This window comes from Hirundo rustica, chromosome W (genome assembly GCF_015227805.2).
Source record: "Hirundo rustica isolate bHirRus1 chromosome W, bHirRus1.pri.v3, whole genome shotgun sequence".
Taxonomy (NCBI): Eukaryota; Metazoa; Chordata; class Aves; order Passeriformes; family Hirundinidae; genus Hirundo; species Hirundo rustica.
The window spans coordinates 12175959-12247472 of NC_053487.1; the positions used below are offsets into that span (position 1 = coordinate 12175959).

Sequence of the window (71514 nt, forward strand, 5' to 3'; positions counted from 1 at the left end):
ATCCGTGGGATTGTTTTTGCTCAAGGACCTGGTTCCACTTGGTGGGTAATACAGAAAGATAGGGAAACCTGTTGTGTACCACAGGGAGACCTAATTTTAAGTGAGAACTGGGTGTAAGGATTCATTCTGCATATGTGCATGTATAAGCATGTGTATATTTATCTATCTAGCTGTAAGAATGTATTAATTTGGGTATGATGTAGATGGTGATAGAATAAGGGGTGGATTATGTCCTAGGTTGCAATGTAAAATGTGCCCAAAGTATGTATTCTATCACCATCTACATGAAATGTTGAAACTAGGTTGGGCAGTGTTTCCCTTGCCCCCTCCCTCAGGACTATCTTCTGTTAATGGTCCATCAATGCCCTGCTGCATGACTCATAGATAACTCCCTCCAGGAGCTATCTCTGTTTAATGGGCAATCAAGGACCCATTACAAGACTCATAAAATGATATCAGCCCATTGTGAGATGCTCTGCCCAGGGGGAGGAGCCAGGCATTCCCACCTGGATATAATTTGGGATTTGGGACAGCACAGGCAGCCTTACCCATTGGATTCCCAGAGGACAAGAGCTACCAGACCTTTCTGCGGGATCACTGCTTCAACAAGACCACTTCATCTGGACTGCTACCACCACCTCATGGTATCAGGTTGTATTCTGACTCTGTCAGTGATCTTTTTTACTTTTGCATTTGGTTTTTTTTATTTTATTTTACCTTTTTTTTTTCTCTCCTATTAAATTGGTTTTTTTCTGACTTGGAGTGTCTTGCTGGTTTTGCCTTCAAGCCAGCACATTAACCCAGGAGATTTATTCTTAATGAAGAAACAGAAATGGGTTAAGTGAGAGAAAAAAAATGTAAGACAAAGCAAAAAAGCCATGGCTGTGTTTTAAAGGTTGAAGTCTGTGTTCCTTATGAAGACAGAAGAATTCTCCTGAAACAGAACAGGCATAATTGGGACTGAGTGCCTACTTCTTTGTGTCTGTTGGTGAAGACAGGAAGTTCTGTGGCACAGAACAGCCAAGAACACAGTATGTATCTATATATGTGCCTACCTGTCAATCTGTGATCTATCTATCTATCCACCTTTAATTCCTCTTACCCACTCACTCTGCTTGTACAAATGTCCTAAATGCCTTAATTCTCTGCATTTTTTTTTCATCAGAGATACCATCTGTTTAGCAAAAACCTAAGAAAAATAAATTATGTCGTCTCTCATGCCTTCGTCTCTCTGAGCTGCGTGGTATGTTCTGTGTAGTGCATTGTGTTTCACCATAGGGAAAAAAAATGCTGGGTGAAGCATGTGTGTGTAGTTAGGCTTGCCCAGGCATGCACATCTCTCTCAGTCATGTAACCCTGGCTGCATATCACACCCTGTGATGTTAACAGGGTGGGAGGGTCACTTCCCACTTCATTTGTGAGTGTGTCAGCTGAGTGGGAGAGGTAGCATCAGCAGTCCCAGATTAGATTCTTGCTCTAGGCAGCTTCTGCACAATGAAGTTCTGGGTTTGAGTCCACTTCATGTTCTAGCACAGAAACAGGAGCAATACTTACCTAGACAACACTGCCATGGGTCAGGACTGGGTGTTCACCTTGAAACAATCTTGATATTTGAGCAAGACCCAGGAGTAATGCCTTCAGTATAAAATGTTCCTGCATTGGAATAAAATGGCTGGCAACTCCCTGTATATTTTTAAGGTTTCCAAAAATAGATCTAAGTCACAGGCAAAAATGAATGGATTTGAGGCTTAAATTGAAAGAACTGGTAAAGGGTCATTTGTCTGAAATGGTTAGTGCTGAGATCGTCTTCCACATTACATGCCACTACCTGGAAACATGGGCCAGTTTTCTTTTCCTTTTTTATGACTTTCTGAGCCCTATTTTCCAATGCACTGATTCACTTGACCAAGTTTCAGTACAGTGGGGAGAACTGACTTTAATATTAGTGTTGAGACTGAGAACCCCACCCCTGCTGTGATTCTGCTCTGTAGGAGCTGGAATTCCTGGAGCACAGAGTCAGTCTTGCAGCCCTGGAGAAGCAGAAGAAAGTTTGATTATAAGCAGTTGCTCTGTGTGTGAGGGAGAGAAGGTTTGAAAATCACAATGTCAGGTGAGAGAAGATCAGGGATAGTTGAGTGGGAGTAGGGGCAGACTGGAGGGTTAAAGCTCTGGGAAGGTGCACTCCTCTGTTCCAGGAGGAATTTGATGTTAATCAGTGAAGCCTTAATGCATGGGTGAACCTGGGGCATTTTGTAGAGGGGAGAAGGAGAATTTTGAAGCTAGCTCCAAAACTGCAGTTTGGTGCTAAACCCACCCATGTCTCCCAGGCATGGCCTGGGGCTGAAGGTGCTATTCTGACTGAATTTGAGACTGTCTTCCTTGGAGGTTACTGTCCCCACAGAGTTGCCAGTAAATTTGTCTCCTTGCTTCCTGACTTACTTCTCTCACCCTGATTAAAATCTATCTTGCTAAAAATGTTTGAACAGGTTCTATAGACACAGAAGCAAGTCTGGATCATTTTGACAGGTAAACATTCCTACATTAACAAGTAGTGTGGTGTAATAAGAGCAGATATAGAAAACAAAAGAGCTGCTGCTGACTATTTGACATTACCACTAAATGTGCTTCACAGTGAGATTATTTTGGAGTTGCTCTGTTCTGGTCCAATTAACTGAATGCTTGCCAACAGCTGGAGCATGATAGGTACACTCCTGGAGCATATCCAAAAGGAATTTAGTTCACCAGGTATGACACTATACCATGATGGGAAACAAAATGCACTGAATTAGGAAATTAACTTCAAAATCAAACTCCTGGTCTGAATTAAAAAGCTAGTGTAAATGTGACTTGCTCATGCAGTTGGTGGCTGAGAAGCTGATAATCCCCAGGAGACCTAGAGGGTAGTGATGATGGGGATGTGTGGAGGTTCTTTAGAGAGACCCAGACGACCGCCAATGGCAAAAGGAAAGAGCCTGCTCTTTGTCGGGGGGGGGGGGGGATTATAGCTTTATTTGGTCTAGAGCTATTTTAGCTCCTTTCCCATCCCCACCGGTGCCAGAGAGAGCCTGGCCTCACCCGTCCTGGGGCTTTTTCCCAGCAGGGATGGGCCCAGAGGCAGGGACAAGCCACTACCCAATCAGGGACAAGGTGGGAGTGGAACAGAGTTGGGTTACATTCCAGTGTGGGGGATGGGCACAGCCGAGCAGGGACAAAGCACGTGATACAGTTTCCAAGGGGAACAGGGAAGAAAACATTACAATTCCAATGAAACAAAATATAAACCCAATTAATGCATTACAACATTGCACAGTGAAAACTTTTTAACAACTATTTGTACACTGGTACAGGGTGTATTTCTATGTGTGCAGAGTGAAAATGTCAAATACATGACCCTGACTTTCCAGATGTTCTCGACACCTATGCTACATGAGCACATGGACAATTTCCAAGTTGAGGGGCATATTTTAGACCATTACTATGCCAGAGGACACAAAGTATTAAGATATGGAGAATGAGACTCCATATTAATCTACATCCTTTCTACAGCTTTGCAGTTTGGTGGGATTTGGATCAGACTGTTGTGCAGTTTTTCCCTTTTTATGTATCATAGAGCCTGGACAAGGAAAACAGCTGTTGTTCTTGTCCTGCTATCTACCTCTCTGGGTCTTGATGCTAGCAGTGCTCTGAAGTGCTCTGAAGTACTTGAACTGTAACACCACAGAAGACTTTAAAAATAAACTCTTTGGACTGATAACTCCAAAAAATATATCTCGGAAACTAGTCTCTTAATTTAAGAATTGAGATAATATGTAGAGGTGTAATACATGATATAAAAATTCGTGCTGAAACCAAAGTAATCTCATCTAATAAAAAACCCGGCATGAATAGTCTGGGAGATGCATATCCCAGAGGATCTCCATCCAATAAGATTAGGTTGAAACCAGCATGAATATTCTTCTGGGAGATGTGTATTTTGAGGGGGTTGAAACCAGCATGAATATTCGTCTGGAAGGATTGCATTCCAAAGGGGCTTTTCGATTAAAGAGAGAGACACGTCCCAACATGTAAGAGAAGACAAGACCACCGAAAAAGAAGGGACCCCTGGAAAAGGCTTGAGATCGTATAAAAGAGAACCTGTGATAATAGTATTTCGTGAAACATGGTGAAACGGTGCCTTAGAGCCCCTCCCTGTCTCACCCAGCACTGTTAGCCTGGTGCAGTGTGATACTGATTTTTGCTTTTAGCTTCTTACAATTGTATTTTAATTATGGAATAAATTCTTTTTATTAATCAAATTTGCTATCAATTTATAACAGAGGTATTTATTTATAAACTAGTAACATAAAATATAGAATTTTCACTGTTGTCTGAAGCCTTAAGATGACAACTTTGTCAGTTCCCTCGGAGATAGCCAATCTCATTATATTACTTTGATAGCTAGTCAAAAGGAATATATAACCATCCAGTCACCCACTGACACAGTTTGTAGGACCAAGGAGAGCTATCTGCTAGTCTCTGTTTCTAATCTAGAGGACACTACTGCCTCCACTACCTCCTGTCATAACTGGATTTTGTTTGCAGCTGGAGGTTCTTGCTATTACAGCTCATTGTAAGTGTTGGTGACCCACGTGCCTTTGGGAGGGGTTTAATTTTAAATAGTGAAACTGCATGACCTGAAAATCCCTCTCAGAAGTGGCTTCTCCCTGGTTCTTGCTCAGTAACACTCAGTTTGGTCCTTCTTTGGCCCTTTTCACCATCCAGGAATGATTCTATATACAATTACTCCTGATTATTAAATGCTGATACCTTCAGAAAACCCCAGTGTAAATTGATGCCTTCCATATAGAGTCCTATGCAGTGGACACCTATATCAGAACCATCTGGAGCCTGGTACTCAGCCCCAGAGGTTGGACTGGCCACTCCTATTCTCTGGCAGGTATGGAAGAAAACACCTGGTGGCCTTTGTTACAGCCTCCAAGTTCACAATCTCTGAGTCAGAAAGGCAGTGGCCCTACGTGGTCATCACACCAGTACCAGCATCTTTGCTCCACACCAGCCATCTGAGGAGGCAGAGCAGGAGAGCAGGGGAAGAGAGGAGAAAACTCCCACAGAGCTTGTTTCTTTGGGGTACTGAAATTGTGAAGATCTTGGCTAAAGACTACAAATCACTCCCTTTCTGCAGCAAAGCCTATTAGTACTGCATTGTAAACTCTTGGTGGTCTGAGCCCTGTTGAATAAAAAAATTGCTAGATTTTATGTCTACAAACTTTGAATGGTCCTGTTAAGAAAGTAAGATGGATGACGAGCAGAGCATCAGATTTCGTTATATTTTAGAGACTTAACTGGGTTTTTTTTCCATCATGGTTTGTTACAGCGAGGCTTTGCTGGTCAAGACAGGTCTGGGGGATGTCCCACAAGTTTTGTGGACTGCCTGTTGAGGAATACATTTAGTGCAGATAGCTCAGTGTGCAGACTCCAGTGCAGGCTGAGGATTGAGCTCTGGGACAGAAGGTCATGGACAGTCACTGGGCCTTTGCACAATGGCATGAGGACTTGTGGTGCCAGCCGGGAGACCGGACACTCAGAGACACAGCAGGAGCTGATGACTCAGAAGATCCCAGGCTATCACCAGCACACTGTGAGGATGTAAAAGCACAGGGAGTCCTTTGTGCATGGTCCCTCCCTGGAGGCACCAGGACAAACTGTGATTCTGTTGCTGCACCGCGATAAAATTACTTAAAAGAACCAGAGGCCTGAGACTCTGCTATGGGACACCTGGGGTCAAGCTGGTAGGGAAAACTCATCTGACTGTCTGAGAGTGGCATGTGTAGGGAGTCAAGTGGGGCTCCTACTGTTGAGAAGGGGCTTTGGTCCCAGCAATAAAGTCTCTGATGGTGGAAGTGTAACTGCCAAAGTGGCTGCTGAATGGTCAGATAGGGAAGTTTCCTTAACATGCCTCAGGGGGGTAAAATGCAAATAAATCGGGCTGGAACAGATAAGATACCAATCTCCTCCAAATCGTTTGATCGTTAGCACGCCCATCTCTGGGGAAAGTACGACCACTCTCCCCATTTTCCATTCTTTTAGTTTGTTTTGGTTGTCCCGAAGCTGTTCCAGGCAGAAATTCTTTCCTTCCCCAACCCACATGTCCCTTTCATGCAGTTTTAGTCTCAGTTAACCCTAAACACACTTTAGGTTTACAGATCTTAAATCAGACCGAATGCAGATCAATTTTATATTGCATATCACTACATTTCACCGTGAATTAATTACATATCACATTTCCTAACACGAATTAACTTTAGGTCATATATCACAGCATTGTTCCACTCTGAGACTCTATTCAACTGACCCAGGACCTGAATATGGATACCTAATGAAGCTACAATGAAGCAAGAGTTCTACAGTCGCTGTCCACTCTCAGCGAAAGACTGTATAAAAACTGGAGGTGCTGGGCACAATTTGTGAACAGAGGGGGTTACAGAGCTACAGAGTCCGTTATCACGTTCACCCAGTGCCGAAACCCCAGGGTTCGACACTGTTCCTTTTAATTGTGGCTGTTGGAGACTGAATTTAAGTCTCAAAATAAAATTCTAAATTTTGATTTACTGAATTTGGCTTGTCAATTTATTACACCTCTCTCTTTCCCCATTGGCTGAGGTACTTGAGAGGTACAGACTTCCCAAAATGCCTAAGACCTAAGATTCCCCTTTTAATGCATAACCCCCCACTAATTTTTAATTTTTATGGGATTTATGGGTTTTCCCCATTGTTGCTTTCATCTTTCAATATTCAATTTAATTTACAAACAAACTTATGGTTTATTTGTAAAGGCAAGTATCTTCTTTTCCGTTCATCAATCAGTAGAATCCTTCCCATTGTTTCTCTTATCTCTCAGTGCTAGTTTTATCTACTAGCAGACTCAGGGCTTGTTTGTGTAATATATGTTCTAAAGTTAATTTGTGTTAATAGTATATAAAATGTAATACAAGCCATATAAATATAAGTTTTGTATAAACTAGCATGTTATAAGTTAAGTTTTGTTCAAACCAGCATATTGTAAATTAACTCAGGGGAAGGTGGCTCAACAAAATAAAGGAATTTCTCTAGCCCGAAAAGGCATGGGAGGGACACGAGGAAAACATGATTGGAATTACCAGAAAGAAGAACGAGAAACTGCCGCTGCCGGGAATCCTTGAAAGGGAACAAAAGGCGACCGAAAACGGAGATGATAGCCCGGAGAACCAGATGATTACCTTAGATCGATATCTAGATCATCTCCACCAAAAATTAACATCTCCACACCACACCTGGACCCAACCATTAACAGTATTGTCCTCCTCCGATCTAATCAGACTCTCGGAACTGAGACCTGCATGATTAATGAAGATGCCTCAGAAGAAGGACCATCGAAATCCCGAGTCTCTCTCCGCGATCCAGTGTATAAAAAGAGACTGCTGCAAACCGAAAATGTGAACTTAGGGATAACAGACAAGCAGAGTGTGTTATCATTGTTCACCCGGCGCCGATCCCGGGCTCGACGCTGTCCTTTTAATTGTGACTGTCCGAGACTGTCATTTTGTCTCTCAATAAAATTCCAAATTTTGATTTATCGAATTTAGTCCATCTCATTTATAACATTTGTAAAGACAAATCTCATTCCTCTCACCTCCATCAGTGGTTGCAAAACAGAGATGGCAGGAGAAGCTTTGGTGGATGGCTTGCCACTGATCCTCTGCTATTTTCATCCTTTAATTTGATTGCTCATTTATATTGTGTGATTATGGGTGTGGCCAAAGCCTTGAAGAGCAGACATGACTTGCCAAGCTTCAGGAAGCTACACTCCCTTGGGCTTTTGAAGCACCTGGAACTTGAGAAGGAAGATGTGTGCTAATGTCTCGACAAACAATTCGATGGGTGAAGGTATGGGTTTTAAAGACTTTGAAATGGGTCTTAACGTCTCTACTAACTCGGGGCAGTAGGTTTGTTGCAGATCCCAGAGAGCTTGGATCCTGAAACAGTCAAGTGAGTCTGTACAAGCTTGAGTTTCTGAACTTTAGGGTAAAATGTCAGGTTCAAGGGGAGAATACATGGTATGCAGATCGGGAAGGCTGTACCTTCCTAGTACCTCAGCCAACGGGGAAAGGAAGAGGGAAACGTGCGGCTGGGAGTTTAGGATAAAAGGAGGCTGCGCCCTCCAAAACCTCAAGAGAAAAGACTTTGAGGATGTGTGTGTGCGCACGCATGCATGCATGCGTGCGCCAGTGGACTCTCTCCCTTTATTTGAATAAAGTTGCAGGACTCCTCTGCCTCTTTTATGGACACTGGTTTTTCTTAGCGTGATTTTCCGCACAAGCTGGAAGTGTGCTTTTTAGTCAAATAGGTGGCTGTGAAAACCTTGTACAGAACAGCACACTGACCGGCCACACCATGGGCCGAGGAGCCTGGGCTGAGCTGCATCTGTGTGCACACGGCTCTGGCTGCACGAGGGACAGGACTGGTCACAGGTAAGTGCTGCGGTCTTACTTTGAACAGTGCAATCGCCGACAAAATAGCATCATTTTTTTAAATAATGCTTTTATCAAGGACCAGAAGTCTCAATGGCACTGACCCGTACATAAACTTCTGCGACCGGTGCTGTCTAGGCACTAGTTTATGGGCGCTGGAAGCCCTCGGCTCTTACACCGGTGGGAGTGTGCCGCAGCCCCCGAGGCCGCGCCCCTCCCGGGCTGCTCCACAGGGACCGCCCGGCTCGGCCTTCCCGGGGCGGGGGCGTCGCGACTCCAGGAGGCAGCCGGGCGGGGCCTGGCCGGGCGGAGAGGCGCTGCGCGGAGTCCCGTTAGAAGTAGCGCAGAGCCCGTGCGGATCCCCACCGGTGCAGGAGGAGCAACGGCCGTGCTCAGCCCGCCGGGAAGATGCCGAAAACGGTGGGTGCCGCCGGCGCGGGGCAGAACGGAGGCCCCGCCGCAGGGTCCGGGCGGGCGCGGCCTGGGGGCTCCTCCCGCCAGGGCTCGGCTGCGCCCCGGCCGGCGACGGCCGCCCCAGAGGGAGCGGCGAGGGGTACGAACGAGTCCTGGGGAAGCGGAGCCTCCTGCGCGCCCCTCCATCTTGTGCTTCCACTGCCCGGCCGCCACGGCTCCCCCGCCCTAGGGGCCCGGCCGGGACCGCGGGGTCTCGGCGCGGCGGGGCCCCCTCTCCGCCCTAATATATCTGGCGAAGCGCGGCGGCGGCGCCGCGCGCCCGCGCGCCCAGACCGGGGAGCGGGGGGGGAATGGGGCGAAGCTTCCGAGAGACTGGTGGGAGCGGGTGACGGCTATGGCCGCCTCGTGCGCTCCCTGAAGAGGAGAAGTTGGGGTTTTCACAACTTGTATTTAGTCAGTTCGGGTTGCCAGGGAGCCTTGTCCCAACTTGACTCGAGGCATTTCTTGGCTAAAGAGGTTTTAGTACTTTAGAATGTCTAGTCAAGTCCGTACTTGACTCTCCTCGCAGCAGGAGTTTGGTGACTAATGAGGAGCATGGGGTTTTTCCATTTAATGTCCCCTGGTATGAGTAAAAGAATTGGTCTCAGCCCTTCATTGATAAAACAGGAAAGAGCAGGCTGGAAGTCTCTGGATGTTTCCGTACTGATCTGAAATGGCCTAAGAAAATCTAATGTTTAAGTTAAGAGTGTGGTTTACATAAAGGAGAGAAAAAAAAAAAAAATCCAAACGCTCATCCCTATGCAAGTAGAGGTTGAAATAAAATCCACCGTGATTTTCTTTTCTTTTAATATTTTTTTAACTTTAGATAATGAATGCCTATTCGATTGACAGCTACTTTTCCTGATGTCTTAAATGCCATCTCTGATAGCATGGATAGCTAGATGATGGTTATTATTTAAACATCAAACTTCAAGGTTAAGACAGTATTTTCTTAAGCTTTAGAAAGTCCTTCCATCAAATATTAGTGAAGATTTACTTACTAAAAAAGCTAAAATACAGGCAACAAGTTCAGTAAGATTAACAGAAATAGCACAAGTTAGGGGACTTCTGTGTAAAATGCAGTTGAGACCTTTTAGCCAGAGAGTTTATGGTCGTGATTAGTGACTTTTTTTAGTGTGGATCGGCCAAGGAACCCTGAACAAGAGAGGCTTGCTGGGCGGGGTTCCCAGCACCAGGCTGAATCAATGCTGGCTTCCAGGTGCTCATTGCAGCCTCTGCAGACACACCCTAGGCTGGATTCACCTTCTCAAATCTGTTGCTTTCTGGTTTTTACAGAGCAATTCTGCTTTTGGAGCTTTTAAAAACTGGAGTAGATAGAGAAATGCAAGTGTTTTGGTGTAATGCTTTGTACTGCACACTGAAGATTCTACAGAAAGCAGTTCCAGTGTCTGTGCCTGTTGCAGTACAGAGCTGCAGGCCTGCTGCTGTATCAGCCTTTGGTTTCCTGCCCCATCTGCTCTAGTTACAGACCCAACTGAAATAATATTTGAAACATTATTTCTTGATCTTTGGTTTGCAGGAACAGGATATGCTGGCATAACTGTGTAATCAGTTCTTCATGTGAAATAAACATGACTACTAGTGTGCTAGCTTAAGATTTGTTAATAGCTGCTTAATTAACAAAACAGTAAAATGCAAGAGACTTTCATCTATCAAGGAAAAAAATCAAGGTCAAATGTGGGTGAAACCTGGGCAGTTAGATGTAGGTTTATGTGGGCTTCATCACAAAAATAAATCCATTGTGAAGAAGACAGATGGAGGAAATGTTCTAGGGAACAGTTCTGGCTGGGCAGCAAGAGCATTTGTGTCAAAACTACTTGGTTAGTAGCTCTTATCTCACCAGGCTTACAGAAACATGCTGCTGCGTAGCTTAAGCAGCAAAACCTGTTGAGTTCTGGGTCTCTACACCTCCTCAAGCTAGGCTAAATGTTAGCACATGTAGCTGGAGGTTTCCATTTTGTTATGTGAGGTTTGCTATGAGTGACACTAGGCTGTGTAGCACTATTAATAAGAATCCAAGATTAACTCTGGTAACCTTTGAACTAGTGCACATGATTTGCTGTTGTGACATGTAATGGAGGGGTTTGGTTGCTGGAGGCTTTGTAGGCTGTCTAGAAAGTTCATCATGCATCAGCCTGCTGATCCTGCCATATTCTCAACAGGAAACCTTCACTGTTTTATCTAGTGATACATCTCTGGCTTAAATATTTTGTGTTCTGGAAAGTTTGTGAAGTGTGAACAGTTAAAGCAGACACCAAAAAGAGCATATAATTCCCCCATACTTTGTATTGCAGAAGGTGGAAGTAGTTGAGTGCTAAAAATGAGCTGTTGTCAAGCTCTGAAAAGTCTCCAGTTGTCAGCAGTCTGTTTATTTGCCATGAGTAGGCTCTGCTCTCTCCCTGACTGATGGGTGCAAGGCTTCTGTACCAGGATTCATTGACTATTTTGCCTATGCATGTGCTTACTCTGTGGCTTTATGAATGGATAGGCCACTGAATATGAAACAGGAGCATTCATCACATGTGAGGTGTGCACTCAACAGTCCTGTCACTAGGACTTGGGCAGTTCTGTTTTAGGTAACATAGTCTTCACTCATTGTAGAGAAAGGGTTTTAATCAAAGCTAATCTTGTGAGTACAGAAAGTTTTAGGAAATAATAAGGGAAAAGGTACCAGTCCAAACTTTATTATACCTTAGTTTGAAGCTAAGTGTAGCAATAGTTACTAGGATCCTTAGGGGCCCTGTCTGTAGTTTGAATTGATGGTCCTAATTCCCAGTAGGACTCAAAAGCTTTTTTTCCATTGTTCTTTGGAACTTGAAGGTTCTGGTTAGAAGAAAAGTAACTGAGAGATTGAGGTGTGTATCAGGAGGACTCTGGTTAATTAGTTTCTTGTGTGTAGCTACTTGCTACCAAATGCTGCAACAAGATGGCAACTATGAGCAGAATGCTACACTTGTTTGCATGAGCGTTTTTCTTCTTTTTTCTTTTTTTTTTTTCCTCTTGTGGAATTTGGTTGATGTCTTGAAGGGGGAAGGGATAGTCATGAAAACTGTGACCTTAATAGATGGGCACTTCTCTCTTGACCCTCTTGTGCTGTGAAGGATCTCTAGAACGATCCTAGATGCCTTCTGTCTTATTTCATGACTGACCCATTGGCGCTATCTCCTCCTTTCCTCACTCAGTACAACTTGGGAAGCTTGGTGACATTGATCCAAGTTTGACATGTGTGCTAACTTGTTAGGCAAACTCAATCCATTATGTTTCTTCTGCCATCAGACATGACTTGCTGTAAAGAGGTGTGTTTGAATGCTCCCAAAGACCTTTCTTTATACAGAAGTGTTTCCCATGTTGATGATTTTCAGATGACTTTGTACTTCAGAAGCAACAATAGCTAAAACATGCTGCGTTTACAGTGGAACCAGGTAAACTACTGAAACTGGTAAGCAGTGAATTATCTGTTGCTTTAAACCTACCATGGGATTTTGCAAAACAGGAAAGGCCTTTATACCCTAGCTTGTATTGTATTCAACAGCTTGGTTCCTAGGTTCTGCAAGAATAGCAAGGTTTTACTTCATGTCAGATGAAGCAATTAAGCCTAAGTGAGCGAAAGCTTCAGTTTGGTACTTTTAGGCCTTCTATATTAAAGTTAAGCAGGGATTTTAAAGTACACCATTGATGATAAACAAACATTCACTTTGTTTTTACATACTGGTAAAATCTTCCTTTCTCTTCTTATGGCAAGCCCTGAGCTTGACTGGGCAAACCCCATCAGTTATAGTGGTTTTACACTGTTGTGAGCAAGAGCTGTTCCAAGTGCCTGATCTGAATTGGTAGCCATGATCCAGTTTACAAAACTTCAAGGTGACAGTGTTACGTGTAATAGTGTTTATCATACAAAAGGTTTTAGCAGATTAAATGTCTTAGTTGAGTCCTTTATTTCATTTTTGCCCTCTTGATCTGTTGCCTGAAGCAGCTGAGCAAGAAGCAGGTTGGTGAGGTGCACCCAGTAAAAGGGTCCCAATGAGAGCTTTAGGTCTGCTGCTTCTGCTGTAAGACAGGGGTGCCTCCTATCAGGGGTTCATCACCACTCGCTTCTTGCAAAGGTCCTGTCACCATAACGTTTACAAGCAGCATCTTTTTTAAACATTCAGGGCATTGCAGCCTTTTCCTTGGAGTGATTCTACCTTGTCTGATCAGTCACCCCTGAAGTTTAATTACAATTCTTGCTTTTCTCATGAGGATGGTTCATAAGATGTCTTAATATGGACTCCTTTATTTTGAAAGGAAATGACATCTCTGCCTCTAGAGGAAACTTGTTTCAGTTGTTTTATGTATAATGCCTAGTCTGAAGTGAAATTCTCCTAAAACAGATCACTAAGTCCCTAGTAGCTGCTTGAAAGACAGCTGATGAACTAAGATGGAAGGATTCAAATACCTTCTGCTTGTGACACTGGGTGTGCCAGGGGACAGGCACCCTCCTGGGGCTGCTGACCTGGCCACGTCCCTGCTGATCAATGGCTACTCCACAGAGAAGCTCCTCTTCCTCCACAGAGGTGGCTCTGGCTCTGCTCCAGGGTATGAAGGAAACTGACTAAAAGCTTCCTCTGGCTGCGTCATCTCCTGGACTCTTTCCTGGCTCGGTGCAGCTCAAGCAGCCTTATTTGGCTGACTTCATTTTTTTTTTTTTTTTTTCTCCCCTTCTGTGCAGCAAGAGGGCCTCCCTGAATTTGCACAATAAAGCTGTTATCTGTGTTTAATCACTGTTCTGAGAACTACAATGGGGTTTGTTTGAAAAGAACTCCAATATTTCAACTTGCATCTCTATCATTCCTGTCTCATTTCCCTTTTGTCTATTTGGTAAGTGATTTACCAGAAACCAACCCCAGTGAGGAGTCTCTGCTGCTGTAGTCACACTGTGGGAAATCCAGGCGCACTACTGGAAAAGAGGAAATCTTTCTCTACCCAGGAATAATCCAGGGCAATTAACTGATGTGAATTAAGAGCAATAGTGAGCAGCCAGTTAATTGCTTGCTTTTTCCTGGGGATATTTGGGAACAGCAGGGTATTTGCATAGTGCAGCCAATAATACTGAATTAAGAGTTTGGTTTTTTTCCCATCTGAAACTTCCAAACCAGGCTGAAGTCTCTAGGTTGATGGAAGGCTACTCTTTCAAGCACATCTTTGTAACATTCCTATGGCTGTTTCTAGGTGGAGCATTCAAGTGTTTTGGAAGTTGTGGGCATAAAACCCACCCTTCTGAGTCCAGTAGCTAATGCTGACTCTTAAGGTAATGTTTAAAGCAAATACTTGGTGGGGAGGTAGGAAGAGACAGTCACTGGCAGGCTTGGTGGTTATAAGACCGCAGGATCATTTACAACTGTTCGGGGGTTTAGAACCTGAAATTGCAGAGGTTTGGGCCTTATATTGACAAGAAACAATTATGGTTGAGCAACTGTGACTATCAATAGGTAGGTGACCTAGTGCTGCTTCCTTCCTGTGCAGCTGTGAAAGGATATATTCACTTCTATGAATGTGTGATCTTCTAGTGCAGTAGTGGGGCAGTCAGAAACTCCTCACCTTTGTATAGCAGCTTGTTGAACTTAAATGGGGAAAAAACACCCTTTGAAGATGTTCTTAAAGGCATGACTCCTGCAGAATGCTTTTTCCTAGTTGCTCTAACATCTTTGAGGCCGCAGTAGTTGTTCTGAGGAACCTATTGAAAAATACAAACTGTGAATGAAAGAACATTGACCAGTTCTCATCCTATTGCCAGGCTAGGGAATAGGAGTACTTGACCATGCTAGGCCTCTTTCCCTTTGGCTGTTGCTGGTTGATGAATAGCTATGGACAAGGGCACAGGAGTGCCCCTAAAGGAGGAATGAATGAAAAAGCTCTGAATCTGATCAGCTCTGTAGAGAAACATGTAATTAGGCAAGAATGAGTTGATGGACTAGAAGGAGGAAGAGGAGACACTCCTTTCTCTGCCAGCTGAGATTCTGTGTAGAGTAAAATGAAATCTCAGAAGAGTTCAGAAAGAATACCTGAAACGGTGAATCAAGTACCATGGTATTCATGGTCCAGACTGAGCTGTATTCTTGCAAATTTCTAGTTCTCTTTGCCAGCTTGTTTGTTTCCTAGAGGAAGGCTTTTCAGGAGACAGAATTTTACTGTCTTCAAGTGTGAATACTGTAAAAACTTGCTCGTATTTTTTGTTGTCTTTTTTTTTTTTTTTTTGGTGGAGGCAACGGGGTTGTTAAGTTGATATTGGAGAATTTTGCATGCAACATATTAGAGAACAGTTATTCTGCCATTGTATGCCTTCCTATGATCTTGAGATGGAATCATAGAATCAGTTTGGTTGAAAAAGACCTTTGAGTCCAGCTGTAAACTGATGACTTTCTGCAGCCATGAACCATTCTTGTCTGTATGTATATCACTGGTTTGTACTATTTTCCTTTGTAGGCCCTTAGCAGAGCATTTTTTCCTCTCTTGTTGGGAATCTAGTTATGGTGGTGAAGTGACTTAGTACAGGAAAAACCTGCCATTGCAATTTGATCAATCACTTAGTCACAGCATTTAATAAATGTATTTGGTTTTATATAACATTGGGTAATAAAACATAGAATTCTAGGCTAACTAATGGAATTCTGGGTTAAATTTTTCCTTGCCATAGCTTTTCAACTGTACAGTACAGTTGAAAAGCTATGGCAAGGAAAAATTTAGCCCAGAATTCCATTGTGCTTGGTTACAGTGTAAAAACTGAGCTGCCAGAGAAATTGCTAGGATGAAGTGTCAAGATGCTTAATATCTTCCATCCCCCAGAGGTGTGGCTATTCATTCATAATGTCTCTATAAATATGGCATAGATTTTATTTTTTTAATTCACTTTTCCAGAACAGCATACTCAGCAAAAAAAAAATTAGTTCATCAATATGCTAAATGTCTTCTCAGGCAGTTTTCTGGATGGACAAGAGGGTTTTGGTTGTGTGTATATTTTTTTTTCTCTGTTAAAATCCAGAACTTGATATCTTCCTGACAATTGTAGTCTACAGGACTTGCAGAATGTCAGCAAATGGTTCTGAAGCCACGCTGTAAGAAATAAGATAGTTCCACTGCTGACAAATTCAAGCAATATCAGGTTGCCCAGTAAGAAAGTCGTAATGCAAAACCCACCCAATACTTGGTGGTTCAATACATCTTCTTATATGAAAAGAATCCTACTAGTCCTATTAGAAATGAGAGAAGGAGGGATTTGTACATACATATTAAAAGTAAGGATTTGCTTACAGATCATTAAGTAGACACTTTAATGAAGATAATATCTTTGGACTGACTGTGTTTGATGCCCCCCAGGGTGTGTTTTGCCCTCTTTTCTACAGGGGCACAGTGCTGGTTCCTCTTGGGCCTGCTGCTGACCAGTGCTTTCAGATCCCTTTCTGCAGGGCTGCTTTCCTGCTACTCCTCTCCCAATTTGGACTTGTGCCTGGTATTACTCTGCTCCATGTGCAGAATCTGGCATTTGTTCTTTTTAAATTTTATGCCACTGATCAATCATGCTCTGATTTATCTAGACACCTTTGAAAGACCTTGTGTCCTTTGAGAGAGTCAACAGCACACCCAGTGCTGGTATTGTCAGTTCCTTTGCTAATGGTGTATTCAGCTCCTGCAATCCAAATCATTGATAAAAATACTGAGCTGCACTGGCCCTATCATGGAGACCTGGGGAACTTCACTGGTGACTGGTTGCCAGCCAGACACAGCCCGGTTCCCTGCAACCCTCTGAGCCCTGCTGCCACTGGTTCTTCATCCAGCACACTGAACTTCTTTATCTTGCCACTGAACAACTTGTCCAGAAGGATGCTGTGAGAGACAGTATCAAAAGCTTTACTAAAATACTGAAAAACTACATCCACGACCTTTCCTTCATCCATTGAGTGGGTGACCTTATTGTAGAAGGATACCAAATTAGTTATGGCTTTCCCTTCATGAGCCCATGTGGGCTGTGCCTGGTGACTGCATTGTCTTTTAAATATTTTAATGTCCTTTACATGCCTTTCAGTAGCACCCAGTAACTTGGTTAATCTAATTACTCTCTGACTAATAAAATAGATCTTCAAGAAAGCAAAATTGCCTGGAAAGATAGAAAGAAACTTGCTTATATTGTAGCTTATAGTGCAGCTGAGACAATAGAATACTCGGTGTCTAAACAATAAAAACATGCAATATTGTGTCTGGTTTGGTGTATGGTTTGTGTGTGTTTTGTTTTTAAAATCAACAAAGTTATTCTTTTGGATGTCACTAGATTATATTACTCATTGTTTTCATATGTTCCTCTAAATTTTGACAGCAGTCATTAATGGAGACACACTGCACAGCAGGCATAAGAAGGCTGTTGTTTGTTGTTTGTTACTACTGTGTTGTTTGTTACTACTGTATGTTACATCCAAATGTTAAGAAATGTCTATGGTGTGTGAGATGAGATTGAAATCTTAAGCATCAATAACTTGTTTTGCCAATATCTTGTTTATTTCATTTGTTTCTACCTGTATCTCAATATTAAGGAACCATAAAATGGCTTTTGAAAGTGTCTGATTAACTTCATTTGTTTTTTTGGATAGACAATGAAAGTTTCAGCTGAGATGTATTGAATCCAGGGTCTGTCTAAATTCAGTGTTTTGTGGCTACAGTTATCCTCCTACAGTGAAAAATCAGGATCTGAGCTTGCCTAAAGTTGAGAAACCTGGTTTCTTCTGTTACTGAAAATGTGCTGTTTGAGCAACTGGATTTTTATTGCGGTATCTGTAATTTTCACTAAGGCACACTCAACATGTGAATTTGTTTGCATCGGTGAAATACTGGAAGCAGAGAGCAGTAAAATGATTATGTTCTATCACTTCACTATTCACAATCCCCTAGACAACCAGAAGCTGCTGTATGAACTGTTAGACATGACTGTTCATTTTGTGAGCCGTCTCAAAAACTCATAAGGTTACTGGTAATTTGAACAATGGGGTCAGAAAAGACCAGTATTACTAAAAATGTCAGGAAGCTCCAAGTCCGTGGTTGGGACTGTGGAAGGCTTGAAGAGTGTTATAATTCAACACCATGAAATGCTTTATCACTAAGCCAAGAAAACATTTTGAGAAGTGATGTCTTAGTCCTCCAGCCTGCAGCTCCATTGTGCTGATTTTGTTACAGAAGCTGGACTGTAACTTATTCTTTGCTATAATACTGAGGTGACATTCTTTGTTGCTATGCTAGTCCTTCATTTCAAAAACTATTGAGGAACCCCTCTTACCCGAAGTTGGTATTGAAAAAACCCAAGTATTGACTTAATATTTTTTGGTTTGCTTGAAACACTAAACTGCACCTGAAACTGATAGTATTCTGACCCAGCCACAACAAACTAGGAAGCAGCAAGTTCCTGAAAATTCATTTTCTTACTCTACTTGTAATGGCTTGCTGCTGCATGTGTCTTGGACTTTGTGAAATCTATAGACACCAATGTCTTCTGCACTGTATACCTGGGGTTCTGTGTTGACAGCCATACACGCAGAAGTGCAAATCTCAAAAACCTCCAACTTAGGATTTTTATTTTTCCTTTATCTTGCTCTGTGGTTTGTTAGTAGCATCTCAAATTGAAGGGTGACTGCAAGAGGCAATGCAATATATTATGCTCAGTTTGAATACCCTTTTGCACATCCAGCAGTTTAGTGTAGAGATCTTTTTTTGAAAGACGGTCCATGTCAGCATTTTCAACTGTAAGAATATATCAGTATAGTAGTGTTGTCTTGAATCTACCAAAAGACAGAGAAAATAGGACTAAGTAACTTCCAAATCACTAAAAGATCAGACCAATCTGAACAGTACTTGTGTCCTGGTTTAGGGACAAATTTGGGAGAAAACCCCTGAATGGGATCCCTCTGGGGAGCAAACCCAAATGGCCCCTCCCTCCAACCAGTCTGGTAAAAAACTTCTTCTTTTACCTCGGAGAAAAGTGGAAAAAACTATTTTACTTAACAAAGTGCATACAAATACAAAGAATGAATAATATGAAACAATAAAACCTCTCGTTCTGGAGTGAGATGGCAAATTGAGAAAGTTCTTGCCGTGGGTGTAGCTCGGCTCTCTCTCTCTCAGTCTCTCATCAGTCCCAGTCTCTCCGGCGCTGCTGGAAAATGCTGAGGTCCAGGCCCCGGTGGGCCGCAGGTGCAAGCCCCCAGTGCTCCCCTGGGTTTTTTCAGTCCAGAGCAGGTTTAAGTAGTTCCAAGAAAAAAGAAAAAAAAACCAAACAAAACCAAAAACAACCCAACAGTCCGGGGAACTTTTCTGCCCTAGCTAGCTGAAACTAAAAGCAAAAAGATCTCTGTCCTGCAGTCTCTCCAAGCCTCTGCTGAACACCCAGTCTGGAGAAGAATGTGTAGGAGTCAGGCAGTTTTCTCAAAACAAACTCCGCGCTTCTCCTTGCTCTTAGAACCAGTCTTAAAGGCATAGAATTCAATATATAGCACAAACAGAACAGACGATTGGGGATACAAGCATCTTAAAGTCACCCTAGGGCAACTTGCCTCAGCATCATGCACAGGGAATACAATGCTATCTTAGTGTTTGTTCTGACAAGTGCTAAATAGTCAAGTAAAAATCTGACAGAAGGCTGTCCTGCTCCTTTGCTGCTTCAAGTTCTGACAGATTTAATACATAGGCTTTGTTGCTTGCTCTATACTTGATTCACCTCTTTGCAGTCTCTTTTGCCCCTAAGTACCAAATGTATCTTAATCAGAGGTGACCAGCCACTTCTCCCATGGCTAAATTTTGAATGTCTTTAATATTGCAAAATAATGCTTGGTGTGTCTTTTTTTTTCCTCTATAGAATATCTTGGACCATGTGCTGCATTGCTCTGTCCTTTCAAGTTTTTCCTTGTCTTTTTACAAATAGCTTTGTGCAAATGCTCTGGACTCAGAAAAGTTTGGCATAGAGGATTTTCCCATTTAATGCTTTTACTGTATTCTAATGATAGCTTTGGTTTGGCAGTGTTTGGAAGGATTTGAAAATAATTGTGATCTGAGAGGATTCAGACAGTCTTATAAACCAAGTGATTTTGCTGGTCTGCCATTCCCTTAGAGAAAGATGGGTGCTTAGATGCATTAATGTGGATCTATCCATATCCACAACACTCCATAACATCTCTGTAGAGGAGAATCAAGGATGTATATATTGAAAATGCAATTCATGTAAGGAAATTACTCTTGCCCACTTGATACAAGAAGCCTGTTTATGTTAATAAGTTTTACTTGACCACTGACATTCCTGGGCATTCAGCAATGTCTTCATCAATGCATCTAGGTCTTAGGTGTTAGCTGAAGTTTATCAGGCTTTCTTTGTAAAATAGCCCCATTTCAAACAGTGTATTTCAAAAAGTGTATGAATATGAACCCAAGAGTGTGGATTTAATTGCAGCCTTGAATGAACTAAATCAACTTGGTTGCTTGCTTGAGAGCTTTGATGGTTTGCTGCCACTGTAAAGTTTTGCATCAGTTCTGTTCTGAAATTCAACAGAAAATGGGGTTAATGGCACGTATATATGTGGCTTGATGGTAAAACTCACCAAGGGGTTGTGTATCAGAGCTGCTGCAAAGGATAAAGCAGGTATGCCTGGGAGTGAGGAATAAGAGTGATTCAATAGCTTGGTCCATTTTGTCCAGTTGTACCCAAAAAGCCATCTTGCCCTTTCTCTTCTGTGGCCTGTAGCAGTGCCCCTATGTAAATGTAGTGAACAGGACCAGTGAAATTATTCTGCTGGAGAAAATAATGGAAGAGTTATTCTCACCCTGATTCATCTTTTTGAATTCCTACTTGTGGTGTAGTTGTGGAGTACAATAATGAACCCAGAGAAGTGATTGGGAGGGTGCAGGTTGTTTAGGATGGCTTCCTGTGTGGTGGATACAGACACTGCATGTGCTGTGTCACTGCTCTCCTCAGCTCCTGTGCCCCTTCAGGAACCTTTTGGAACATGAGGTTCTGTGTCATGGTGGTGTAGCTACTCTCCTTTGTATTAGGAAAGCTCAAATGCTTGAACTAGACAGAGCTTAAAATAACAAAGAATACTTCAGCAATTCAGAAGCTGTTTTTTTATAAATTCTGGACAGTCCCAACAGGACTATTTAAAATCTAAAATAGGTCAGTGGTACGGGAAGCAAATATGGATGGGGAAACTGAATATTAAAATGAAGTGTAGAACTGAGCCATTTAGGGGAAATCCTGTGTATTAGGGAACTATGACCTAAATAGATATGAAAATGCAGCCAGCCTAAATGAGACCCTGTACTGAAAGGAAGTTGCAGGATTTGTCTAACGTGCTGGAAATGATAAAGCGGAAAATCACAGGATGATGAAACAGCTTTAGCTCATACTTGACTGTGCGTGTAGTTAAATTTGGAGGCATGGCTCATAGTCTGGGCAGTCAGATCCCACAGTAAGACTGTGTTCTAGCTCCTAGAAGTCTGGCCATTGTTCAGAGGTTCAGTGAGGGCTGTGAGCTGGCCAAGAACTTGATGTGCCACACCCAGGCCATGCTCTGGATATCTAGAACAGGCAGCCCTGTGTTCAATTCCTCTCTCTGTAACAGAGTTAAACTGCTAGGAAACTCTTAGTTGAAGGACAGAGGGAAGCACATGAAACAGATAAGCTTGCTCTGACTTTTTATCTAAATGTGAGTCCTTTAGAAGGAAGAGCTTGGCCACAGCAGTTACCTTTATGATTTCTTCCCTGTGGAAAGTGTCTTTTGCCCTTGATTCCAAGTCACCTCTGAAACAATTCTTAACTGCAGGTGAATTTAGAGACCTTTACATAGGGACTGAGTATTTAGTCTAGCTCATAAACCTCAAGTATTTACTGTACATGTGATGCCTCAATACAGGCCACACTTGTCTTGTTAGCATCCTGTCTTGATCTTGTTTTGAGCTCCTTCCAGCAAAGTAGGTGCTTGTGATTTTGGCAGACATTCACTGGCTGCTATGTTTGGAAAGCTCATTGGCTTTTTGGGAACATATCTTGGCTGATCAGCCCCTAGAACTGGGTCTTTGCAACTGTTAAATGGTTCTGGGAAATTCCCTGCCATTGGCTTGAGCATGGAAGGGGAAGAACTGGACTAAGGGGAGGTTGGGGTGGGGGGGAAAGTTTCCTTCTAAGAGCATTCTCAGAAAACCTGAAGTGCCTCTGATGGTGGTAGGGAGTGCAAAGACTGTTTTGCTGATCGAGTGATTGCAGTCACAGCCAGGATCATAACACCTTTGTGCGGTGTACAACACAAGGAGGGTGGCACAAAACACTTGTTTGTAACCTGTGAGTAGGATTGCCTGGGAGGAGCACACAGTGTGAGGAATGTTACCCATACCACTGCTGACATTCAAACATGCCCACTGCCTGCTAACCGCCCTTAGGTTGAAGATCTTTAGCAGGGAATATGGTTAAGCTCTGACATGTGAAGTACAACTACCAACTCTACTATTAGTGTGCAGAGCCCATAATAGGTGTGTATATTTCTCCAGAGAAAAGCTCTTCTAACAGGCACAAAAAAAAAAAGGTGTTTACAAAACCAGCAACCTCACCAAAACAAAACCCAAAGCTTCACAGATTGTAAAAGTTGAATGATGGCAACTGCATGTTGCTAGATTTTGCTTCAAGTTTTACCTCCTGATCCAGATGTTGTGGAAAAGGGTTCAAGGATTTTCCCCACAGTATTTTAATTTCCTTCTGGGTTTGACTAGTAAAGGATGTTCTCTCTAAGCAGCTCAAACAACAGGTACAAAAATAGTTATTCCAAGGGCTTCTTCAAACTGACTAAAGAAACAGAAAATGGCAATGTTAATTACTTGGAACAGCTACAGGAAAGCAAAGGGAGGTGCATGAAGAATCTATTTATGGAAGAGGAAATGACAAAAATAAAGGAATTGACCCATTGCACAAGGTTGTGAGTAAGTAGTGTAATAAGTGGCATAAAAGTATCCAGTCTTGACTGTAAATGTGGGGATCCATCCATGGCTGCTTCTACTGGCTTAGTACTCTCATCTTGCCACTCCTTTCCTCTGAGTCAAACTTGTTTACTCTCTGGAGAGGATGACAAGCTGCTAGTAGACACGGTGTTGAAACACCATTGGTGGGATATGACTGGTTGAAAAGTAAGGAATTACATTTAAGTAGCTCTAACCTGGTGTCATGGATTAACACAACTTGGTTTTAGTTAAAGAGGAACACTGCCCTGTAAGGACCTGTTAATTTCCTGTGGAAAGGACAGGCACCTATCAGAGGCCAATTTTTAGATATTGACATATTGTCGGACCACTGAGGAAGCTGGATGCATCTTTGTGAATACACATATATATATAGTGAGTGGAGCTGGGAACTTTCTCTCTTCCTTCTGGCTTGCCAGCAGGTAACACCGGCTGGGCTTGCAGGGCGAGGCCTCACTGCCCCACCGGGCTTGCAGGGCCAGGCCCTGGCTGGGCCCCAGTAGCAGCTGCCAGCAGGGGACGGACAGTTATGGCTACTAACATCTAGCCAACTTTAAAGATTGTCCCAGCAGCTGCCTGTGCCACTAGCCAGGGGAGATGTTTCACACACACACACACACACCCCCCACCTGGCCCTCAGGAGCAGCCCCGAGCTGCCTGGGCTGGGCCACCCCAGATGAGACCAGGGGGGTGGGCAGGAGGCACCTACGATCCTGGTGGCTGAGATTCCTGACTGCCTGGGCCACTCCGATCTCCCAGCTATCTCCTCCCCTCCCCCACCAGCACAGCTTTTGAAATCTGACACTGTGAGCCGAAGCCCCAGGGAGAGAGGAACCTGGGCGAGATATTAACTCTTTCCTTGCACAGATGAAACTTCCAAAGCCCTAACCCTTCTCTGAGTGAGAGGAAAGGGACAGAATGAATGTAGAGAAGACACAGCATGAGATGGAAGTCAGTGAAGAGAGAGTGAAAGACTAATTGGGAGAAGGGATTTGAGGAGTTGCCATTTTAGACTGGACTTCTCTTATGAGCCATGGTAATGAACTGCAATATATTAGAATAATCCGTTAAACCGTGGGAAAAAAATGCATTTTGGGGAGATGATTATTCAGATTTGTGGATTTGAGCAAAGGTATCTGTGATGGACTGAGTGAATATTGAACTAGTAGCTGTGATCCTGTGATCCCATGAGATGTTTGAACAGAGAGAGATGAGATAAGAAGCCCTCTGTGCCAGTGAAGAAGTGAAAAGAGATCTCTGTTCTGGAGATGAAGAAAATCCTTTGCCTTTGGAGTTGCTTATCTTTAAAATGACATCCCCAAAGCATCCGTGACCCATATGCAACTGGTGGGAAACTGCTAATGGGAGGGGAATTCACAGTTTACAGAGTTTTTCCTGGGCAGCTGCAGGTTCATGACATGGGAGCCACCAGAGGACTGTTTCTTGTGGTGATGTTGCCATGGAAGTTCTAAGAGAGACTCCTCTCCCAAAGAACTGATGAAAGATTATTTTTAAATGGTTGTCTTGGTTTGGGACAAATTTGGGAGAAAACTCCTGTAGAGGATCTCTCTAAGGAAGCAAGCTCAAGTGGCCCCTCCCTCCAACTGGTCCGGAAAAAAAAAACCTCTTTGGAGAAAAGTGGAAAAAACTATTTTACTAAACAAATGAAGTGCATACAAGTATAAAGAATGAATAATATGAAACAATAAAACTTCTCTTTTTGAAGTGAGATGGCAAATTGAGAAAGTCCTTGCCGTGGGTGTAGCTCGGCTCTCTCTCAGACTCTCCTCAGTCTTAGTCTTTCTGGCGCTGCTGGAAAATGCCGAGGTCCAGGCCCCGGTGGGCTGCAGGTACAGCCCCCAGTGCTCCCCTGGGTTTTTAGTTTAGAGCGGGTTTAAACAGTCCCAAGAAAAAGGAAATAAACAGTCTAGGGAACTTCTCTGCTCTAGCTAGCTGAAACTAACTAAAAGCAAAAAAAAAAAAAAAATCTCTGTCCTGCAGTCTCTCTAAGCTTCCACTGAACACGCTGTCTGCAGAAGAATGTGGAGGAGTCAGGCAGTTTTCTCAAAACAAACTCTGCGCTTCTCCTTGCTCTTAGAACCAGTCTTAAAGGCACAGGACTCAATATACAGCACAAACAGAACAGACGATTGGGGATACAAGCATCATAAAGTTACCCTAGGACAATGGTGAAACTGACTGAAAATCACAGGTTTTATCTCCTTATGTTGTTAGTGTGAAAGTGAACAATTTGTAGGGAGGGGGAGGTGTCTTTAAAAGTTTCATTATGATTCTCATTTTCTTCTTTTAGTGTGTGTTAATAAATATATTTTTATACCTTTTAAGATTTGGGCCTGATTTGCTTTTCTCCTAATCCTATCTCACAGCAGAGTTCTGGTGAACACTCAAAACCACTGCACAAAATTTGGTAAACAAAGGCAAACGTGAAACCATTACATGATTGGTGATTCTGCCCGGTTTCGAACTAAACCATCACACCTGGAAACATCATTAATGATTTTGGAAGCCATGCTATGTAGGCAGTAGGGGAATTTTAATAATAGTTTTGAATTAATAACTTTGTAGTAGTCTTTGTAAAGTAGAACCTTTGTTCCTGAAAAGTTTGCCTGCCCAAATCAGATCACTAATTGAATTGGGTAAATGATACCTCCAGAGTTCTAAAATGTGGAGTTCTTCAGCCCTATGGAACCGGCATTGGCATAGCCCTGACTTTGAGTGCTTGTGCAGTGCACTTATGAGTGCTAAAAAGAAGCAAGGTGCTTCCAGAGCAGTGAAACATTGATTATGAGAAAACTGCAAAGCTGGGGCAGGGTGAGTGAGTGAAAGCATGTAAAGTAAGGCAACTGCAAACAACAGACCCCTTGCATGAGGAGTAGGCTTTTTTGAACTTCTCTTGTGAAGTCTGTGAATGTGGTTTGAAGGAGACCTAATTTTTTAGAGAAACTGTCCTTGAGGGTAATAAATCTGATTCTCTACCATTTGAGAGTGTCTAGGTTTGAAAGAGGTATCTGCTAGGGAGGGGCGGGGCTTCTCTTGGAATGGGGAATTCCAATCCCCTCCCTCCAAATTATTATAATTTAGAAAATTAAAAGGGCTTTTCAGACAGAGGTATGGGGAAAGGAATAACTGTTCTTTACTAGTATGTATAACAAGGCAAACAAACAACAACTACAGCATTAATAGTAAACAGAACCAAGAACCTCGAGGGGCTTTGTTTCACGAAGCCCAGGGCAGTCTGATCTCTTGGGAGTCCAAGAGCACCAAGCTGGAATGGTGGAAACACCCGGGCTGGTGGCTGGAATGGCAGGATGTCCCTGGCAGGCGGGGGGATGTCCCGGTAGGCAGGGGGGTGTGGGGCTACAGTGTAGCAAAAAGAGCAGTGCTAGAGAAGCTGCAATGGCTGGACAGGGCTGACCCAGCTCCAGCAGGGCAGGTGGAGGAGCTCAGAATTCCTGGGCACACGAGCAGATGATGATAGATTTCCCAGGACTGGACTTTCTGTTGACAGTGGACTCCTCCCACAGCAAGCAGCAGCCTGACCATCCTCTCTGATGCCCAGAGCAAGAAGAGCCCCCAGCCCTGTCCTTTTCCTGACCAAAACTCACGTGATCTTCCCCCTCCTGACTTTCAGCCACCTCCTTTGTGTTGGTCAAGCACCATCTAAGCACCAGTACTTAGTCTCTTAGCAACTTATGGGGAAAAATTCTATAAGAAAAAAAGGAACAAACCTAACCCCAAACAGAGAAAAAAAAGGAATCAGTAGTTTATATAAGGGTATCTGAAGTAGACTCCCTGACTTGATATGAATAACTGATCTCTGGACTGATAACCATGTCCTGCAAGGATGATCCCCTCCATCTCCACTTAGTGATCCTCTGCTCAGGCCTCTCTGAATACCAGGTATCAATCATGTGCAAAGGAGGACTTCATCAGGAAGGTAGCTGTGGCTTCTCACACTTGGTCTTTAGAACTAGATAAGCAACAAAATATTGTTGCCTTGCTGTGCTCTGTAGGCATTACCTTTTCAATGGCAGCAGCTGCCTTCAAGGAAACTGACTTTATTTTTTAAATGGGAGCATTCCTGATTACCACTTGCTGTATGGAAGAATTTTATTTTCCTTCTCATCACTGTGAGATAAGCAGTACAAATTAACACAGGAATATTTTGAGATTAACAGTCAAACAAATATACCAGGGCTCTGACACTATAGTATGACAGGGTTTATATTAGAATAAATCACTTGGTTTCCTTCTTTGAAACTGACTACTTTAGCATTATATATTGTAGCAGATTTTTAGTTACAGACACACACAGAGAATATTCTGAGTTTGAAGGGACCCACAAAGATCATCAAGTCCAACTCTCAAGTGTATGATGTGTATGGGGATTGAAACTGCAACCTTGGATGTGATTAGCCCCGTGCTTTAACCAACTGAGCTAATCTCATCACCTCAGTCAGTTTCTTGTCTTTACCCTTTTCAAGAATAGGGTTAGGCTTTCAACCACTGGATGCAATGACTGTTATAAACCTTGTCAGAGAACTCTTATGGAAATGCAGTTGGAATGGGCACAGAATTGGCTTTTTTTGAACCCCTTTATTAGGTAAAGCAGAAATCCTCTGCTCTTCCAAGCTCCACATAGGAAAGCTTATTTTTTTTATGGCTGATGTGATGTAACTATGTTTCCCCCTACCCAATGTTTGTAAATTGGTGCTATGAAGGTGAGTTTTGCTGGAAGCTACGGGCAAGCACTGGCAGCATCCCTTGGTGTCTCTGCTGCAGTGAGGTATTAAATGCCACAGATGACACAGAGCATATCTGCCCAGACACTGCTGCTTCTACCCTTTCTTAGGTGCTGGTGCCTCTAGCCTTTTTCCATCCAGTTTTTGCAAGCAGGCTTCTCAAAGCTGTGAAATTTCTTGGTCTTGCAGGCTGGTGTTCTGGCCTGCTTCCTCTTCCTGTCCTCAGCAGCGTGGCTTCTGAAGCTGTGTGGGTGCTGTGGTTTGTTGCCCACATGAGCCATCTTTGCTGGGGATGAAGAGAGTTGCTGGTGGTGGGGATACAGCTCTGGTGTGACTGTGCTCAGGTGTGGCTCCACAGCAGCTTCTGAATCCAAGCTGGCTTGCTGCCCTGCTCCTTCACAAGGAAGAAATAAGACCACGTGAGCACAAATTTAGTTAGATTTAGCCTGAATTCTTCCTCAACCAGGTTTTCTGTCCTCACAAGAGAGGTTTGTGAAGCTGGGTACTAGCAGCTGCCCCTTCACTGCTCTGTCTTCAGGCTCTATGCTAAAGTCATTAGGGATGCTTTAAAAGGTACATTCCTGCTACAGGCTGTACTTGGGTACCAAAAGAAAGCCACATACTCTATAAGATGTAAGTACTACTTCTGGCTCACTAGTACCAGAAGTACCATGGGAAGCTTTCTCCTTGGGTGGTAGCTTTATTCAAATAGTGGGGTGGGATGCCTTCTGTGGACTTACTGTCTGCCCTGTGCTTCAGTCAAATGAGAAGTTCCATGTCCCCAGCAGAGGAGGATGGGGCTGGTGGAGAGAGCTGGGAAGCTCCCAGGAGCTGCTGGGAGGGTTAACCTCTCTCTGGTGTCTGCAGTGTGGTGCCTAGGGTGTCCCTGCTGCTGTTCTGTTCCCTGATGAGCTTAGAGGTATGAAAAGGCCCTTTAAGACTGCTGGAAGGGGGCTTGGTTAATTAAGTGTAATCCTTTGAGAAATTGCAAGCACTTTCACATGACCCGATCCCAGCCTCACCCTGACACAGAGGACCCAGGGCTGTTTCAGCAGGGTGCTGGCACTCAGGAAGGAGCCAGATGTCTGTGAGTATGGCTGGTGCTGGAGGTGTGGGGCATCACCTCTGATCCCTCTCCAAGGCAATGCAAAGCTCTGCTGTCCTCGCAGTGAGCCCGTGTTGGCTGACCAGTGTGGTGGGAAGTGCAGCACTGCAGAGTACTCATACTTCAGAATCCACTTGCACGTTCTGAGGAACAGGGGGACACTTCTTGTTAAACTTACTATATTGCTGCTAATCTTGCTAAAAGCCAAAACTGGGCAGGTTTTTAGATTAAGGTGCTTTATGAGATCTTAGTTCATGCAACTTCAGCTGGATTTGATGTGCTTCCCAGGTCAGACCTGTTGGAACTGGTACATGGTATTGGTCTAGTGTTTTTACGGGGAGTAACTGCTGGGTAAACTGGTGCCTTTCAGTGCAGAGGCTATAAAGGTTGGTCTGTAATTTCTTTTTAATTGAGCTTGCTTCTGTTCTGTACCAGTCAAATTTGCAATAAAGTACAAGTTTTCCCTATGTTACATTCTCCAGAAATAGTCTACTTGGTGGCTTGAACCTGGGAAGCAGGGAATATCTGAAGCTTGAAGCCTCCAGCCCAGCAGGGTATAACAGCTTTCTTGCATACAGGAAATGCAGGGAGGAAAGAAGCTTTAGCTCAAGGTCAGGGTTTTGTAGAGGTTGATACTCTGTTGTGCTGACTCCACTTATTATTCTGACATGAATTTCCTAGTGCTCTAGTACTGTCTCAACTTATGACAAACAGAATTGTCTTTTCTATCTGTCATAGGTTGGCACAATTTTGTTTTCTAGATATAGAGAAATGTAAAATGTTTTTCCCTGCCCTGACCATAGAGTGGGTTGGGGGGGGGGGGGAAGGACAAGGACCTATCAAAAAGCTGGCTGAGATATTGGCAGCTAAGCTGACCAATGAGAAGTGTCAATGCGACTTTGGAGGGGACATTTAAAAACTAACTGCAGGAAATCAGTCTCTCTCGCTTTAGAAATCAGCAATGAGGTAACATTGGGAGTGGCAGGCGGCCTCGGGTCGGGCCTTGCTGCCGTTTTGGGCGGCCGGGCCGGGCTTGGCCGGGTGTCTAAGGGCCGCTGCCCGCACGGGGAGAGCCTGGGCCGGCTGAGCCTCTTTCCCTTGCTTACTGGCAGGGGAGAGGGGCGGCTGCAGCTTGGCAGTGCGGGGCCATGTGCTCAGACCGCAGCAGAAAGGGCCAAGCCAGGGCCCAGCTTAATCACCGCTGGCAGCGGAGAAAGAAAGCCTGCAGCTCCATAACAACTCTAAGCTAAGCCACCCTGGATGAGACTGAGGGGTGGAAAAAAGGACATTTACCAGCTTCCTCCATCAGCCTGGCGCATGCACGTGGCCTTTGCAAGCCCGGGTGGATTTAACCCTTTACTAGCAACATGAAACTTTTAAAGCACAATTCTGCCTTGAGAGAAAGAAGAAAGAATACATAAGGGTACATAGAACAGACACTGAATGAAGTCAGTTAGATGAGAAGTGAAAGAACTAATAATATTGGAATAGGATTGAAGAAGTGGACATTTTTAACCGGACTTTTCTAAGGTAAATTATGAAGAAATGAACTGTTCTTTACAGCATCTTAGTATTATTTGGGTAGAATGCTATTCTAATCAAAATTAAAGACTGATGTAATGGAGATTTATTTGGGAACTTTGAAACCCCCGCTCCTGGGTCAAAGGGAGGTCTCAACCTTTAAGACAAAGATGATTTTAGATCAGAATAAGTATTAGTAAATAATACCCCAGATACACTGAGAAGCTTTGCTGATAAAACATCACAGTCTGCGAAAACTCCGGGCGGCAGCAGATGTGTGACATTGGGAGCACTAGACTATTTTGTCTTGTAGCAAACGTCTTCATAAAAGATCTTAGAAGGACTCTTCTTCTAAAATAATGAGTGGTTATGTCTAAATAGTGAAACTGACTGAAAATCCTAAGTTGTGTCTTTCTATGTTGTTCAATAAGAAAGTTAATAGTTTGTAAGAGGAAAGAAGTGTGTTTTAAAGTATCATTCTGTTTTAGTTTAAGTTTTCTTTTTCTCATTTTTTTACTTCCCTCCTCATTCTTTTAATATATGTTAATAAAACTAATTTTTTTCATTTTTAAGCTTAAGCCTGCTTTGTTTATTTTTCTCCTAATCTCTCCCTCCCACAAAAAAATAATACTAAAACCCCTACATTAATTAGTGTTTCTGCCCGGTTTTATTAAATTAAAACCATTACACTATCTCTTGTGCTGCTCAATGCACTGGGGCATTAGCACAAGCAATACATCCGTTACTGAGTGTGACGGTATGTCTTTCCTGTTTGTCCTGACATCTGCAGCTACACATTTTCATCTCAGGAAGTTGTTATAGCACACTATTAGGAGGACTTATTCAGAGACCTGAAAGATATCTGACAATTACTGCTGCTAGTAAAATTTATTTGGAATCACAGTGAGACAGAAAGTGAGACTTGAAGGTATATGAGCAATATTAAAATACCTGGAAAGATGCTGCAGATAGGTGCCTGGTACCACTGTCTATGAAGTGTGTCTTGTAGACTGCTGAACACCATGGGAGGAGGGGGATAGTGGTGGCATGTGCCTTCAGAAAGCTTTTGCTGGTCAAAGGGAGCTTTCTTTGGTTGCAGATGCTCTGGGGCTGGAAGAGTATCTCTTCCATGCAAGGGGTTCTGTCTGTGCAGGAGGTATCACACTTGACAATACTGTCATTGGCAGCAGAAAGCTCTTTAATGTGCTCTGGCAGTGGCAAGCTTTAGCAGTGCTTAGACTGGTGGAACTATGGTAATTCCCCAAATAGAGAAGAGGAAGGGTTGCTAGTTTTCTGTCTCTTTCCTGTAGCTGTTATGAAAGGAATCAGCTAAATATGGGCACAATTTTTGGCATGTTATTTTTTAATTTGGTGAGTATAAATTTGCCTGCTGAAATGTGATAGTTGAATGATCTTGCAATGTGCAAAATGGCGTCTGGAAGCATTTCATATAGTGTTACTAGCTGTTTGTATGAGAGGATATTAAATGATGATGGAAAGACAAAAGACTATTTAGAGGCCACTTGCTGTAAATTTCTGTTACTTTAAGATCCAAGTAGAATTTAGAGTTGCAAATATTTGCATGCTGCAGTGGGTATATTATAAATGCTATGATGAATAAATTCAATTAATTGCTTTAAACAGAGTTTGAGTATAAATTACTGCCTTAGGATAGTATTTTTGATAAATCTGTTGAAATCTAGTAAACCTTCTTAAAACACCTCCTGAGTATTGAAAGGTTCATAGATGTTTAGTAACAGAATATTTGGAATAGGAGGGTAGTATACTTGGGGATGAGTGCTGCCACTAGACCTGATTGAATCACTGGTGTGCAGTGTCTTTCTCTTGCACATCTCTCAGCAGTGTGCACCTTACCTTTCTGGACTGACAGAGCTAAATTTGTATATGCTCAGCAGTCCAAGTCAGATACCTTATTGACATTTTTTTCTGTTTGCAACCCAAATTATAAGCATGCCAAAGTTTATGCCAGCCCTCGAACCTAGGAAAACCTTATTAGATGGTTTAGAAATACAAAATCTAATAGCTTAATGATGATGAATTTGAGGCTTTTCTTAGAATAATCACTGGTAGTAAACTAGATAGATAAATGGTTTAAAAGTGCTTTGGCAGGGTAACTTTCAAGGAATGAAGCAAATAAGTCTAAATTATGATGGAACTTCATAGTTGTTTTGCTATAGCATTTTTATTCCTATGTGTAACATTTGTGTTGGTCAGTACTCAGCTATGAATACCTTGGTAAAGTGGTTTTACTTAAAGTGAGACTAAATAAATGAGGAGAAAGAAGCTAAGCATGCAGTGCCTGGCACATACTTGTCTGATAGAGATTATAGCAGTCTGTAGATCTCTTCTTGTAGCTTGTTTGAGCTGCAGGCAGAATGCATTAAGATCAGTGCCTCCCACCACCTGAAATGGTAGAAACCTCCCTCTGAGCCAGTTGTTGTAAACTGGAAAAACAAAACCACCCTGGCTTGGTAGTGTATGGAGAAAAAATGTCTTTGTGTTGTTTTCACACCAATGAGCCTTAACAAAGCTCAGTTTTATAGCAAACTAGCTTCTCAGCTAAGTATTAAATTACCATTGATGGTTGAAGCTAATGGTTAAAATGTCACTGGCACAGCTCAGGATGTGCTCTCTCCCCAGCTCGTTCCCCTGACAGTTCACAACAGTGTGCTGTTGAATGTGTTAAAACCGTGTTCAGCTTGGGGAAACAGCACTACCAGGGTGTGGTTCTCCAAAGCACAAGCCTGTTTCCTGTGGTATTTCAGCTTCTGCTCTCTTAGGCTGAAGTTGCAAGTGCAAACCCATTCAAGACTTTGCTGCTCCTAAACTTTAGGTTGCTACTCATCTTGAGGACAGGGGGCTTGGGGGGAGGAGGGGGGGGAATGTGTAAATCTTCCTATTGAATGTACTAATTGAAGGATAATAGTGGGTCAGATAGCTTAAGGGCATTTAAGCTACTGACAGTGAAGGAATTTTGCTGGTTCCAGCATGGGACCTTATTTTACTGTGCTAACAAATATGTGAGTCTTACTAAGTATTCTGCATGAATTGTGGGGTTACTGAAGCAGCTTTATTTTAAATGTTAGGGTGTGATTTGTTCTAAATAGCTCTAAGAGCTATTTAGACACAAGTTGCAAAGAAGTGCCACAGATGTTTCAGTTCTGTTTTCTGGTGCTCAGATATTTGGCTCTTAATCACCTATGCACATGATATCAGATAAGAGTAGCTACTGTGCTTTGTCCATAAACAGTGGAGCAAAGACTACTTTCTTTCATGGTAGCTGATACATTAATGCTTTAGGTGAACAGGAAATACTTCAAAGCTAACAAAATGTAAGGTGTAACTTAATGGCTCATTTAATGTAACCCTTCTTATACCTGAATGTAGCTTATGGATAGCTTTGGTCTCACTAGTGGCTGTGCTGGGTGAATCAGGCTTACAAGCCAGCACTCTTTCTGCTAGAAGAGTCTGCTTCCAAGTGTAAGTAGCAAAGCTGTTTTGGGGAGCATTCAGCCCTTCTAGGAAGTGGCCAGATTCTTGTTTCACCAAAGCACCATGAAATTAGCCCATTGTCAATGTCTAGGATTCAAAGAGAATAATTTTGGGAAGGTGTACACTAAGAGAAATTAGGGGATCTGCATGCTATTGCAAGCTACTAATTAAAAAAAAATAAAAATAAAAATAAAAGCTTTGTTCTTATGAGTTTAGGCCATTTGTGCTTTCCTTCCTACTTCTGTGGGATGGTTTTGCCTTAGTTTGACATTGTGTCAGAAGGTTTAGAGGGCTTCAAAACCAACTTATTCCTGATATATTTGTTAATGACATCTTTGTTCTAGTAATGTCTAAATAGCATTCCTTTTGCATGAAACAGCTAGAACTTCAACTTATGTGTACTTCAGCTTAGCTGTGCTAAACCTGCCTTTAACCTTACAGATTTTTTAGCTTAACTTAAAACAAGAAAACCTTTAGGTTTATCTCAAGGGGATCTCAAGTACAAAATAGTGGTGTGCCTAGCCTGAAGTAGGCTTTCTGGGAAAACTCAAAAAGTATTTGTTATAGTTAGTGGTCTCTTTTTGGCACTTACCTAGATTGAACTAGCAGAACGTTTCTTGCTTATTGGGAAAAAAAAACCCTGATTCTACTTCTCTTGCACTCTGGTTCCTTAGTAAATAAGATATGAAATCTGAACATATTTTTGGTAGAAATACGGGAATCAGAACTCTGATCATATTGGTATTATGTGGTTCCTTGAATATTTCCCTGCTTACTCTTGCTTTTTGTTCTCCCGTGTCATGTAGTTAGCTTATAGTCCAAATATGACTGTTGTTCTTAAAGCTGTTCTCAGTGTAATTCCCTCCACCCCTCACCACTGGAAGCCTGGTGGTGTGTACTAATAGGATTGATTGCATTGAAGAGGAAAAAAATTAGGATTTGTTGATCTGAGGTAATTGACTGTTGGCAAGAGAGAGAACTGTTAATGCAAGGCCTGTGTGCCAGGGTTTGGTGCATTATGAGTATCTTGTCTGTACAATTTCAAGCCTTGAACCTTTGCTTTGATGGAAAAGTATTTTAAATAAAGCTGTTTTAATGTGTACCACTTGTGTTCAAAAATTATGAAATATCTTTACCTTTTTCAGTTGATAGGCATGCAAATAGAATTGGATTCTCAGGCAGCTTGGTGTACTTGCAGACCTCACTTTCCCTGGCCTAAAGTTAAGGCATCTGCTTTCAGGCCAGGACTGTTTCTGTCTAGCCCCAAGCATCTAAATCACTTTTCCCAGTAATTATCAGGAGTTTTGAATGGGATCAGCAGTGTTACACTAGCATTGGAAGTGAAATGCCTCAGCTGTTTAACTTGCTTCATGAGAAGTGAAAGGTGTGTGTCTTCCTGCTTCTGTGGGATGAAGTTGCTAACTCCCTTGCTGCAGTTCCTTGCCACTTTCATGCCACAAGTGAAAATGTGATGGTGAGACATTCCTGTCAAAATAGTGCATCATATAATATTTATTCTGGAAGACCATTCATGATCTTGCATCTAAGGCTAGTATAGTCATGAAATCTTGATTGCAATTTTAAATAGCACCTAAACAATTTCTGCAGTTTTTAGAAGTCTTTCATCCCCCTGAAAGAATTGGAAAGCAGTATTGGCAGCTCTACTGCTATGGGAAGTGTTCTTATGTTCACCATGCAGCCTTTTTTGTCTTAGCCTGTGAGGACATCCTGTCTGATTCATATTCACAGCCCCTGGAGCATGTCAGGGATTGTACCTTATAACTTCTCCAAATACTCACAAAGACTGGAAGCATACTGTTATTATTGACCAGCCTTCTGTAGCAGACTGAGTTAATGCTTCTGGGAACTTCCTTGATGTTCACCCTTCAAACAAAAGGATCTTCTTGTGTGCACCAAGTTTTGGAACATCTCTGCTTTTGTGAAAGACACCAGAGTGTTCTACTCTGGAAGTTAAACTTTGTAAGATGTAAATGGCTCTCATGTGTGTCAGTACATGTGAATATTTGTAGGACCAGAGAGGATAAAAACACTGCAAAACAGGAAAATTATATTCTACAGGAAAACTGTGAGTACCATGCTGGCAGAGCAGATGACTTTGTGACTGCTGGCAGTGAAGTTCCTGGAGGCTTGAGAGCTGCTTCCTCATCCTGGGCAGGTGTTTGTTCTCATTATTGGGTAACATCACTTCGAGCATGTGTTGTAATGATGCGTTTTTCTGTCTTCCAGATCAGCGTGCGTGTTACCACCATGGATGCTGAGCTGGAGTTTGCCATCCAGCCCAACACCACAGGGAAGCAACTCTTTGATCAGGTAAGCGATGGAGCTGCAGAAGATATAAAGTTGATAAAGACATTGTAATTCTATTGAGGCAACAGCAAATAATTTCTAAAGGACTTCAAAGTTCGAGTGTCACTATATGTAATAGCTTCAAGAGAACTCAGCACAGTAAGAAATTATACTTTTTTTCCAAAACGAATGCATTTTTTAATCTCCAAGATTGTGTTAGGAGGTCTAGGTCATCTGTGGCTTCTGCTGCAAACTGACATTGCTGGCAGACTTGGGCTTCATCAGTTTGTCTCTGAGAAGCATCCAGACATGTTTCCAGTATAGCAGCTCTTCATGTCTAGTAATTAATTTCACTCCTTTGTCATGCTCTTGGACAGCTGCACATTTTCCTCCCTTCAGTGTATTTCACACAGCACCTGTCTAAACAGAAGTTTTGTTTTGCTTTTTCCACAGTAAACATGTTGCCAAGGGAGAAAACAAATGCTGTTGCAGAACTGAGTTTCTAAGTTGAGACAGTGCTTACTTCACCTAAATTGGATTGTAGGTGAAGTTGGAAATGGAAGGGAAAAAAAGTGTCTGAAGCTAGTTTTAAACATTTGTTATTTCTAAAAGGTCTGGTTGACATAAAACTTGCCCTCTTTAGGAAAGGGATGGACCTTTAAATGTATTGTCAGCTGTTATATATCCAGTATCTTTCACATGACTGAGCTGTTTGTGTGTATTGGTTCCTGTAAAGGGATAGTCCAGTGCTGTTGTCCCTGCTGACATTGTGACTGCTCTCTGGCTGGTCATTGTTCACTCTGCCTCAGTTTCTGTCCTTAGGTTGTCTGGGGTCCCATGATGGGGTGCGTAAGAACAAAGTTACTTCTGTTTATTTTCTAGTTCCCTTAAGTCATGTTGTGCCCCTGGACTTGATAATCTAGTATTTTCTGCATGATGCTGGTTCTGAAAAAAGATCTGCTTTCATCAGTGCTTTTTTGAGGGAAGGGAGAGCTCCTCTGCAAAGCAGATGTATGGTTTTGCTGTTGTAGGACATTGACTTCTGGTGTGAAACCTGATTTTTGACTCTTGTACAGAAAAATTTTAAGATATCCAGCATCTCTTTGCCCTGGGGTGCCCTTTCACTTTGAACTGTCAGTTCTGAGTTAAGCAAGAAGGAAGCTGCTAAGCATTACCAAGCTTTTTAGCTGCATGGCTACCTTGGTGCAATCGGCTGGCTTTGCTCAGTAACATTTAGGCAGTATTTATTTTCACCTGTTGTGTATAAAGGTAGATAAATGTATTCATCATGCCACACATGATTCTGGCCCACTCTGAATAGGATTCAGAAGATTTTGGAAAGCTTGTAGCTAGGTTTTAGCTTAATAAGGAGAAAAGCATTTGAGTCTAAAGTTCCATCATAATAATATGTGAATGGGCATGAGGTAGAAATGTTCCTGTCTTCCTCTTTCCTGCTTGGTTAAATTTCAAAGTGAATTTTTGTAGTGACAGAACAATGCAGATGCTTCACTGCTTTGTAGGAAGTGGTTTCTGCCCCAAAGTAGCTGGCTGTAGAAATACCACTGAACTGATATACATGTGCAGTAACATCATGATTTATACTAGAGCTCTTCCTATTCCCTAATCTTGTAACTGTATAGCTTTAGCTTAAATATCTTGGGCTTGTGTGCACGGACAAAAGCTGGATTAAATGAGACAGCATTGTACTGTCTGTCTTCTGCAGCTTTGCTGATGTACCTCAACATCAGCTGCTGAACTCCAGTGCTTACTGACTTGCTAGCAAGAACTGACTTTGCTCCCATTCCTCAGCTGCCAGTGATGGATTAAAAGAGCTCAAGGATGGGCTATGCATGTCAGGGATGCTGCTTATCCCATAGGCCTGATTACTTCCCAGGTACCTTGAAATATTGCTTTCCTGAGGATGCAGAGCACAGGCACTGCAACAGTGATAGCTGCTTGTTTTCCTCCTTTGACTCTTTTCTGTATTGGACTGAAGTGCAGCTGGTCTGTAAACCAAAGCAGTGCTTTGCAGTTTATGTCTTCTAAACATAAAAGATTAATCTGTTATCTGGTGAAACTTCTTAGTTACTTGTTTCTGTGGATGGCTTTGAAATTGTGTCTCTCCACTCTTTTGCCTCTCAAACTTCCTTTTTTTGGGTACATTGATTCTAGCTTGAATCACTGAGCGTACAATCTCCTTAAAGGTGATTTCTGTCCAATTAAGAGGCATGAAGACAAGTCACAGGTTAAATAAAATGTGACATGAGAAACTTCAGTAACTATAACTTAAAACTTTAAAAACATATGGCTAACCTTCCAAAGATGCCTTTCCTCATTATTGTGAGCTTTTGGGGTCAAAACTAAGCTTGTAATAGAAAAGTGCACTTATTTATGGATTAAAATTATAACAATAAGCATCTCTCTGCACAGTTTAAACCTAGTCACTGATGCTGTATTTTATGTTCAGCATTGAGTCTTATACATAGTGGAATGTGTGTTGGGGGGTATTTTTGTTTAATTTTCTTTTTAATTCTTAAGGTTCTTTCAGATTTCATGAAGAGCCAAATCTCCTAAGATTCTGAGTTTGTATGCCCTGACTTGACTTGCCTTTCTTTTCTATCTGCATGGCCACTGTCATGGGTTAGTACAGTTTAGTTTTTTTAGTTATAGAGGAATGTGGAATGATTCTCTGGGTCAGGACCCAGGAATTGCTTAAGAAAGGACAGGGACCTATCAAAGAGCTGATTAAATGTTAGCATTTGTTTTGACCACTGAAAATTGTTGGCTACGACTTTGGGAAGTACCATATAAAACCCCTTGATTTCCTGTAGGTGGGCCTTTTCCTCCTTTCCTTTGGCCAGAGAGAAACAGGTAACATCAAGTTGGGCCTGCTGCTCCCCCCTTTTTGGGGGGGAGCTGGCCTGAGGCCTGGCTGGATTCTATCAGCTCCCGGGTGGGGGGGAAGGAGAGGTTGCTGCTTTACAACAACTACTTTCTCCAAACTTCCCTGGAGCAGGGAGAGATCTCTTCCGGGCCTCTGATAAGAGCTATGGGCACCATTTGGGCTGAGGCTGCCCCGATTTACACCGAGGGGTGGGCCGAAAAGGCATTTATGATTCTGCCTGGTTTTTTTGTGATTCTAGACTGCCCAGGTGCTCTGATCTCTGATGTTTCTGGGTGAGTTCTTCCTCCCTCACCAGCGAGGCCTTGAACATCTAATACCATGAGCTACCACTGGAGAGAGAAAAGACTCTGGGCAGATTTAACCCATTCCTGGCAACATGAAGCTTCCAGAGCTTGGCCCTTCTCTGAGAGAGAAAAGAAAGGGACAGAGTGAACATAAAGAAGAAACAGCATGAAGTCAGTAGAGCGAGAGTGAAAAGACTATTGGGACAGAGGGTTGAAGAGTTCGTTGTTCCATTCTTATTTGAGCCATGGAAATGAACTCTATATTTAGATTATTCTTTTAAATCATGGGAAAAATAAGTATTTGGGGAGATGATTTAGATTTGTGTGTGGATTTGAGCAAAGGTGTTTGTAATGGACTAAGTAATATTAATCCTATAAGATGCTTGAACAGAGATAGAGATGAGAAGCCCTCTGCGCCAGTAAAGAAGTGAGAAGATATCTCTGTACCTTAAGGTGAAGAATCCTTTGCTTTGGAGTTATTAATCTTTAAAAGCTGACACCCCAATATGCAAGAGTCTAAGACCCATGACCCATAAGCAGCTTGGGAACCTGCTAATGGGAGGGGTCACAAAAGTAAGTTTCTCTGGGCGGCTGTTTTTGTGACAGTTAAAAAACCCGCAAGAGAACTGTTCTAAGTTGTCAGTGGGATCCATGACTAAGAGAAACTCTTCCCTTAAAGGATTGATGAAAGACTGTTTTCAGATGGTGAAACTGACTGAAAATTACAAGTTTTGCCTCTTTATGTTGTTTTGTAGGAAAGTGAACAGTTTGTAAGGGGAGGGAAGAGTGTTTTTGGAGTTTCATTCTGTTTTGTTTTAGTTTTTTTCCCCAAGTTTCTTTTTCCATTCTTTTAGTATGTGTTAATAAAACTATTTGTTCATTTTTAAGCTTGAGCCTGCTTTGTTTTTCTCCTAGTCTCTCTCCCACAGAAAAAGATTGAGTACTAAGACCAGAATTTAGTGAACGTGAAACCACTACATTAATTAGTGTTTCCGCCCGGTTAGTCGAAATTAAAGCCATTACAGCCACCGAGGTAGTTGTGCAGCTAAAAACCTTGGTAATGCTTAGCAGCTTTCTTCTTGTTTATCTGCTGCAGTGAATTTAGTGGTATTGTAGAGTACCAGTTTGTCAGACTTCTTTCATGTTTGCTTAAGCTTATAGCACAGGCTGATCAAACCCTTCTTGAATTTTGAGTAACTCCATTTGAGTTGAGCTGTGTTTGGAATAAAGGTGTTTGGTGTCTCATGGCCTGCAAACTAAGCTTTTTGAGGAGGGAGAGTGTAAGAGAAATCTTTAGCCTTGGTAAGGTCCTACCTAGTAGTGTTTAAACACATAGGAAATGGCTCTGGAACACTTAATCCACTAGGTGAAAGCACCAAAACCAAAACTCACTAAGGTAGTTTCATGGTAAAAAGCAGCAAGTCTCAGGATAGTGGCTGGTTGCCCCAGCAAACCCCAGAACTCTTGTTCCTGTAATAAAGGCTTGTGGTTGAGTGGTATGACAATGTGTCTCAGATTTCACAGGAACACGTGGAAACTTTCTGACTTTTAGAAAAGCAGTTGTTCCAACCAAAAATAGACTGCTTGTTGCTAAAGATGTCAATGGCAAACTGCAGTAAGTACAAAAACTTGAAGATCCTGTAGTTTATCACACTGGCATTTTAGCACTTTGGAAGGGAAAATTAGAAGTATATCCACCAGCTAAATGGAGGGGGAACAGTTGAATATTTGTGGCTGTAGATGGAGCCTATCTTGGGTACTAAGTTAGGGTACCTGGAAGACCACGTTCTAAGTTGTTTTTGACTGGCATATGAAACTGCAGGTGTGGCACCAGTTCAGAGCTCCTCCAGTAATAAGGTTAGCTGGCAGTTTTCTCTCAGATGTACTCAACATGCCTGTAGTAGAAAGGGAGAGACCTACCTCACCTTTAACTAGGGCAACATTCAAGGCACTTGTACCATGATATAGCCTGAAATGATTTGGCCTTTGATGCAGGAACATGATCCAAGTGGAACGCCTTTTCCTCTGCTTGCCTGCTTTGGTCTTGCCTGTGTATAAATAGTGCATTCATCAGAATCTGTACTTGTTTGCCAGTGTGGTGGTGTGTTTCCTGGGCTGAGAATGACAGCCATTTTCAGTCATCATCTTGATGCTAAAATGTGCGTTTAAGAGGCTGCTTATGGCTCCCTCTTCTGCTGTGGAACAGCACCCAATGGCAGGAACATAGTTCAGAGGGAGCTGGCTGAGTGCTGAGGGGAAGGACAGGAATTGTCATGCAGACCTAGAAAACATGGATTAAAGAGTGAGAGAAAAGGTTACCTGAAAGATCTTCTGTTTTTTCTCTGAACATAAGTAAAAAAACCCTACTAATTTGTGCTTAGACTTTCTTCAGAGGATGAAGTGAGTCACCAGAAATGCACCTTTTTTCCTATGTCACTATGGCTTACTGAGTAGAATTTTAAGCTAAAGGTAGTACTCAATTAAGAGTTTTGTAGTAGCTAGTCAAGGTACTATTGGAAAGCTGGATTTTAAGGCTGCATCCAATCTGTTGCCCATTGTAAACTGAGCTTTATCCAGCAGGCTAAACAAGACCCAGGGACTGACTTAATGCTCCCCTGGCATGAAGAAAAGATGCTGCTCTCCAGATGAGAGTGTAGATTTTAGGTATTTAAGTATTGTGGTCTGTGTTAAACAGTACTCTGTATTCTCCCATCCTTTGTGCCAGCCCTTCTCCATCCGTAGCCACTGGCAGTAGCTGTTTGCTTTTTGGAACATCTCACAGTTCATTAGGGCTCCAAATGCTGTACACCCCCAGACATAATTATGCTGCTGCCAGCCAGATTCCTTGCAGCTGTAGAAAGCTGTTTCTTCTTCATGCTTTTCCCCTTGCTAAATTGAACTAAATAGCCTGCTAAAGCTGAGGAGGGAGGAGGACTATCTTCCCTGCCTTAGTTCGGTGGCAGCTTGGGACTGTGATGGTGGAGTGCTGTGCTGTCTCCACTCTTCTCTGCCCCCAGCTCGTTGTTGTCTCTGCTATTGCTGTGCAGGCTTCTGCTGTGGAATAAAAGTCCTTTTGTGTGGGACCACAGTGTGGAGCCTTTCAGCTCCTTGCTGGCAGTCCAGCCTGTTGAATTCTCAGGCATAAACTGCTGTCAAGTGGAAGACAGGAAAGCAGATCCATGCAGTTGAGTGAGAAGCTTCCATCTCATTCATATGTTAATGCTTCCAAGAACGGAGCTGTCCTTGGGCTCTAGAACAGCCTTTTTTCCCTTTCTTGAACCATCTGCTTCCAGTCACAGAATCACAGAATATGGGTTGGAAGGGACCCACAAGGATCATTGTGTCCAACTCCTGGCCCTGCACAGGACCATCCTCAAGAATCACACCATGTGCCTGAGAGCATTGTCCAAATGTTTTGTGAACTCTGTCAAGAGTGGTACTGTGACCACTTTCATGAGGAAGTTGTAGACTGTGATGAGGTCCTCTCTGTCTCCTCTTCTCCAGACTGAACAGACTAAGTGCCCTCTGCTGCTCCTCATACGGATTCCCCTCAAGGCCCTTCATCTTCATTGCCCCCTTTGGACCCTCTCTAATATCTTAATATCAGGGATTAATATCTTTCTTATATTGCAGTGTCCAAAACTGCATGTACATAGCAAACCCTGATTCTTCTCCAAAAGCCTTCTTAGCTGTGTGCATCCTGCTGTGTGATGCACAAAAGACCTACATTCCCCTGAATCTGCAGGGGCTCTAGCCCAGCTCTCCAGTTCATGTTCAAGCAAGGACAGGCTGAATAATTTCAGGAACCCCAGTGGAATTATGTACATAGACTACATGACCTAGTGTAGGTTTTATCTCTGTGTGTGCCACCAATGGCATGCCTCTGCTGAAAACTGCATTTGGTTTTTCTGCCTGAAAGGAACAAAGGCCCTAATGCTGCTTTTGAAAGCCCAGAAGAAATGTCTGATCCAGGCCCTAGACAATCTAATTAGTGATGTGTTTGTGGGGAACCTATGTCTTTGGTGTTGTATCTTGCCAAAGTAGAGACCACATCAGAAGGGAACAGAGTGCACCTTTGGGCAGTACAAAATGATATCAACTAACCTGGCAGCTGGTTTTCACAGGGCAAGTGACAGTCTCTGCATCTGTTAGCCCCTTTGAAAGGAGGAAGCTCTGAGCAAGCCCGAGTTGAATGGTATGTGAAAACAGCTGACAGTGTTGTACTTTAAGAACCATGTCAACCTGAAGACAGATGTCTTCTTCCTTCCCCTTTCTTGTCCAGGAATGGAGGTGAGCAGTAGGTGCCTTGTTTGCCAGTATGAGACTAACTCCTGGGTGTTCAGGAGGGATGTGGGGGAGGTTCATTGTGTAGACTTGCTGCACCCTGTGGCCTGTCCCAGGCTTTTCAGGACACAAAGGGGGATGTTTTGATAGCAATCAGGCTTTGGCGAAACTTCCCCCTCCTTTTAACCAGCAGTAGCACTGTACTGCAGTAGTCTTGCTGCCCCACAGTGAGGCTCTTGTCTCTTGTCACAACATGTCTTTAAAGCCTTCTTAATTCTTACTTACATAGCATGCCTGGTGTGCTTGGGAAGTAACTACAGAGAGAGCTTACATAGTGGTGTAGTTATTGTCTGTGGTGGCTCTTTGTCCTGGCACAAGGGATAGCATATGGATTTAGCCTCTGCACTTCCTTTTAATGCTGCTGCTCAGTAAAGAGCTGTATGAAAGGCCTGTCTATACCTATCAGTGGAGTAGAAACAAATCCTAAAGTAGCACAGCCTAGCAGGGTGATTCATGAATTGCCCAGGAATAGTACATCTGCATAAGTGTAGGATGTACCTGAAAATGGAGCTGTGTTCCTCATTCCTGGCAGTTACTAAACCTGTCAGAGCTGTTGCATTGTATTTTGGCTATACATGTTGGCTTATAAGTAGCTGAAAAAAATAATGTCCCAGCTGTTGTTTATAAATAGCAACAAGCTTTAAAGAGCTGAAGGAGAAGAAAGAATATTACACACATTTGCTTAAGACCTCTTAGATGCCCAATCATCCTGCACTGCAGCAGGAGAGGCAGGTGGTCAGGGCATCATCTGTCTTTGAACTTACCTCTAACATGTTCTCAGCCACTGGTAAGTTCAGTCCATCTGGAGATCTTGCTAATAAAAACCTTTCTTTCAGGTTGTCAAGACAATTGGTTTGCGAGAGGTCTGGTTTTTTGGACTTCAGTATCAAGACACCAAGGGTTTCTCAACATGGCTAAAACTGAACAAAAAGGTATGCTTGCTCCAAGATTTTTCTTGTCCTTGTTCCCTTCTCTGAGAGCGCAAGGGCAAATTCAGTCTCCATACTTCTGTCAGGGATCTGTTCTTGACTATCCATATACTTCAAGTACTGCAAGATCAGTGAGTTGGTGTTGTGGTGTCCACACACTCCCTCCCCAGGGTGTGAGGAGTTGTGATATCTGACCTGGTCCTGCATCTAGCTCTGTTTGTTACCAGGTCATATCTGTTACCCTTCCTGGTAAAACGCTGATGTCATGCTCATGTGAGCATCTTGGTTGGGGAGAAACCTGGAAAGTAATTTAGCTGGTCAACTACTGGCTTGTGTAAGTCCAGTGGGGAGAAGTGATGAGGTATTTAGCAGTAAGTAATTGAAAATCCTTGCTTTTCTGCCCACTCTCTTCTGCATTGTAAAGGAGAAAATTTTTTTCTAGTGCATGCTTGCCTTCCTGTTTGTAAACTACTCCCCTTCACTTGGTATATAGGCTCTAAAATCTGCTAACTGTTCCAGGTAACAGCACAGGATGTACGTAAAGAAAGCCCTCTGCTTTTCAAATTCCGTGCCAAGTTCTACCCAGAAGATGTGGCAGAAGAGCTGATCCAGGACATCACACAGCGCCTTTTCTTTCTCCAAGTAAAGGAGGCAATTCTGAATGATGACATTTACTGTCCTCCAGAAACAGCTGTCCTTCTGGCTTCTTATGCCGTCCAGTCCAAATACGGAGACTTCAACAAAGATGTGCACAAATCTGGCTACCTTGCTAGTGATAAACTGCTCCCACAGAGGTAAATGAACCTGTATAGTCTTAGACATTCTCTGTCTTAAAGGGTTTGTGATTTTTTTTTTTTTTTTTTTTTTTTATATGTAGGGGGTGTTTTGATTGCAATGCTCAGAATAAAATATAGCTTTGTGCCATTTTGAGCATTTAGATTAGTATTCAATTAATTAAGAGCTTAAACCTCCTATTGCTACTCTGAAACTCTAATCAGAAGTAGTGAAAGAAGCTCCAAAACAAAATATGCTACAAGGAGAAGCAAAACTGAATAAAATTTGTCATTTGTTAGAAGTCTGAATACTTACCATTGTGTCTCTATCTAGCCTTTTAATAAAACTGTATTTCTTGGAATATTTTTGTGGGGGAACTCTGATGCCAATGGAGTATTTAATGAAGCATTATTATAGAGTGATGTGATTGTATGTGTGCATATATGTAGTGCTTTGTTTTAAACATCCCATGTGCACTCTTTCTAGGGTTTTGGAGCAGCACAAGCTTAACAAGGACCAGTGGGAGGAGAGGATCCAGGTGTGGCATGAGGAACATCGAGGAATGATTAGGTAACTGATGCAGCGGGAAACTGCTGTATTTAAAGTAGTGTTAGTGTATAATGTACGAATGTATACAAAAATCTGTGAGTTGCTTCAGGATAAGTTAGCATTCTTCAGGTTATTTTGCTCAGAGTAACTAGGTTCATGTGTTTTTGCTCTTGCTGGTCCACATCAGCTGGCTGTTCTTAGTAAAAAAAGACTGACTTTGCAGAGTTTGTAATTATCTACTAGGGTGATGCTTAGAACCTTTGCCAGCTTGTTGCTGCTCTGTCCATGTGGGAAGATAGCACCTTCTTTCTCTAATGGTTTAAAGACTCAAAAAAGACTGTTTTCTTTTTACATGCTGCAGAGAAGATGCTGTCTTGGAGTACCTGAAAATTGCACAGGATCTGGAAATGTATGGTGTGAACTACTTCAGCATTAAAAACAAGAAAGGCTCTGAGCTCTGGCTAGGTGTAGATGCTCTTGGACTCAACATTTATGAGCAGAATGATAGGTAATAAACCCCTCTCTCTTCATCATTGCCTTCAGCTCCTTTCCAATATAAAGTCATTCAAAATCAATCTCCTGGAATTCAAATTTTTAACTAAACTCCACAATTTCTGTATCATTCTTGGCTGTGTTTTTGATATTGCCAGAATAATCCATAAAATGTGCTTCTTTGGACCAACAAATACAAGAAATTGGCAAATCTTTTCAAAATAGTTTCACTTGTATCCCTAGTCTTCCTGCTATAGATGCATTCTCCAGTTCTGTTTTTCATTAAAAAAAACCCAAAAAAGTGGGATTGAAAAACTGCTTCTTATGTTTATGTTTTATCTGTGTGACTAATTTTGTCTGCTGATTTCAACTACTATAAGAACACTGAAATACAAGGGTGGATTCAGTATAATTTTGAGCTTTATATTCTAAGTCAAGAATTTGGAATGATTTTGGGCTCTCATATTTATTTTTGCTTCCCATTTCTGCAGGCTAACACCAAAAATTGGATTCCCTTGGAGTGAGATCAGAAATATCTCATTCAATGACAAGAAATTTGTTATTAAGCCTATTGACAAGAAAGCACCAGTAAGAAGCAAGATTCATATTAAGCTAATAAACTTTCAGTTTCTTAGCTGAAGGATTTCTGTGGGTTTGGTTTGGGGGGCTTTTTGGGGATTTTTTGCTCAGAATCTTTTCATCAATAGCATTAACGCTGATGTAAGCATGGAGACCTGTTCAGGGAAGTCAAGAGATAGTTATGATTTTTTTCTGGCTAAGAGGGTAGAAATTTAGGATAAGCTTAAGTTTTTAAGGTCAGTGGCAGGGAGTAGCTCTTTGCTTAAGGTTTCTGATTCTCCTAAGACTGTTCAGATTCTCTGATAATACAGTTAGGGATCTGAGGCACCTCTGTTAGCTGTGGATGCTTCCTTTGCAACCTGTTGGCTTTAATAGTGTGTGAGATGATCTTTTGCAGGTTTTTACCTTACTTAAAGCAGAAGGTTTAGGTCATTTTGTAGGGTAGGCTGGAAGTTTTTTCCTTGCAAGTTTATATTGAATGTAATGGCTTTCATCTTTAAGGCCTAATAATTTCCAGTGCTAACCAGTACCTTCTGTTCTGGTCATTCTTGTTCCATTGCTGCTTGAAAGCATTTCCCTGCTGCTGTTGCTCCTTTTTAACAGAACAGAGTTATTTATCCTTGATTGTAACATTTAACACCCTTTCTGGCATAAGCCAAGACATTACATTCAATGTGGCTGGCCAGGCTATTGTACAGATTATTGAAGTGGGAAGGAAGGTGGGAGAAACCAGAAACTCGGTGTGCCTGGTAAACCAGCCCTGCTGGTGTTCGTAATGAAATGGTGATGCTAAGACACTGTGTGCTTGGTGCTAGGCATGTGTTACAGTGAAACCCAGAACACTGGAGTGGCACATTGGGTGCTCCTGGCCTGGGTGTGTTTGTCAGATTGAAATCCGTTCCAGAAAGAAGTGTCTAACTGCCACCACCAATGAATTAGACATTACTAAGAAAAGCTGGCTGGCAACTCTAAAAAGCTTGGGGTCTTGGGAGCATAGTGAATACACAAGGGAGCTTCTTATGCTGAAAGAATAGGTCTAATGCTGCCTTTTTCTTGTTACAAGGACTTTGTATTCTATGCCCCTCGGTTACGGATTAACAAACGAATCTTGGCACTTTGCATGGGGAACCACGAGCTCTACATGCGCAGACGTAAACCAGACACCATTGAGGTGCAGCAGATGAAGGCACAGGCTCGGGAAGAAAAACATCAGAAACAGATGGAGAGGTTGGTGGGGTTCTGAGTAACTTAAGTGTGACTAATCACTGTATAAGTAGCATCATGTGCTAGATAAATGGCTATCAGCACCTTAATCTGCTTGAGCCAAAAATAGAGCAGGTTGCTTTCTGCTTCAGTAGGTCTAATGGGTTGATAGTAATGGTACTCATCACAAATGTGACTCCCCATTACTTTCTTGGACTTAAAGATTTGTCTGTCCGTTTGCTGGGACTTAATACAAACCTTGAAATGTGGAGATTTCCCTTATAACATTGCTATTATGAACTTGTCATTGAGATGAATGCCAGCAGAGCTTTTTATTCTTGCACTTCTATAAAGGGGTACATCTGGAGTAAATACTCATTATCTGAGTGCTGTAGGGCACATCTTGTGTGTGCTCTTTCTGTGTATTTACTAGAAAGTGCTCCAATCTGGGTGATAGTTGGTTTGAAATTACATTGTGGCTTTCTTTCATCAGAGCCCTGCTGGAGAATGAGAAGAAGAAGAGAGAGTTGGCAGAAAAGGAGAAGGAGAAGATTGAGCGTGAGAAGGAGGAGCTGATGGAGAGACTCAAGCAAATTGAGGAGCAAACCAAGAAAGCTCAGCAAGGTAATAGGAAATCTTTCAGTGTTTCCTTTGATGATGAATAGTGTGAGTGAGAAGGGTTCAAATAGTAAAGCTATGAGCATCTCAGTAATTTGTCTCTCCAGTGTTGCATGCTAACTGGTGTTAGGACCCCGGTTTAGCCTCCTGAAGCTGAATGTTGTGATTGCGGCACGCAAAGCAATAACACGGAGACAAGAGGTTTGCAGTGCAGAGTTGCTCCTCCAGAGAGAGCACAGCCTGTTTATTCATTCATTTTTATACATTTGTGGGTCTGGTTGTTGTGACTGGGACATGCAAAGCAATCACACGAGAGATGAAAGATTTCGCAGGGCAGAGTTCCTCTCAGAGAGCACAAGGCTGCGACAAGCCGGAGAACAAGGCGGAGAGCCTCTGCCTGTTTATTTCTTACTTTTTATACATTTGTGGGTCTGGCTGAAGATTGGCTTCTGGAGTTTCCACCCCTCAGCCAACTGGCCAGACCAGCCGTCAGTTACAATTGTTTTCAGGTTAGAAATATGCAAACAAAGGACAGAGAATGAAAAACAAAGGATTTGTTTATGTTACATATGTGGGAAAAAGGTAGAAACTGCTCCTAATATTGTACAGTAGCTAAAAGGTCTGACTCCATTTTTATGAACAATCAAAAGGCTTTAAAAAACTCAGAAAAACCAGGGTGACAGGTTGTGGATTGGCTTCTGGGGTTACTACCCTTCCAACCCACTGGCCAGACTAGCTGTCAATTACAATATTTTCATGCTAGAAGTATGTAAACAAAGGACAGGGAATGAAAAAAAAAAAGTTTATGTTCCCATGCGTGAGAAAAGCAAAAACTCCTCTTAATATTGTGCAGAAACTAAAGAAACTGACTCCATCTTATGAACAAGTAGAAGGCTTTAAAAAAACCTCAGAAAAACCAGGGTGACAGAATGTAAGCCCTCTAGATGCAGTTGCTGAAAAAAGATTTGCATTAAAGAAATGGGTAACAGCCAAGATGTCTCTCTTGGCAGTGGAAGTACCTTGCCATTATTCCTGTGTTGGCTGGAAGCTTTATCCCAGCATATCTGTAGAGGAAGGAGTCAAAAAGTGTAGCAGGGGTCACACCAGCTATTGCTGTGGTGATTTACTATCTAATTGCTTGGCCAGAGTTAGTGTGGTGTTGCCCAAGCAAAATATTGAATGCTTCTCTGCCCTTAAGTATGTAATTTGGGGATGGGTGCTTCCCTGCAAATCCATTGGGGGTGGGCTTGATTTTTAGTCTTACAGCTCCAGGTAAAATGTAAAGGAGAGTGTCCTGGTTTGGGACAAATTTGGGAGAAAACCCCTGTATAGGATCCCTCTAAGGAAGCAAACCCACGTGGCCCCTCCCTCCAACCGGTCCGGAAAAAAAACCCAAAACCCTCTTTGGAGAAAAGTGGAAAAAACTATTTTACTAAACAAATGAAGTGCATACAAGTATAAAGAATGAATAGTATGAAACAATAAAACCTCTCCTTCTGAAGTGAGATGGCAAATTGAGAAAGTCCTTGCCGTGGGTGTAGCTCGGCTCTCTCTCAGCGTCTCCTCAGTCCCAGTCTCTCCGGCGCTGCTGGAAAATGCCGAGGTCCAGGCCCCGGTGGGCCGCAGGTGCAGCCCCCAGTGCTCCCCTGGATTTTCAGTCCAGAGCAGGTTTAAACAGTTCCAAGAAAAAGGAAAAAAAACAGTCCAGGGAAATTCTCTGCCCTAGCTAGCTGAAACTAACTAAAAGCAAAGAAAAGAAAATCTCTGTCCTGCAGTCTCTCCAAGCCTCCGCCGAACACGCTGTCCGCAGAAGAATGTGGAGGAGTCGGGCAGTTTTCTCAAAACAAACTCCGCGCTTCTCCTTGCTCTTAGAACCAGTCTTAAAGGCACAGGACTCAATATACAGCACAAACAGAACAGACGATTGGGGATACAGGCATCATAAAGTTACCCTAGGACAGAGAGGAAAGGGGATAGGTGCTTGCATCCCTCTTTTACCTGTCCCTCTGAAGGAAAACCCTTATCCAGACAGAATTTCCTCTTCTACTGCCATTCTTTACTTATCTGTCTTGAAATGTGCTCCCCTATTTTTCAGAATTGGAAGAACAGACTCGCAGAGCTCTGGAGCTGGAACAGGAGAGAAAACGAGCTCATGAGGAAGCAGAAAAACTGGCTAAGGAACATAGAGAAGCAGAAGAGGCAAAGGAGGCCCTATTGAGAGCATCCCATGATCAACAAAAGACCCAGGAACAGTTGGTAAGTTGGTGAACTGAAAATCAGTTCGGGAAAATAGTGAAAGGGGAAGCATCTAACCTTTTGAAGCAAACCAGGCTATGAATATAGTGAGGAAGCACTATATTCATAGGTTCTTTTTTGTCCTCAAGTAGATGAAAATATACGTAAATACAAGTGTATTTGTACAGTAGATTTGTATTGCTTTTTGCCTTTTTTTGTATGTGATAATGATAAAGTGTTGCTTTCCCTGGTTTGGATTCAAAGAACTGAATTTTGTAGCTCTGTTTTGGGGAGAAGGAAAAAGAACCAACCCAACAACCAAACAAAACCCCAACCCACAACGAAACTTGAAACCTTTTTGGCTTTTTTTCTTCTTTCATCGTGGAGGTATTGGTAGAACTGAAGTTAACAGGAAGGCTTTCTTACTGAAAAGATGTGTTTTCACTCAGGACTTGAAGTAAATGCTTCATTTAGCAAGTACCTTGGGTTTTGTTTCCACTAAAAGCCTTTCTTCTGCAGGCTGCTGAGATGGCAGAACTCACAGCTAGGATCACACAGCTGGAGCTGGCCAGGCAGAAGAAGGAAAGTGAGGCACAGGAGTGGCAGCATAAGGTAAAGCAGAATCTGAGCAAATGGCATACTTTTTGTGGAATTGCTCTTTGTTCTGAGCTGTAACCTTAAATACTGCAGTGGATTCCACACTAGACTCAATGCTTGCAAGCTTGAGGCTATTGCAAATACGCAGCTTTGGTTTTCTCCATGGAATGGGTGACTTATTCTGACTCCGTGTTGCAATTTTTGACTAATTAGACCTGTAGCCCATTTTCCATTAACAATAACCATTCTTGATTATACTGACTGACTTACTGTGGCATATCCTACTGCAGGCACAGAGGGTGCAGGAAGACCTAGAGAAGACCAAAGAGGAGTTGAAGACTGCCATGAGCACCCCTCATGTCACTGAACCCATGCACTCTGAGAATGAGCATGATGATGAGCAGGATGAGAATGCAGCAGAAGCCAGTGCTGAGTTACGGTCAGATGCCACCATCAAGGACCGCAGTGAAGAGGAGCGCACCACTGAAGCAGAGAAGAATGAGCGGGTCCAGAAACACTTGAAGGTAAGAAGCTGGCAGCAGAGTGTGTGTGTGTGGGTGCTGCTTCTACTTTCCTCAACATTTCTTGCAGCTGGAAGGTATTACTGTTATTTAAAAAATGAGAGGAGAAGCAGGGAAGAGAGATGATCGTGATCTTGCCAGATAGCTGCTTAACCATTGAGTAGAGAGGCAGATCTTGTCTCCTGGCACTTGACTTCCATTTTACTGGAAGCAGTGAAGTATTTTGAAGCAGTGTCAACAAGTAGCATCTGTCAGATGTAGTGTGCTTTCTGTGAGTATTGCCAACCACCTGACAGCTGTTCATAGCCCTGGCTGCAATGAATTGAAGAACTTGGTCTGATTCCTGCCCAGAAGCTGTCTCTTTAACTGTCAAGTCTGGGTTGCATTGCAAAACTCTGCATTGCAAAACCCTGGAGTAGCCCACTAGGGCTCAGCACAGAGACAGCATGTCTCTCAAGACAGCATGAACTCAAGACACAGCACTACTGCATCATGTTCTTGTGAGGAACTCCAGTGTTCTGGTATTCAATTCCAAGCATTTAGTTGTGCTGTCTGACTTGCACCAGGGTTTGCTCATTCTGCACTGTACTGTGGTGGTTACACACAGTGGGGTAGAGGTGCATTTTATCTTCTGCAGCAAGTTTCTTTTCTGGTGGAAAGCTAGTAATTCCTCACATTCTGCAAGATGCTCCTGCTGTCTTCAGGGATCCGTCCACATGGCTTCTTTTAAAGTACAGACATTGGAGACAATCTTTCTTAACTGTGCTAGATGAAGATAAATAGGTGACAGATTGCCTGATGTTTTCTACCTTCAAATGTTAGGGAGAAATATTAACAACTTCCACAAAATCATAGATCTGTTTAGGTTAGAGAGGCCTCCATGAGATCATCTAATCCCACTTCCCTGCTTAAGCAAGGTCAGCTAGAGCAGGTTGCCCAGAAGAATACACTGGGGCTTGTCTGTTTCCTGTCTCTATAGATACTGAATCTTTAGGAGGATCAGCAGGAAATCTTTGTCCAGCTTTGAGTCTCTGGCATGTACTCATCTGTTGCTGTCTGTTTCTCCTCCTCCAAAGGCTCTTTCCTCAGAGCTGGCAAACGCTCGGGATGAAACCAAGAAGACAGCAAATGATATGATTCACGCTGAGAACATGCGCCTAGGCCGAGACAAGTACAAGACCCTCCGTCAGATTCGGCAGGGTAACACCAAGCAGCGCATTGATGAGTTTGAGTCCATGTAAACTCTCCCCTGCACCTGCTGCCCTGCACTCTCTTCTCCCCTCTTTCCCATCCTCTCCCATCATTCACTCATAATCGTGCTATGCTGGAACCACTACAGAAGAGTGACCATGGTCTTATTCATCAAGTTTTGGGCTAATGCTGGAGTTAAGTGACAGAAGAAAGAATAGTAATTACGTCTGCCTGGTGTGGCTTGGGAAAGCAAACGTATTGGGGCAAATATGAAGTTGTTTGGCTTGGGGTAAAGTCTTAGTGTGTTGGGTTTGCCCAGTGAGGTGGCTGTGTTGCTGTCTTCTCCCGTTGTGTGGGGAGACCAGCAGATACTTGTACTGTGTTATATACAGTCGAGCTGACAGTCTGATACTGCCTTCCTACTAACCTGTGCAAGCTTCAGGATTAAGCTTAGTAGCCAGGGTTTGAATTTCTGGCTTAACCCAGAGTCTGAATCATGTAGTTAAAAAGGGGAGACTGAAGCTTAGGAAGAAGGATTCAAGGTAAAATATGGACTTTCTCTCTAAAAGACCAAAGTTTTTTCCTACAAAAATAAGCAGACCAAACAGATTCTGTGGTGTTCCTGCTGGTGTTACATTTTGTTGTTTAATGATGGAGCTTTGATTTTCCTAATCATGAGGAGGCCTTTGGAGTATTTCCACTGATACAGTGTCATTTGAAGCCTTGAATTCCTTGCTTTCCAGAGGTTTTGTCTCTGGTCAATGGCACTATCATTTGTCTGACTTCAGTGTAACCAGTGAGGCAGAGATAGCTAAAGTACACTGTCTTCCTTTTTTGGTTTTGCCAATGAAAACCTGAAGTGGGAGGTAGAAATGTAAAAGATTAAAAATTATTGTAGCTGTATTTTCCCTTGCTGAACAGATACTTTTCTAGTTACGTGAACAAGATTTCAGGTTTTTCCATAAGAGGCCTTTTTAGCACACAGTCATTGGTGCCTTATGACTGTGTATAGATCTACTGTAGCTCAGATACCTTTAGTTTAAACTATATGCAATCATAAAAAGTGATCAGGACCAAAAACTGCTCTCATATCTGGGTCATGTACAAGACTGCATCTGTTTTCCTGGCTTCAAGCAGCATTTGAAGGGAGAGGATCCTGAGACACTTGTCCAATTACTTTCTTAATCCTCACTAGCAGTCTGCCACATCCCTGGCTCAAGTGCTTTTCCTTCCCCAGAAAGAGGCTTTGGCCTTTTGTAGCTTTGAGAACAGAAGGCTTTCTCTTAGAAATGGGATACAAATGGTTGTGAGACTGGTCCTGAGAGCTGCTTGTGCCAGTTATTGTAATGACCATCACCTCCTGTCATCCAAGCTGCCCATGCTGTAGCTACCCAGAATCCTCCCTGCCATTTCTGTGGAGGAAATAGCCATGTATGCTCAGGGTTGAATTGGATGTTGCCTGATCCCTCATAAAAGGAATTGTTAACCTTCAGGAGAGTCATTTTAAAAATGGATTCCACCTAAAGTGAAGTGTTCTATTGCTTTGGCCTCCTTGGATTACCCTGTCCCTATAGGAAGTCATTAGGCTAGCCTGGGTTTTATTTTCTTGCCTAGCATAATCCCAAATTTTGTGACTTGTTCAGTTTTGTTGATTCTCCCTTTGTATGATGTTACTGGTAATGGTGATAGAAGGAAAACTTCTGAAAACTGGAGCATTTTCAGCTCCCTGGTGGATGAAAAAGGGCAAAGGGGGACTGTGCCAAAAAAGAAATGTTCATGATAGTGTTAACAAACTGCAGTATTTCCCCAAGAATTCCTTGGGTGGCTGAAAACAACCTCACTAGTTCTGTTACTTTATTTTCTGAAAGCAATGCAAGTCTGTGCGGAGATTCATACAAATACCAACCAACCTGTGTTAGAAGCAACATGCCAACCTATGCCCTTAAACATCCAGGTGTGTCATGTAGGAGCCCCCTTCTCTCCCCTGGACACAGAGTGCTTTTGGGGGGCACATGACATGGCAAGCTTTTTGTTGGCCAAGAAAAATATGCCTCAGTACCATGAAAGTCACAAATGAAAGATTGCAGTTAAATTTGTCAGAATGTATTTGCGTATTTCTGTACTGAAGGTGATTAACATTGGCTCTGTGTGAGTCTTGTTACTGGGGAACAGACAACCTTTAAACTCCTGTTTTGGTGCTTTAAAGCTGGTTCTCAGCACTTCTGCTCTGTCCATGGCAACTATTGATGCATTTGAGGGGAGAAAAGCCTAGCTAATATTTTAATAATTTCCTAAAAAGCTGACGTATGGTGCCTGGAATATGTATTCAAATAATAAACCAGTAAACCTTTTCTGCTTTGATGGGTCACACAACACTGCTGAGCTCTCATGTATTATGATGTTGGCATGACTTCTGTTTATACAATTTTTTAAACGTTCTAATTCCACATGGTCCAATAAAGGAATAGAACGGCTTGTGCCAGTGAGTCCGCCTAACTCTTTGTAGTTGTTTCAGCCCTGCCTTCTTTTTAACCAGTATTATATTCCAGTGGTATCTAACGATATTTGATTTCAATATTTCTAGCTATGCACAATTAGAAAATATTAGTCAAGGGATGGAGGGTGTGTTTATGGTCTTCCTTCCTTTTGAAATGTATACTGTATTATAAAGATGATATTTTGCAAGAAAACTAATGTAAGAAGCTTTCAGTATTATGGTGAGATTTGTAGACACATTTTTTATTTGTTAGAATACAGTGAATTGTTCTTTCTCTTCATGTTCCAGTTTAATTGGATAACTACTCCTCTTGAGGGTGGGGGGAGGGAAGTACTTTATCACATGTTGCCTGGCTTATTTTTTCTTGTTTTATTTTTTGTTGCTGTAAATTATGTTGAAGGTTTTTGACCAGTTGTTTTACTGGATTATAATAAAACATCAAGTCCTTAAGATTGTGGAGTAATTCATGGGTCCATGTGCTTATCTGCAGAGAGAACCTTGATTAAGACATGTTTTTCCTGTTCAGAGGAGTTGTTAAAATCCATACTTTGTTCTTCCTGAAGTGCCAATAAAGTTCAGAGAAATTCAGCAGATTGTGTCTGGCCGGTTACTTAAGGTTTGCTTTAAGTCCAGTGCTGTCTCATAGCTGAGCAGATCTGCCTTGTGGTGCCCAGAGGTCAGCCTGAGAGCTCCCCCACAAATAAGATCTTACTTGCACTCTGAAAAGGAACTGCTTCAGTAACAGCCCTTTCCCCCTCCCCAGCACCCCCAGCTGTCCAGCTGGAGCCAGTACTGGAATTGACACTTCTTTGTGGAGGCACTGAATATAAATGTTCAACTTGCAAATGGACTGGCCAGATGGAGGGGATGGAGCTGCTGTGGGTGAGCTCCTGCTGTGCTGAGCCCAGGCCTGTGTGCATCCAAGTTAGCCTGGAGAGGGTGGCTGGGCCTTGGTGCTGTTGCTTGCATAGACACCCTGCCAAGTCTGTGCTGCCATCAGCCTGTACTGTGGTACTGTGGATTCTGGCACAATTTGCTGTGTCTGTCTCTACCTGTTTCCCAGTGCTTCGGAATGGGTTCCAGAATGGAAGAGTGGCTGCTGCCACCTTTCTGCTAATGAACTGTGTGATCTTTATTTGCAGCTGCTTTCTTTGTGGTTGTGAAGAGGGGTCTCACAGAACCTCTGCCTAAATCATTGCTGCACTACAGAATAAGGTGGAGATTTCATTGGAACATGTTAGTGATCAGAGATCTGGTGCTGAGGAAGAGACCTGAACTTTTCTATAAACAAAATATGAAGTGTGGAGCAATAGAGGCTTCTGCAATCCCCACCACGCATGGCTTGGATTCAGTTTCTACAGGTGACTTTTTTTGGTTCCTTCCTGCCAGGATTCAAAAAACCTGAGCACTGGAGGAATTGCATGTTTCCTTTAATGCTACAGCAGCCTTCAATTGAAGGTTGCACTGGTCTGGAAAGGTTGATCCTGTTCTTGCTGTTTCTAGTGCCCTTGCTTCTCAATGGACATTACCTTAGAGGCTTGAGGCTTAGTAATTCTCCATTTAGGTTTATCTATATTCAGTTTGTCTTTGAAGAAATGAAAGTGTAAAGCATTAAAGGCTGAAGGCTGCTTCTGTACAGGACCATGTTAAAAAAAAAAAAAAATCCACCACCACCCTATTCTTCTAGTTGGTTGTAAGGCATTCTGTAGTTTAGGATCAGAAATTTGCATTTAACCTCTAATTTTTGTAGACAGCTTCTGTTGGATTTGCTAGTCTGTCTGGGATGTTTCAGATCCAGTTTAGGCTATATCTACATATGTTTGGGGCCCAGCTTCTTTTGTCTGTGGGACATAAAGAGCATAAAAGGCTCTCAAAAGGCTGGGGGACTAGAAACACTGTCTTTTTGCAGGTTCTGCAATGTTGCTTTATTAAGCAGTGCAATTTATTAAGGACTCTAAATAAAAGCCAAAGTAACTCTGTCGAGTAAAATATTCATTGAGTTCAATCTGTTTGGTAGACTAATGCCTTTGGCCTGAGATGCACTGACTCCAAGTAGGACAAAATAACTGCAGAAATAAGACTGATTGCTTTCTCCTTCTCTTGTTTGCTCTTTTTAAAGCAGGGAATTGCAAGGGCATGGTCTCCAAATTCTGATTTGTTTTGATGCAGACAAGCCCTGTAGAGATTTCTCTAGGTAGATGAACAGCTTATTAGTTTCTTGCTCAGGATATGTTTGGAGGGAAGCACAAGCATTTTTCCAGCATCCTAAGCTTGGTAATGCAATGTACGGGGTAAGGTATGATAATTGTAGGCACTCATATGGCAGCTGCTTGAGCACCTACAGACTGCAGTGAGAAAGCAGAGAGCACACAAGGCATGGCTTGTTTGCCCATGGCTTGTTTGTACCATCAGTATGATTTCTGTTCCCTGCCAGCTTTGCAGCTGTGCATAACTCAATCTTGGCTATATAGTTTAAATGTCTTATACCAGGGCATATCATCTCAGAGCATGTGACAACTGGCAGAGAACAGAATTCCTTTGTGACTGATGTCAACCCATAACTGTTGCATACCCATATGCAAATCGATGTGATGTTAATGTCTCCCTTGCAGAAAAATAACTTCTGTAAGAAAAATGCCCCATCCCTGGAAATGTTCAAGGCCAGGTTGGATGAGGCCCTGAGCAACCTGGTCTGGTGGGTGGCATCCTTGCCCACAGTTAGAGGATTAGAACTACATGATCTTTATTCCTTCCAACCCAAAGCATTCTGTAAAAAAAGGTCTCGGCCTCAATGTATGAAATGCTAGGCTGAGGCTGGCTTTTGTCTTTCAGGTTTGCAGTTCTAAGTGCAGTTATTAGACAAGGGAGCAGGTTCCTGTGTCTGAACAATGCCTAAATGAGTATCTAGCTCCAGGTGATGGGTCTCCTGAAAAGCTCCATCTTGGAATTGCTAGTAATTAGCAATTCCAAGATGGAGCTTTTCAGGATAGGTGTCATGATGAGGGGTATAGTGAAAAGTGGAAGAAAGAATGAGGAGATATTAGAGAAAAAGTAGTGCTGAAACTGCAAAAAGTAATACTGGATGCTTGTGGAAGGGACTGTACCTTCAGCTTCTGGTCAGAATGCACTTGCTCAGAGCAGGTATTAATACACATCTTTCTGATGAGCAGAGCTAATTTAAAAATTACAAGCCCCCATGATTGCTATATCCTTTAATGAAATGCAGGCTGGGATTGGTCTTAAGTCAACAAGTTTGACTGAAGAGGGTGTGAAATAAACTGCTCTTGAGCTGGGAGGTTATGGTGAAGGCTGTCTATACCCTACATGCAGCAATATTGCATTCCCATCCATCTTTGAAGCATCCATTGTAGAGAGGGCTGGACTCCATGACGGTTTGGATGGATGGAGACAAGAGATCTCTGAAGTCAGGTTTTAGAAGATGTGGTTTATTATAGAGGGTGTGGGGCCTTGCTTGGAGTTGCCAGGTGCAACTCGTGGCAAGCCCCATGGAGTGGGGGAAGGGAGAGGTAGGGAGAGAGAGGAAGTTCCAAGAGGAAGGTCCAAGGCACACCTTATCAGGGGGCTTCAAGGTGGGCTGGAACAAGACTTGGGCCAATGGGGTTACAGATACCTGACACTTCAGGGGAGGGTTACAGGTGTGGGATGAACCATACATTGGGGGTGAGACAGAACATTCCATTTGACCTTTGGGCCTATCTGTAGGTAAGGGACATGGTTTAATCAAGGGGGGATTACCTTCAGCTGGCCATATAACCATTTTCCAGACATTCAGTAACTAGGACATCTCAGACATCAAAACTTGCTTTCAATTCTATCTCACTTACAGGTTTCATATTCTCAAAATCTAAGCAGTCATATTTATAAGGCTTTCTAGTTTCATCCTCCCCAACAAGCCTTGACTGGATGCTTGAAGGAGAAGCATGTGCAAGTGAAGGTCTTGGCTGGGGCACTGTAACTTCTTAGTGTCCTTCACCCAGCCAGGCAGCAGCTGCATTGTCAGAAGTGGCTGCTGTTCAGAAGCCCTGTTGTGAATTCATTGTGCTTTCTTGTTGCAGTGTCAGCCCATCTCTGACTACATGTCTGCCCTCCTGTTTCCAGTGGTGAGAATATGGTTCTTGCTCCTTTTGTTTGTGTCATTCTCAGAAGGTTGCTGAACATCTAGGGAATGTTAGAATGGGGCAAACAGTCTTGTTTGGGAGATGTAGAAACTGAGGCACATTTGCAGTCTTCTCCCCAAGCCCCAGCCTCTGAGGCAGTATCTGTGACTCGAGCTCATTTGGTGTGTGCACTTTGTCCCGGATCTGTGCTCAGTGCATCTATTTTGAGGCAGCAGAAGCACTCTCTGTCTGGGCTTGTAGGCTTGCAAAAAGTCAAACCAGTACAAGTTGTTCTGTTTGCTTTTATTAGCAACTTGCTCTGGAACAGGAAAGGTGGTTAGTGAGTTTTTAAAGTGACAATGGGAAAGGTGAATTTTAGTTTTGTTCAGTGCTTTAGTTCTGTGTCAGCAAGCAGCCCATATCTGCTTCCCTACAGGAGTATTTGTGAGGCAGTGGGCTTGGTAGGAGGGGAGGGGTAAGCTATTCTTGCTTTTCCAAGTAATGAAGGCTGCCTTCTGGAAATCTTCATTATTCCCAGGTCTGTGTGCCTGCTGCACTGACTACAGTCCCTGAGACTTCCTCCATGGGAACAGCACAAGCTTGCCTCTATGCACACCTGAATAGCATGGGCAGTGACTGAGCCAGGGCAGCTCTGCTTGCTGGCAAGAAACTCTAACAGTGGTCAGAGAAGCTAGTTTTGGTATCTCAAAAATCCAAGTATGCTTCTCAGTTGTGGAGGGCTGCAAAGGTGTTGTGTAACTTCTGTTTGGATTAGGCCAGTGCTGATTTCAGTGTTTACTTCCTTGTGCAGAAATCGGGGCTGAGGTGGAGTCAACAGCAGCTCAAAGGTGTTTTGGATATTTGCATGAGAGTCCCTAGACTGGAGGGAGGACCACATTGTTTGGTGAGTGGTACAGAAGATATTGAACAATGTATTTCAAGCTAGGAAACCACTTCCCTACCAGCATGTGCCAACACATGACTGGATGTGTGGGCATAGCCACTGCACTGACAGTGTGGCCTGCTGGCAAGAAACTGGTGGGTGTTGTAGTGTGTTAATTTGGTTTATATTGTATTTCATTTTTATATTGGGTTTTGTAATGTTTCTTCTGTTCCCTGGAAACTGTATCACGTGGTTTGTCCCTGCTCGGCCGTGCCCATCCTCCCACACTGGAATGTAACCCAACTCTCTTCCACTCCCACCTTGTCCCTAATTGGGTAGCGGCTTGTCCCTGCCTCTAGCCCTTCCCCCTGGATAAAAGCCCTGGGAGGAAGGGGGGGGGGGGGGGGGGGCGGTCTCTTTTGCACGGAACGGGGACAGACTGAGCTCTGGACTAAATAAAGCCATAATTCCCCCCAGACAAAGGGCAGACTCTCCTTTTGCCATCGATGGGACACCTGGTCTATCAAAAGAACTGCTACAGCTGGTGCCCAAACGTGAGGCTCAAAGCCACAAGGGGCTCCCAAAAGGCTGGAAGAACCTCGTGTGGAGCACGTGGCCGAGGAACTTCACGCAGGTACATGAGTCCCGAAAGGTGGCCCATCCATGCAGAGAGACAGACCCGTCAGGCTTGGCATTCGCTGTGGAGTCTCCGAAACACAGGACTCCACAGACCAAGGCTGCAGTTTTCCTTTGGACTTAAAAAACCCATTGGAGGGCTGCGAAGAAGCCCCCCGAACGGCAGGCTGCTCCTAGAGAAGGTGACCGTGTGTTAGTGGACAGCCAACCCTGCGAACCGAGACTGGAAGCTCTTTCTGCACCAAAAGGGTCAGTCTCAGGCAAAAGGAGTGATTGGGATAGAAAGGAAAGATTCGTCTGCACGCTGGATTTTTGGTGAGTATTCTTAGGAAAAATCTTTCAGAGGCATTGTTCCTCAGGGAAGGGTTTTTTCCTTTGGAGGAAGGTTTTCGCTTTCAGAGCAAACCTTCAGGGTGCTTTAATAACAAATTCGGTTTCGGCTGTGCAGCCCAGGGGGTGGAAAAGGTAAGTTTCCCCTCTGTTTTTTTTTTTTTTTTCTCCAGTGAGGTTTTTTTAATTTTCGGTTCCCCAGCCACAGTTAAAGGGGGACACAGAAACTTAAAATCTGAGCCAAAAATGGGTTCTAGGCTGTCTGTGTCTCAAAAAAGAGTCTATTACCAAATTTTAAGTGCCTTGGATGATGGGAGGGACCCATTGTTCAAAGAAACAGCTGAAAAAATTAATCGGTGGTTGTTTTCTCAGTTTCCACATGTATCATTAGAGCAAATAAGCTTCCCAGAATTTTGGGAGGCTGTTACGAAGAAATTAGTTGAATCAGGCTCCACAAAGGGTAACAAAACTGCAAATTTGGCTTTTTGGAGCTTAAAAATTCAGTTAGTATTGCAAAAGCAAAATGAAAAGAAAAAAAAAGCCAGTTCTTTGTGGATTTTCCCCAGTTTCCTCAGTCTCTCCCTCTCCTGACCCTGAAACCCCTTCCCCAAGCTTGGATATTCTGAGGAAACCAGCCCACCAGACAGGGCAGGGAAGCTGCAGCTCGCTGGGCTTTCCCCAAATTCCAGAGCTCCCCTGCTCAAGGAATTCTGGCCAGATTCCTCAAGAAACCCCTAAACTTGCCCCAAACCTCCCTTCTTCCCCAGTTTGTACTTTTGCAGACAGTTCGAGTGCTCAAAACCCCCATCTTAGTGGTTCCCAAGCTGGTCTCAGTTCTGGGGGGGATCACAATGATACATGACTTTCAAGAGTTAAGATTTTAGCTAAGGGTTAGAAGCAATTTATATTGATCAAGATGTAAGTTAGATTAGTAAATGGTAGGTTAATGATTATTAGATGCCCAAGCTAGAGCTAACTGTTGTATTATGAGCTTGTTTATAGAAAAAGTGGAGTAAGTGAACCGTCATAAGAACAGACTGAAACCACTAAGAACAATGGCCAGCACCTGGACTTGGTATCAATCAATCACAAAGCAGGGGACCTTGGACAGTGCCAGAGGGTCACAGAGACCTGATGAAGACTCTCCTGACTTCATCCTTTGAGACCACCGACCCAATTCGAGAGAAGAACTGCGCACGCGTGAAGGACTGATAGCCTCATTTTAATACAGAGCAGGAATGGGAGGTGCTGGGGTTATGCATATGTATTGTATGTAAGATCTTGGAAAATAAATAGAGAGCAAAGAGCCTTGTTCGGGGCGGCCACGCCTTTTGGAGATGACTCCCGTGCCGCCTGCCAGTGAATAAACATACCACTTTCTAACTTTAATTAGTTAGAGGGTCTTTGTCCGTGACTATATCGGTTTTCAATGACTCAATTTGGCGAGCCAGGCAGGAGAAGGTTCTGCTCGGCTGTGAGACCAGCTCGGGTGGAGGACCCCCTCAGGGCGCCCCAGGGATATTCCTGGAAGAGTGGGCTCTGGTGCCCGACCTGTTCATCCAGCAGCAGACAAGAACTCCTGACTACTAAAACTCCAGACAAAAGGTATGTTTATACTTGAAAAATAGGTACTTTTTTTGGTATAGGCGGTTGGTAAGACACTGAGAGACGTCTCGTGCACAACGCATGCCTCGGTTGCTCTGCAGAGCCTGGTTTAGCTTGGTTTGGTTTGGTAACCCGTGTCCCGTGGTGGGGAGCGGCAACTGGTTTTTTTTGTGCCTTGATAATCTGTGTCCCATGGTGGGGGCAACAGCGGCAATAGGATAACCGGTTTTGTTGTCAGTTTGTGGTTTAAGGGTACCTTGGTCATCCATAATTCGAGAGGCTAGCCTGAGTTTTAAGACGCAAAGAGTCCTGTCGTGGGTCGCAGAAAATCCTCATTGCGGCTCCGCGTGCGCCGTGTGTGTGTGTGTGTGTGTATGTAGCGTGCACAGATTTGTGTTTTGTGGGTTTGCGTGTCTAGGCTGTGGAAGAATTATTGGTGCACCGTGTATGTTGTGTTTTGTAAGAGTTTGTGTTGTAAGTGATTTGACCTGTAAGGCGTACGCATGGTCAGGAAAGGCTGTTGGTAAGTCATGGGAGACGTCCCATGCACAACTTGTGCTTCTGTAGTGTGCTTGCAAGCTTGATTGGTATCTGGTCAGTTGTACTTGGTCGCCAGCAGAGAAAGCTGTTAAGCTGTTGTACCGGGCCATGGAGGGCTCGGATTGTTGTTGCTGGCAGAAGGGGATTTTGCCATTTGCTGTGCCATAGAGGGCTCAGTTTGCTAGAATCTGAAACTAGCAATTGTAAGGGCAAATCCTGATTTGTGGTTGTTACTCTGTGTGAATGCGTCCTGACTGTGAGAACGATTGTGAGAGAGTTTGTTGAGACGTGCTACCAGCACGAAGTGATTGAGGAGTTTGGACCCGCGGTTCTGTTTTCGGGTGACTGAAACGGCCGGGGAAAAACAAAGCGAGTGGGGTGTATGAAAACCCTTAAAGCCCCCTCCCTGCTGTGACTGTGGTGTGTGTGTTTTGGTTACCGGGAGGGTGTTCATTGTAACTATTTTTGAGGCAACATCCATCTTGTATTAAAAGTTATAAGTGCAGCATATGCTGAGTGAAAGAGTTGATTAGCCTCTGAGAGCTGAAGCGTGAATGGTTTTGAAGTAGATTGAGGACAGACAAAGGACAGAACCAGTTTGGCAAGAAGTAATAGAAACCCTTGACAAGAGCTTAGTTGTGATTTTAGGTATGGAAACTGTGTTTGTAGATTGTTGGAATTAAAATAAGGGTAACTTCAGTCTGAGAACTCGATCTGGCCAGATGAATAAAAGGAATTCCTTTACCTAAGTGGTTTAGGCTTGACTCGTAGGAGTTTCTGAATTCAGCAAACTGGTGAATAGACAGAGGAAATAAGAAAATGTATTTAGAAGGCTTATATCAGATGTCTGTTGGGAGACTAGTGGCTCTGGATTAGGAGCAATGGGCTGTGGAGAATTTAGAAAGTCAAAAAGAAGTGAATGGAATAGCTTGTATTTTTGGGAATTTTCCTGCAGCTTTTGGTGCATCTAGAGGTTGTCACTGTGCCTGGGTGCTTTTGCAGTGTAAAATTTGTGCAGGACGTTACTATTGTTCTTCTGCTAACTGGTACAGAGAATGTGCCCAGTGTAAACAACAGCTCCTTGATCAAGCTGATTTAGAGCAAAGATTTCAACACATTTAGTAAAACAATTTCTGTTTCAACTCCAGCTCCAGCTTTAACTCCAACTCCATCTTTAACCAAAGCAATTTCTATTTCAACTCCATCTCTAGCTCTAAGCACAGCTGAATCAACTCTGATTTCTATTTCAAGTTCAGCTTCATCTTCTATTTTATCCCCTACTCTGACTACTCCACTTACTCCTAAATCTCTCCCACTGCCCAGCAGTGACAGTGAGGAAGAAGAGCCCTCTCCAAAGGGCCCTATAGCATCCTGGACTCAGAAACAAACCAAAGAAGAGAACATCACAACAGGGAGGCAGTGGTTGCTCATGTTAAGAAAAACTGAGATGGACGGGAGGATCTTACCCTAGGAGACCCTCTAGTTATAATGAAACTAGGGAACAAAAAAAAAAAAAAGTTTTGATAAACACAGGGGCAACATATTCAGTGTTAAATAAAGCTTTAATACCAATAACAGATGATTATGTTATGGTAAAAGGGGTAACTGGCCAATCTGAAAAACCTATTTTTGTAGACCATTGAAATATAAACTTGGGAAACAATTGGGAATTCACAGGTTTTTATATATGCCCAATGCTTCATCAGCACTTTTGGGCAGTGATCTACTGGAACTATTAGAGGTAAAACAACAACAACAACAAAAATTAAAAATTGAGAGATTACTTTGGAGGTTGAGGACCAACAATATGTGGAATTGTTAAGCTTGATGTAGATAACTAATGAGGCTAAAGTTAAAAGTGAAGGTGAGATTTACAGGAAAATAATAGATCAGGTATTTTCTGGGGTTTGAGCTTCTAACATACCAGGAGAGCAAAGAATGCAACCCCAATGCAAGTTAAGTTTTAAGTTAAAAAAACAAAAACAACAGCAACAAAAAAAAAACCTAGTTAGAGTTAAGCAATACCCCCTGAAGAAAAGTTAAGGGATTAGCTCAGTGATTGAATTTCTTTTTCCTGTTAAAAAGCCTGATGGATCATATTAAATAGTATAAGATTTAAGAGCTGTTAATAGGATAACTGAGGATTTATACCCCGTGGTTCCCAACCCTTACACTTTGTTAACTTGTTTAACACCTGGACTAACATGGTTTATTGTTTTAGATTTAAAGGATGCTTTCTTTTGCCTTCCTCTCCATGAAGCCAGCTGTCCTGGTTTGGGACAAACAGAACAGACGATTGGGGATACAGGCATCATAAAGTTACCCTAGGACATTAGCCAGAAAATTTTTGCATTTGAATAAAAAACTCAGCTCACATGGACAGTGCTTCTGCAGGAGTTTAAAAAAAAAAAAAAAAAAAAAAAAAAATTGCCTACCTTGTTTGGAGAACAACTAGCAAAAGATCTGGAATCCTGGGAAGCTCCATCAGGAAGACAACTGTTACAGTATGTGGATGACCTCCTGATAGCTACCAAAACTCAAGAGGCATGTCTGGAGTGGATGGTAAGCCTCCTAAACTTTTTGGGCCTACAGGGGTATCGCATATCCCAGAAGAAAGCCCAGATGGTGAAGCAAACAGTTATTTACTTGGGCTACGAGGTTAGTACTGGACCAAGAACCTTAGGACAGGATCACAAGGAAGCAATATGCCAGACCCCAAAACTCCAGACAGTAAAAGAACTGAGAAGTTTTCTAGGCATGACAGGGTGGTGCAGACTGTGGATTTCTAACCATGGGTTGTTTGTTAAACCTCTGTATGCCTTGATCACAGAAGGGAGCAGGGATCTCCAAAAGAAACAACGCAAGCCTTTGACCAGCTAAAGAAGGCCCTCATGTCAGCTCCAGCCCTGGAACTTCCAGACATGAGTAAACCATCCTTTTTGTTCTCACATGAGAAGCAGGGGATTGCTTTGGGAATACCAGCACAAAACCTGGGCCCGTATCGCAGGGCAGTCGCCTAAGCAGCTGCATGCAGCAGCTAAGGGATGGACAGGGTGCCTCAGAGCCATTGCAGCAGTGGCAGTGAACATCACACAAGTTCACCCTAGGCCAGAAGATGACCATGCTAGTATTCCACAGAGTGTCTGCAGTCCTAAAAGTGAAAGGGGGACATTAGCTCTCCCCACAGAGATTCCTGAAGTACCAAGATGTTGAGATTGTGGTAACTAACATTGTGAATCCAGCTTCCTTCCTCAGCGGGAGTACGGGAGAACCAGTGATCCATGACTGCCTGGAGGCCATCAAAGCCACCTACTCCAGTTGCCCAGATTTGAAGGAAACCCTGCCTGAGAATACTGAGACCTGGTCCACCGATGGAAGCAGCTATGTCATCAGTGGAAGGCATGCTGGGTATGTGGTTACCACAAGATGAGAGGTAATAGAATCTGGACCATTACCAACCAACACCTCAGCACAGAAGGCTGAAATAACTGCCTTAACTCAGGCTTTAGAGCTGGCAAAAGGAAAGAAAGTTAATATCTACACAGACTTAAGGTATGCATTTGGGGTAGTTCATGCACATGGAGCCATCTGGAAAGAAAGAGGACTGTTGAACTGACAAGAAAAGAAGTATTAAACATGCACAAGAGATAATAAGACTGTTGGAGGCAGTTCAGCTACCTGAAAAGGTAGCCATCATGCATATCAAGGCACACCAAAAAGTGAGCTCTGAATTGGATGAAGAAAACAAGCTGGCGGACAGAAAGGTAAAAGAAGCAGCTAAAGGTGAGATAGGCAGTCTTAATTCCAGATGGGCAAATTTCCATTGAAGGTAAGCCAAAGCACAGTAAAAAGGACAAGAGGGGTGGGCTATTACAGATAAAAGGAAAGGAAGACTTATGTTCCCCTCTTACATGCTATAGTCATTAGTGAAAGAGGAACATGAAAAAAAAAACACATTGGGGAATAGATGATTTCTATAATTATTTGAAGGATAGAATCATAGCTAGAAATTTGTAAAATATAGTAATTTAGGTGACTTGCCAATGTAGCCTTTGCCTCCAAACTAATCCCAAAAATATTTTTAAACCAAAGCTTGGGCAAATTGGGAAAAGATGTGTACCTGGGCAGCAATAGCAAATTGATTTTTCATAACTACTCAGGAAAGGAGGGCATGGATACCTATTGGTATTAACAGATACCTTTTCAGGGTGGCCAGAAGCTTTCCCTACCAGAACTGCCAAAGTGCAAGAGGTAACCAAAGCAGTGTTATAAGAAATAATACCATGCTTTGGAGTCCCAGCCACAATGTTTTTAGATAGGAGGCCATATTTTATTTTAAAATTGTGCAGCAAATTAAGCAGCAAATTATAAAACTGGGGCTCAAACCAGGGAACTAGATGGACCAGTACATGGTGTATAGCCTGGGGATTATGTATACATTAAGTCTTTTGCAGAAAAACTTTGGAACCACGGTGGGAGAGACCATTCCAAGTGCTCCTCATCATCTTTAATACAATCAAGATCAAGGAACAAAGCACCTGGATCCATCACTCACAAGTGAAGAAAGCTCCTGAGAAACTCTGGAAAGTTATATTGGGTGAAAATGAACTAAAATTAAAACTTTCTTGGGAAAATAAATGATAAGTCTAATATAACAACTTTTTGAAAAATAAGAAAGCTTGTAATTGTAATGGGTAATCAAATAGGTATAGCCTGGAAAGTTGTGGCATTTATGACCATTGCTATAGCCACAGCCAATGCAGCACCACTGCATTATAATGTGACTGGTAAATATAAGTGCCAAGGGAAAGCTTATGATTTTATCTCCTGTAAGTCTCTGATTCAGATGCTAAAAATTACAAATGCAACTGTGTAAGTAAACTTAATTTAACTTGTCCATTTGTAACTTTGTCAAAATGGAAGAATGTGATTTTTCCTATTAGGCACATGTTGTATCCCACCAACGTATAAAGGCAAACGACTACTGTTCAAGAAATATTGCCTGTGCCTATAGAGATGAACTTAACTTTAGTTGCACAATTATTGAAACACCATGGATTAAAGAAAAGAAGAAAAAATTAGAAAGAAAGAGAACTATGATTGCAATGCATCATGACACAGAGACTACACGGAGAGTATTTAAAAGTTAGTAGAAGGCCCATCCCATCATTGGTGGGATGTGCTTTCTGGGTAGTCACCAGCTGCAACTGGTTTGCTCAATACCTTGGTTTATTTGATTATTGTTTTGTTTAATTTAGTTGGTATAAGTTTGATTTTGTTTGTTATAATACTTCTTTGGAATTGGAGAATGCTGAAGCAACTAGCAGCTTTAATTTTAATATTAAGAGCATATAGTACAGTTTTAAAGGACCCCTACCACAGAGTTTTGCTAGATAAAGAAGAATTTACATATTAGTAAAAGAATTTACTAACTTTGAAGAAGGAGTGGGGAAATGATACATGACTTTCAAGAGTTAAGATTTTAGCTAAGGGTTAGAAGCAATTTATATTGATCAAGATGTAAGTTAGATTAGTAAATGGTAGGTTAATGATTATTAGATGCCCAAGCTAGAGCTAACTGTTGTATTATGAGCTTGTTTATAGAAAAAGTGGAGTAAGTGAACCGTCATAAGAACAGACTGAAACCACTAAGAACAATGGCCAGCACCTGGACTTGGTATCAATCAATCACAAAGCAGGGGACCTTGGACAGTGCCAGAGGGTCACAGAGACCTGATGAAGACTCTCCTGACTTCATCCTTTGAGACCACTGACCCAATTCGAGACCACCGACCCAATTCGAGAGAAGAACTGCGCACGCGTGAAGGACTGATAGCCTCATTTTAATACAGAGCGGGAATGGGAGGTGCTGGGGTTATGCATATGTATTGTATGTAAGATCTTGGAAAATAAATAGAGAGCAAAGAGCCTTGTTCGGGGCGGCCACGCCTTTTGGAGATGACTCCCGTGCCGCCCGCCGGTGAATAAACATACCACTTTCTAACTTTAATTAGTTAGAGGGTCTTTGTCCATGACTATATCGGTTTTCAATGACTCAACAAGATGGCGGAGACTCCTTTGTCCAGCCATGAGGAGCCTTTTTCTTTGTCTGTCCCTCCTTCCCACAATCCGTTTCGCAACCCCTTCCTCTACCCAGACCCCTCCTTCCCTTTGGCACTGCCCTCTCCTCCAACTCTGCCCCCTACCCTCAAACCTCCGCCCTCCGACTCCACCCTGTGTGACTCAAGACTCCAGCCCCTCCCTGCCTCTGGTTCCCACAGTTTCCCTGCCCACATCCCAGTTCCCACGCCCCAGAGGCGGGGGGGGGGGGGGGGGGGGAGAGCCGAGAACCCGGAAGCAGGAAGTGATCCCGACTTTTTCTGCCACCCCTGTCACATATCGACCGTCAAAAAGGGGGGGTGTTGTCCATAGTTATTGGGACCCCTTCCCCCAGCAAGCGATTCAGGATTTATGCAAAGCTCAGATTGATTTTGGATATGAAAGTGAATACTTTTGCAATCTTTTAAAAGCAAATTTAGCAGGGTATCCTACAGTTCCCTTTAACCTCCAAAGAGATTTACTTCCAGAGTTTTGGCAAAATCCTGAAACGGCTGTTAATAACAATAATTTCCCAATTCGGTTAGAACATCTATGTGGTGATAGTGAATGGGTCTCAGCCCTCAAGCAGGCTCAGGAAATTCCTTTGCTTCCATCAGAACCTTTTGTAACATTTGTGGAGCAATTAACCTGAGCTATCGAGTTACAGGTTAAGGAAGAAGGAGCCCAGGGACAGGTCCTGGAGGAAATGGCTCTGGCCAATGCAAACGAACAGTACAAGGCTGCCATCCTCAACCTGTCCATAGAACCGGTTCCAGCTTTAGATGACATGCTCCAGGTGTGTGCCAGGAAGGTTCCCTTCATAACAGCTCACCAAAGCCACAGTTCCAGAGTCAAGCCACCACAAAAAACTGCTGCTGTAGACACCGTGCCTCCTGTGCCTGTGCCATGACCACCGCCCAAGAGAAGAACAATGTGTCTCCTGTGCAATCAGGCTGTACATTGGGCATCTCAATGCCCTTTAAAGAAGCAATTACTAGACTTTCGAGACAATGGGGGTGGGGGGTCTTGGGGGCCCAAAAGGAATTTTTCACAAAACTAAAAGCTGAGCGCCGGCTTGCCCAGTGTGCTGACATAAATAGGGCAAGTCCGAGGAGGGGGGAGAAAAAACTGGAAAATGCAAATGTTGAATTAACTAATCCTGCTTTAACCAGTTCTGCCTTTCAGCAAAAGTCACCAGATGTGATAGTAAAGGATCCAGTGACCAGAGAAACAAAAAGTCCTCATGATCAGGTCACCTGGGGTCGTGGGTACGCCTATGTGTCCACTCCCCCAGGTCTCAAGTGGGTGACAGCTGAGTGGGTGAAACCTTTCATCCCTAAAACTGCAAAACCCCCTGCAGAGGGCCCACAAGTGGCCAGTGCTGC

General features: G+C 42.9%; 1 protein-coding gene across 2 annotated transcripts; it reads left to right on the forward strand.

Annotated features, from left to right (window-relative positions):
* The first annotated feature begins 8785 nt into the window (after positions 1-8785).
* MSN (moesin) lies at positions 8786-56506 on the forward strand. Of its 2 annotated transcripts, XM_040088904.2 has the most exons (13): positions 8786-8927; positions 36141-36224; positions 44570-44665; positions 45182-45456; positions 45923-46006; positions 46347-46493; positions 46969-47065; positions 48120-48283; positions 48753-48883; positions 50973-51133; positions 51632-51724; positions 52000-52233; positions 53307-56506. In XM_040088904.2, exons 1-13 carry the CDS (start codon positions 8916-8918, stop codon positions 53469-53471), a joined length of 1743 nt encoding a protein of 580 aa, XP_039944838.1. In that variant the 5' UTR covers positions 8786-8915; the 3' UTR covers positions 53472-56506. The 2 variants fall into 2 exon arrangements, with proteins under 2 accessions (XP_039944838.1, XP_039944839.1); XM_040088905.1 differs by lacking the exons at positions 8786-8927; positions 44570-44665; positions 45182-45456 and having other exon boundaries at positions 36166-36224.
* Positions 56507-71514: the final 15008 nt, after the last annotated feature.

Bases quoted from the DNA above. Each gene is read 5' to 3' on its own strand.
- MSN (XM_040088904.2), top strand. The intron at 47,066-48,119 runs GTAAGAAGCAAG...TCTTGTTACAAG, and splicing joins CTATTGACAAGAAAGCACCA to GACTTTGTATTCTATGCCCC. The intron at 51,725-51,999 runs GTAAAGCAGAAT...ATCCTACTGCAG, and splicing joins CACAGGAGTGGCAGCATAAG to GCACAGAGGGTGCAGGAAGA.